General features: G+C 35.1%; 1 protein-coding gene and 1 pseudogene across 1 annotated transcript; one reads left to right on the top strand and one right to left on the bottom strand.

Annotated features, from left to right (window-relative positions):
- Nucleotides 1-47,533: 47,533 nt before the first annotated feature.
- On the top strand, nucleotides 47,534-48,757 carry LOC121735027 (the record flags this gene model as incomplete). The annotated part of the gene is made up of 3 exons (XM_042125694.1): nucleotides 47,534-47,794; nucleotides 48,045-48,237; nucleotides 48,501-48,757. Coding segments are annotated over exons 1-3 (711 nt in total), but the record flags the coding sequence as incomplete, so codon positions are not given.
- A 7,166-nt stretch (nucleotides 48,758-55,923) lies between these two features.
- Nucleotides 55,924-67,211, bottom strand: LOC121735026 (annotated as a pseudogene).
- Nucleotides 67,212-72,089: the final 4,878 nt, after the last annotated feature.

Raw genomic sequence — 72,089 nt, 5'->3', positions numbered from 1 at the left:
ATACCTGTATTTCTTATTCTGTCGTACATGTATATTTTATATTTATATTATACTAGCTGTCCCTGTGAACTTCGTGTCCCTTTAAAAGCTGCCCCCCCCGGATCATATTGACGTCCCTACTAATTATATTATCTAGTACTTTCATTTTTAAAAATAACGAATTTTTGCCATTTGTTTGCAATACAACTAAAAATTATTAATTTTTTATTCTTTATAAACACCTAGCTTATAAAAAATCTGATTTGCCCCCCCCTGGCCCAGAATCTCCGTAATTTGCCCCCCCCTGGCCCAGAACCTGGGTAATTTGCCCCCCCCTGGCCCAGAACCTGGGTACGCCCATGACGGTATACCTAGTGTACTTAAAGCTCTACGAATCTAAACGCAGTGCCATAAATAGGGCGGTGCCACCGGTGCCCAGGCACAGGGCGTAGGATCTGGGGGGGGGCGCAAAATTGGACAAACCAGGCAGGAGTATTATTTTTTTCGGTTTGCTCCCGATAATAGTTCCCGCTGCGCCCCTAGAGCACGAATCCAACAGTAAAATAGACCTATACATTGCTTTGGGTAATATAATATCTAAAAAGCAAGGGCGCAGTTGTAAAAGCTGGCACAAAGACTGTTTACGGCACTGTCTAAACGTAGGTTTAGATGGTTATTAATTGAATTGGATTGAAACGAACTTACAAGATATCAAAAGTTCTATGTTTTATGTAAGTCTAACATTCTAAATGTTTTTGTTGTTACGTGTAGTCTATCGTAAGAATAAGAAAACTTTACTGGATCTCGTGATGAATTCTGTTTCCTAATTTACCGGACTACAATGTTGGACTTAGTTTATTGTTATTTTATTTCGCTGTTTTTATTTTTTTACCCTGTTTACTTGAGGTATCTTTTTTGTGTCTACAGAAAAAAGGTTTCCTTGAATTTAATAAATAGTATAGTAAGTAGATAATATGTACGACCAATACGTCGTAATGTCTTTCGGTAACCCTTGTTTTTCATCGTCATTTTCATAGAAAAGCTATTAAGGATTGCCGTAGGCAAAAGAAAAATAGTTTACTTAAAAAATATTCTATTAAGGAACACATTTTCATACTAGATTATCCGAATTATATGCGCACATTAACGTGATTAATCATGTAGAGAACCAACAAAATTAAATTTAAGTTTTATTAAAATATTTGCACGTCAAGATGTATCATGTAAGGATCCGACAAAACATGAGTGCGCTATCTTATATTGTACCATCTTATTGTCATTGATACCATGTTTTTGCAAATAAACGTTCTTATTCTTCTTGTTAAATTGTACCATCTAATTGATACCATGTTATTGCAAATAAACGTTATTTTTCTTATTATTCTTGTTAAATCATTGAAAATTTTTGAATAGCTTAAAGCAGAAAAACTTACGATAAATGGGTCTCTGCGTTGACTGAGTTCAATAATCAAACTTATTAAATAAAGAGCCTATGTCTGAGTTATTCTACTGTATAATTTTGTACTGTGGGTGCACTAGAAATTACCCACCCAGAAAGAAACCGTTTATTAAAATATTACTCATAGAGTCCACAGATTTTAAATATAAAAGGATAGAGATAGTGAGGCACAAAGAACATCTCGATCCTCGTTTCATTATTCCGTTGAATTTATATTTTACAAGGAAATTCTTTATTTCAAACTCGTGCAAGCTTCTTTCGAGCGGGTTCTGTGTCTCGTTCAGAAATCCGAAGATAACGGGTCGGTGTCGGACATTGATGTAACGATACCTAGAATAACAGCACGCAAAAATACGCAAAAATTAAATTGGCATAGCTGCTTCCTTAAACGAGGGGCCTAGTTATCGCCTACATGATTATTTATTTATTTATTTTACTCAGGCGTCTTGGCCCATATTATAAATACCTTATAGACTAACATACATACAATTATACTAAAAACTAACACTATCACTAAAACACTAAACACGTATATAATTGTCTGCGACGTGGGGCGCGATGTGTTCGGAAGTCGTCCTCGGAACCTCCTGTAGACAACTCCAATCGGCCAGAACTCCTCCTTCTCGAAGGTCGGTAGATGGTGCGTCGGGACTCTCACCACAAAGGAGCTAAAATTCACTTTGTGTCGGGACTCCAAACCAAAATTCGTTTATCGAACCGTAACAGGAACCGCAGGAACCGTAAATTTTTCCGGGATAAAAAGTATTCTATGTCCTTTCCCGGGTCTCAAATCGCCGCGGTGGCGGTGCCGCTGCCGCTGCGGCGCGTGTAAACACCCTAAAGCTGTGGTCTCAAGCCTAAAAATTTCGGAACGAATCAATTCTAAATTCAAACAAAATAATTTCAGGACGATAAAAAAATCAATGCACATTTTCGTCTATCGTATATCGAGGGTGTTGCCAGACTTTTCTGTTCAAAGTCCCCACCTAAGAATGGGCTACAAAGGGATCGCTGGCTCGTGTGCTGCCCGGTGTAAAATTGCATGGATTCCACATCGTCCATCCATTATTAAATCAAAATACCTGATAAAAATACCTTATTGAAGGAAGGCCTTTGAAAGTCTTTTTTAATGTATTTCTTTTTGGCTACAAATTACGAATCATTTAAAGAAAATACAAATCGAATACTAATACTTATATAATATTATGACTACTAACTACATAATATTATATACGTAGTATTGCACTTACTTACGCGAATCTAATGTCAATTGTTGCTTCACCACATAAACTACTAGATGTCCCGCGCGGCTTCGCCCGCTTAAATTAGGAATTTTACAGAAACCGTACATTTTCCCATAAAAAATATTTCCCCCGTTTTTCCCACATTTTCCCGAGTTTCTTCGGTTGTATTAGTCTTAGCGTGATAATATAATATAGCCTATAGTCTTACAGCTTACTCGATAAATGATCTATCTAACACTGAGATAAGTTTTTTTTGTTCCTGAGATTGACGCGTTCAAGCGTTTGCTTGTATGTTTATACTCTTCAGGTTTATAATATTAGGTAGGTATAGATTTTTTAAATTATCGCTTGACAAACTCGAGTCTCGATCTAAAAAACTATGAAATGGTATAATATGGTAGTGATGATGATGATGAATGTAATTTGCAAAGTAGCATATGCTTTCTGTTCTTAAAACAACTTGTATCTATAAAGAATCAGGAGTTCTCTCAGCACCTTCCGAACCACGGTATACCAGGTATATCTCGGTGCAAAATCTTACTAATAATACTTCTCACGAAACCAAAGTCACCACATGTTTCCCTATAAATTTTGAGGATTTCCCTCGATTACTTATGGATCCTTCATCAGATCACCACTTTTGTGAATATAATACCAAATTGGGATGATACCCTATATACCAAAAGAAAAATTTTGAAAATCGGTTCACAAATGGCGGAGTAATCGTTGAATATAAGAAAACGAACATAACACCTCCCCCATTTTGAAAGTCGGTTAAAATTGTGGCCTATGTGTTATTCTGATGTATAAGCTATATTATGGTAAAGTTTCATTAAAATCCGTTCTGTAGTTTTTGCGTGAAAGAGTAACAAACATCCATACATCCACACATCCATACATCCATACATCCAAACAAACTTTCGCCTTTATAATATTAGTAGGATAACTATGCAAAATTTCATGCACCTACGTTTCCCCATTTTTCGTAAAAAAGGTTACAAAGTTTTTCGTTCGCGTATAAATTAATATTATGATTTTTTTTATTTTATTTATTAGAGTCAACAAACAGTAACCAAAGTACATATTCCTTAAAAGAGTATACAAATCAATCTTATTAACTATGGTACCAACAACGTTAACTACAAATTACTACAATAAATAATTAAAACAATGCACTCAGTAAAGGGGCAGATGTAGACAAAATATACAATAAATAAGAAGATAAACTATATATAACATATCCATACAAATCGTAATACAAAATATGATTTGTGATTTGTAAATTATATGATAATTATATATTAAAAACATTAAACTTCTTCTGACTCTGTTGGGTAAATATTAAAATCTGTATTTTAATTTCACTCTACGTAGTATAAAAAACATAAACGTAGCACTTTAAACTTTTTGAGCCACAATAAAGTTTTTTAATAAACGTAAAAAGAGATACAGGGAAGTTGTGTTTTTTATGAAACGAGTTGCAGAGATGTCAAAGTTTCTCCGCTGAAGTGGCGTGCAATTTTAGTGGACGCGGCGCGCTGGCTACTGGCCGGCCTTTCAGAAAGAGAGGTTGCAAGTTAAAAGAGCTATTCTTTTAGAACATACAAGTACGGGAGATCTAGAACAAAATTTTTTTGATTAATATAAACCTAGTTTTTTGTGAGTAGCTTTTTCACAAATAAAAATGTTGTAACTTGTAAGTTGTTCGTCTTCTCAAAATGTTACTCACAAAAATTAGCTTGACAGTCATAAAAAAAATATTCTAGGGCTCCCGTACTATAAATAGAATACATAACAATTAAATATAACAAACTATGCATGTGATACGTACAAAGATGAAATATACATTTTGAAATTCAGTTTGCAACTGAACTGTTTCCCTGAAAAGTGTACATTTTTCTGGAGTAAAAAAGCCATTATCCTTTCCCGTGTTCTACACCACGTCAAGCTAATCTTTATAAAAATATGTATGTTCATTAGATTTGAATCCCACTCAATGCAACAAAGAGGCCAGAAACAAAAAAACGAACACTAAAATTTAGGCTTTTATTAATACTAGAGATCGCCCAATGGTCGAAATTCGACCTTACTTGCAACGACATTAGGACTGCTACCTATATTTTGTAGAAAATATTGACTTCATCATAGTTTTTTTCAATTCTTGTCTCTGGGACTCAGCTGATCTCCGATTGGCCGTTTAAGCATTGTCTAATAGTATATAAAATTATATAAAAAAAAAATAATAATCCATTTTAAATTTGTCAACTCAACCATAAATAAAAGAGTATACCTAATTCGTATGTATAGGCTTGTCACTCAAAAATCTGTCATTTTTCCTAGTAGTAGTGTCGTAGTGTGTATAACGTTTTATTTGTTAAAAATATATATGATAAAAGCATAATTTTAAAATAATATTAGCTCGATGCACTCCTTCACTATATAAACTATAACTGTGCGAAAAATAAATAAAAAGGGTTACAAAGTTTTTCTCTCACGTATTAATATATAGATTTCTGCAGATTTCTCATAATTTTTTGGCATCTAATAAGTAGTGTAGTAACTATGCATGTTGCATTGGTTTTTTTTGTTTATGAAATAAGGGGGCAAACGAGTAAACGGGTCACCTGATGGAAAGCAACTTCCGTCGCCCATGGACACTCGCAGCATCAGAAGAGCTGCAAGTGCGTTGCCGGCCTTTTAAGAGGGAACAAGATAATAGGGGAGGGTAAGGAAAGGAAGGGAAAGGAATAGAGGAGGGTAGAGATGGGATGGGATCAGGGGAGGGTAGGGAAGGGAATAGGGTAGGGGATTTGGCCCCCGGTTTTGTAAGGGATGATTATAATTTTTAAGAGCTACGAGTTTATAGAGCCTATACAGTTTTTTACACAAACTTAAAAAATATAAGCTATTGCTTGTACCACAGACGAAAGCTCTAAGCCAATGTTACAACAGATTTGCTTCTGTTCCGACTCGCATGGATTGCGACAGTAACAGAACTGCTGCAAGCTGTTCACAACTCATTTTATTCCTATTACACAATACTCTGTTCAGCTAGGTTGTAAATTCATAATCTATACATCTATACATCTATACACATCTATACACATCTTTTTTTTTTTTTTTAGTGAAATAAGGGGGCAAACGAGCAAACGGGTCACCTGATGGAAAGCAACTTCCGTCGCCCATGAACACTCGCAGCATCAGAAGAGCTGCAAATGCGTTGCCGGCCTTTTAAGAGGGAATAGGGTAATAGCCGAGGGTAGGGAAGGGAAGGGAATAGTTGAGGGTAGGGAAGTGAATAGGGTAGGGGTTAGGGGATTGGGCCTCCGGTAAACTCACTCACTCTGCGAAACACAGCGCAAGCGCTGTTTCACGCCGGTTTTCTGTGAGAACGTGGTATTTATCCGGTCGAGCCGGCCCATTCGTGCCGAAGCATGGCTCTCCCACGTTTTAGATCTATACACATCTATACACATTTAAATAAAATTGGAGTGTCTGTTTGTAATATTGAAAGAAACGTTTTTTACTAAATGCATATGAATGTATACGAGTATAGGGTACAGACACCAAAACAACATTTTTTACAATTTTTGTCTGTATGTCTGTCTGTCTGTCTGTCTGGCTGTTTGTTCCGGCTAATCTCTGAAATAGCTGGAGCGATTTTGACGGGACTTTTTTAGGCACATAGCTGATGTAGTAAGGAACTAGACGTTCCGCGTGGCTTCGCCCGCGTCAATTAGATATTTCACAGACTAATTAGTATACAAAAAAACCTATATTCCTTCACGTGGTCTACTTCTCATCTGACCTAAATAACAAAAAAAATGCTCTAGTAGTTCGTGAGATTAGCCCTTTCAAATAATTCCCCAGTTTATTCCACATTTTCCTCTATTTCTTCGTTCCTATTAGTTTTAGCGTTATAAAATAAAGCTTATAACCTTCCTCGATAAAAGGGCTATCTAACACTCCAATAATTTTTCAAATCGGATCAGCAGTTCCTGAGATTAGCGCGTTCAAATAAGCCCTTTTCTCCAGTTTTTTTACATTTTCCTCTATTTCTTCACTCCTATTAATTTTAGCGTGATGAAATATAGTTTATAGCCTTCATCACTAACTGGACTATCTAACACTGAAAGAATTTTTCAAATCGGACCGTTCAAACAAACAAACTCTTCCGCTTTATAATATTAAGTATAGATAACAAAAATAATTTAACCGACTTCCGAAAAGGAGGAGGACATATTATTTCACTTTTTTATAAATTAACCTTAAAAAGGGGATTTTTTTTCTCTTTTTTATTATCTTTGTTATCACATTTTGCTGACGCGGACGAAGTCGCGGGCAACAGCTGGTAATAAAATGCGGAAGTGTGTCTATCTTAACTCTTAAGCCGTATATATGTACTTTTCTTGGAGTCATGGAAATGGACATCGGATAGTTTGTGTTCTGAAAATGTTCGGTTCCCGCGTGATAAACGCATTTCAGTGCAATAAAGTCGCGGACAACAGCTAGTTAAAAAAAGGACTAACCAACAAAAAATAACAAGCAAGAAGGCTAATGATAATCGGGCAAATAATTAGCTACTTTAATAACGCTCGAGCTAAAATAATGTAAAATAGAAAAGGAAATGTTTATAATGGCATTTCTGATCGCAATAAAAAGAAATCTTAGAGAAAACTCTGGAATTACCCGAAATTCGTGGCGGCCCGCATTCGACCTTCCCGTAACTCAAAATGAGATCATAACGTCGCAATCCTCCCGAGGTCTTAAAGAATAATAAAGAAAAACTCAAAATTACCGAGGTCGAGTAATTTTGCCCCCGGGGGAGGTCGGACCCTCGCGGTTATCTCGGTTTATAAGCTTGTTATGTTTTACGGCAGGAATATTATGTTTAAGCATACCTTTCAGCTTTGATGGCTGGACGTCCGCCGTAAAACCTCCGAATGTCCCCTTATTATACCTCTAATAAATATCTATGTGTGCTGCCCTTGACGGGTTGAAGATTGTGCCCATAAAGTTAACATACCTAGCGGAATAGAGAAACAAAGGCCTGAGCAAGAGAGATGTCACTATCAGTAACACTGCGTGGTAAAAAGAGACGTGTGACACATGACAGCAGAACTCTTTTTTTGACGTCCAGTCGGCACTTATCGGCACGGTGACAGTTTAATCTCACAGAATTCATGTTCAATCATGCTTGTGTAAGTGTATACGTACACATGTTTTTACACACAGATGTAAACCAATTTCGGTTTCGTGACAGCTCGAGATTGTTGCTCTATTCCGCTAGGTATATTAACTTTATGGTTGTGCCCGACTGCGCCCGAAGGAAGGTAATGTTTTTCGACCGTATGTATGTTTGTATAATTGTTTGGCGCACTCTATAGCCTGAAGGCTTGATAGATAGCTTGAGAGGTGTCGTTTGATTCGTGTCTATTAATGTAATTTTGGGCTTGATATCAAAATGCACTTTTTTGATACCGTTTTTACTTGTTTTGAAATGTTTTTTTAAGAATACCTTAACCATAATATTTAAAATGAAAGTTTCACCACATCCTGATAAAGTGCCGGATAAACTATCCATAACTTTTTTGACAGATTCTCCTTACTCTGTCAAGTTAAGTGGGGGATAGCCTATCCAGCACTCATCAGGAAGTGGTGAAACAGGTCCTAAAAGTATTTAACGTAACCTGCAAGTAAATTTCTGATATCATGTAAACGGAGCGGGTGTATAAAACACGAAATAACTGGTTATTACTATTGAATTAGGTAGCAGGTTGGGTGGAAATGGAATTCTAGATTTTACAGCTCAGCCACATCTGGTGCTTGTAAATCTTCGATCGTGATTCCATTTTCAGGATCATTTTACGTTCAGCTGCTTTGTAGTTCTGGTCGCAAAATGTTGTATTCATAACATTGTTGTTTTATTGTGCAGTGCTTGGTGCTTCTGGATTTTTAATATTATGATAAGATTCGTTGCACAATCATATTTTCGATTGTAATAATTTTAAGACAAAATTCTCGTTTCAAGACTTGTTAATAAAACTAGCTGTTTGACCGCTTTGCTCGGTATTCGATAAAACACGAATAAAATGACATTTTCTAAAAAATTATTCCTAGGTAGATCGATTTATTGCCCCCGAAACCCCCTATATACTAAATTTCATGATATATAATTATATACCTTCATGATTCCATTATATTGAAATCTCAACTGATATTAAAATATCGTTTAAAATATTCATCCATATGTAGGTAATAGATCTGTAATATAATTGAATTCTGAGGCCGGCCTTCTTACCCCCGGGAGGCTTAACCGAAATACATTCTGAATCATCCTTATTTGTTTAATCTTTGAGTTGATGAGGAAATGGGAATACTACACTTTCATAACTTTCATAATCAATTAAATAAGTGTTTTTTTTTTTTTTTTTTTTTAAATCAAATAAGGGGGCAAACGAGCAAACGGGTCACCTGATGGAAAGCAACTTCCGTCGCCCATGGACACTCGCAGCATCAGAAGAGCTGCAGGTGCGTTGCCGGCCTTTTAAGAGGGAATAGGGTAATAGGGGAGGGTAGGGATGGGAAGGGAATTGGGGAGGGTAGGGAAGGGATTGGGCCTCCGGTAAACTCACTCACTCGGCGAAACACAGCGCTAGCGCTGTTTCACGCCGGTTTTCTGTGAGAACGTGGTATTTCTCCGGTCGAGCCGACCCATTCGTGCCGAAGCATGGCTCTCCCACGTATATGTAAAACCAGAGAAGTTATTTATACTTTGTATTGGTCTGACAAATAAAAAAATATGATAATTAATATTGTATGTTGTAGTTACATTTTGATTCCGAATCGGATTTGTCTTCTATTCTTAACCATTCCTAAACCGATTGCCACTTACAGCAAGCAGACAAATAAAAGAAAATAGTTTAAAAACGTCGTGTTTTATTGCGTAAACTTGTAAACAGGACAAGCTAATCAAGTAGAGAGCTGCTTTGAAACTAAAAGTGAGATTTGTGGCTTCGGAGGTACGAAGCTTGGAGTAATGTTTTATTTAGCTGAGAGCCGTTGTGTACTTGCTGTATTACACTTGTACTTAAATAAAATATGTTTTATACAAGGTGTACATATACAGGGTGTAACAAAAATAAGTGATAATACTTTAGGGTGTGTACGTGTTCCTTGTAGAGAGTTCACTGTGAAAGTAGCAGCGCTGAAAGACGAAAAAATTTTTTCACTTTTGTATGGGCAAGGGTCCGAGCGTCACGAGTTTCCCCATACAAAAGTGAAAAAATTTTTTGGTCTTTCAGCGCTGCTACTTTCACAGTGAACTCTCTACAAGGAACAAGTACACACCCTAAAGTATTATCACTTATTTTTGATACACTGTATATAGTAATAGTAGCAGTAACATAAAACATAAAACAATATAATTGCTCTTTTTGTGGTACCGTCTTTGCCTTCCTTTTAATAGCTTCAGTACAGATAATTTGGAAAGTTGGAACACAGTCTAGGAAGTTGGTGGCCTAACTCATAAAACTTCGTTACGCAAACAGGCAACAGTGTCGTTTAGTTGCAAAGGATGCTACAAGACGTCCTTAGGCAGGGTTTATACTCTTCTGAATCTGCAAGGCCTGTGAAAATTTTCAGCACTGTAAAGTCGGCACTACAATATATATGCGAACGTGTTGGCCGAGGCGTTGGCCGGCGCGATGGCCCATTGTGTAGAACAGGCGAAATACCTACCGCCAACGCGCGAACGCCCGTTCTACACATTGGGCCAGTGCGCCGGCCAACGCGTCGGCCAATGCGTTCGCCTATAGTAGTGCCGACATTAGAAGAACAATGGGCAAAATATGCAGCCTTTCCATGTTGGCTAATGATGGTTTAAAACAAGCAATAATTACGAACGTGTAGAGAAGCATATTCGTCTAGGTTGGGTCGCCGTTGAGCGACGTCGATTGTGTCTGTATTACGCAACTTCGCAAACATAGTTGCAATCATGGCCGTCCATTATCTATCTCTATGTAGAGATGGATCTCTATAGATCTATATAATATGCTGTATTTAGATATATATGATATATGTATGTACGATTTCAACTCTATAACTAGTTGAAATCGAACATACATATAGCATATTGGTTAGCGCTTGTGGTCTGTGTGAGCCCAAACTTTTTACTTGTTCTGAAATTTTCCGTTCTTCCAGATTCCGTATCGTATATTCCCCTCTTAAGTTACAGAGGTAAGACGTTTCGAGTTAGCTGGCACATGTAAAGCCCGTAACGAGTGGTGAATGCAGTTTCAGAACGCTTTAAACCACTTGTATGTTACTGCTTAGTGCTTATGTTTTGATGGTTTACAAGAAATTTGTTGTCTGTGCTGTTGCTAACAACTTAAATCGCATAATTATTTTTATTATGATGAGAACTTATGTAAACTATGAGATCTATTTGTGGCAACATGTGTTTATTCTTGGCCTTGCTGATGAATTTAAGCATTGTCCTATCATGTTCGTAATAACATGAAAATAAGACTAACATAATATTAAGTATTTAATCCTGGAGAAAACACTTAAGTTGAGGTTAAAATTGACACTCTTTCCGATATCTTCTTAGATGCTGTGTTCAAATAATAAAATTCTAATGATGATAAGGGGTTCTCGCTATATACGGGTAGTATGCCAAAATCTATATCTATATTCTATATATATATATATATATATATATATATATATATATACAAAACTCAAAGGTGACTGACTGATTGACATAGTCATCTATCAACGCACAGCCCAAACCATCGGACGGATCGGGCTGAAATTTGGCATGCAGGTAGATGTTATGACGTAGGCATCCGCTAAGAAAGGATTTTGATAAATTCCAACCCCAAGGAGTTCAAATAGGGGATGAAAGTTTGTATATAATAATACTTCTTAACGCGATCGAAGCCGCGAGCAAAAGCTCGTCTGAATATAAAACGAGAAATAAATCACAAAACGACGCAAAAATAAAATCACACGTATGCAAAGCTCACACTTTAAGAGTCCCAAATATTTTAAGGGAGCCTCGCCAACGTTTCTAGGTCTCGCGAGTGACAAGCGGGTCGAGACTCGAGAGGCAGCATTCAGCGGAGTCTAATTTACTTAACAGAATTTCTGCTAAGATGGCTTCAGATTACTGCTGTTTTGCTGTACGAGAATGGGTGTGCATAATCGTTTTATTATGGTATTGAAATATAACGAGACACAAATTTTCATATAAGTTTTGAAGTTACGTAAAGTTTTGTGCCTCGATTCCTCGTATCGATATCCAATTTTATCCTGCACTAGCTGTTGCCCACGACTTCGTCCGCGTCAGCAAAATGTGATAAAAAAAGAAAATGAAAAAAGGGAGAAATTCTCCCCTTCCTTACCCAAATAATAAAAATGGGATCTTGTTAAATAGTTGATCTGATCACTTTTCATGAACCTAAAGTTAAATACTATGTATAGAAAATCTTAAGGATAACGAATAAGAGTACAATTATTATTTTTAAACAAATATTTAAAGCGACTTCCAAAGTAAATACAATAGTAATTTTCTTAACTGAACTAAAAAGTAGTATATAATAATATCTATGGACGCTTCACACCACGTCAGTCTGGCCCCGTGCTAAGTACCTAAAGGACTTGTGTTACAGGTACTTACCAGACAACGGAAATATATTTAATACTTTTATATTTATACTATACATATATTTAAGATTTTTATTATATCATACACATATTTAATACACATCCAGACCCGGGAACATTGAAAACTTTTTGTTCCGTCGCGCGTCGGCGGGATTCGAACCCGCGACCCCCGGCTTGAGCTACCAACGCGCTCACCACTGAGCCACAGAGGTCGTCAAATTTTTTATTTAATAATTCTGTACTCAGTATTTCTGTTCTCAATCTTCATAATTTGAAGTCGGTACCAGTCATATAAGTTGCAGTTATATTTTGTCATAGAACTGGCGATTAGGTTAGGTGGTAGATGGTACCTACTTCAAAATAATGAAGACTGAGAACAGAAATACTTAGTACAGAATATGAATTATTTAATACTTTTTAGTTCATTTAATCTAGATTTACAAAAAAAGCTGTAAATTGCACATAGAAATTGCGCTAAAGTTAGCTGCTACTGAGTAAAAAATTATGAAGATTGAATACAGAAATAGTTGACGTGTCTATGTGTGTCCCAAAAAATATCCAGGAGTTCCCTCTATATCTCACTAATTTCAGTATCAGATCACCACTTTCGTAAGTATTGTTATTGTACCTCTATATAAACACTACTACCAGCAGGGCCCAAAAGGTAAAAGAAATAAAGGAAGGAAGGATAAAGAAAAGGCAAGATTTTTTATAAAAATGTGATGATGATGATTAGTATTATTGACACATTGACATAATATGCTTTTAGTTATTGAAACAACGCCAAAATTGCCAAATATTTATCTATAAGGATTCAAGAGTTCTGTACAGCACCTTCGGAACCAGGATGTACTTCAGCGCAAATTCTTATTTTTTGGTAGTTTAAGCTTACAATCCTTCAGAAAAACGTTAAATCACTACATGTTTCCATATAAATTTTGAGGAGTCCCGCCGATTTCTCATGGATTGCATCATCAGATCACCACTTTTGTGATCGTGTTACCAAATTCGGGCTACATCTCATACAACAACAAAAAAAATTTGGAAATCGGTCTACAAACTACGGAGTTGTCCGCGAACCAATATAAAAAATAAAAATAGTGAAATATATGCTCCTCCTTTTCGGAAGTCGGTTAAAAAGTAGCCTAAGTTATGCCTTACTACATCAGCTATGTGCCAAAAAATGTCCCGTCAAAATCGCTCCAGCCATTTCAGAGATTAGCCGGAACAAACAGACAGACAGACATACAGACAAAAATTGTAAAAAATGTTGTTTTGGTGTATGTACCCTACATACCTTCATATGCATGTAGTAAAAAACGGTTCTTTCAATATTAGAAACAGACACTCCAATTTTATTTATATGTATAGTTTTATTTATATGTATAGATGTATAGATTTGCATCCATACTGTATGATACATCCATTCTGATTTAACACAGTTTAGTTTGCAACCTCGACATCATCTTATATATAAAATTCTCGTGTCACAATGTTAGTCCGTGTACTCCTCCGAAACGGCTTTACTGATTTTAACCAAATTTTATATGCATATTCAGTGGGTCTGAGTATCGGCTACTGGGTACTTATTATATTGATAAGTGCTTTTGTTAAATAAATAATAGTAAATTATTACAACTCGAGACTGACGGCAACCATTGTTTGTGCGACGGGATAGCGATGGACGTTGCCATGGTGATATACACTACTCACTTCAATAAAATAATACCGGCGAAATACTGACAAAGAAACGTTTGCTGGGACAGCTAGTAATAATATGATATTATCTTGGAGTTTTAGACTTATAGTACTTATTCTTAAATTACAACTGCGGTAGACCTTTTTAACCATTTCTTTGATGCTTAACAATTCTTGAGTTCCGCCGCACTAAAAGAATTTTCCAACCATTAATTTTCCTTTTTAAATAGGGGACCAAAATGATTTTTAGATCCACGCTCATCACAACCCCTGTATACTGAAAATCGGGATTAATCTATTTTTTCTTTATTCCTAAGCTTTTTAGCATAATGTACCGGCATCTAAAATCAGTCATTTTGATGGACGGCTTAAATCGTCTCCCTGATTTCCATAGGAATTGATCGTATTAAGACGGATGTAGTTCTGTATTTGGGAACGCGAGGGGACGAGAGACGAGAGGTCAATAAACGATAGGGGGCTGCACAGAGTAGTGTATACCGTGTAGTTGGTTTCACGTTTTATTAACTTTATTAAAAATGTAATGTATAGATATTTTTATCAAACAGGTATAATTACCTACACTATCCACATACGAATATAATCTATAATATAAAAATAAGTCGCTGAATGTGTTGCTAAGCGTAAAACTCGAGAACGGTTGGACCGATATCGCTAATTCTTTTTTTAAAACATTCCTTGAAGTACGAGGATGGTTCTTACGGAGAGAAAAATTGTAAAAAAAAAAAACCTGAAAAAGTCTAAAAAAACACTTTTCTATACTCCCCATACAAAAGATTTGTGATAATACTTAAAAGTCAAATATATTAAAATGGATTTTCAATTGTGTTAGTAACGCTAAAACTCGAAAACGGCTGAACCGGTTGGGCTAATTTTAGTCTTAAAATATTCGTAGAAGTCCAGGGAAGGTTTTAAAGTGACACGAAGTTCACCGGGACAGCTAATATATAATAACTAGCTGTTGCCTGCGACTTCAGCAAAATGTGATAACGAAGATCATAATAAAAAAGAGAGAATTTTTCCGAACAAAATATATAAAAAAATAAAATATATCCTCCTCCTTTATTGAAAGTCAGTTAAAAAGTAGCCTAAGTTACTCCTTATTACATCAGCTATCTGCCAAAAAGAGTCCAGTCAAAATCGCCCCAGCCGTTTCGGAGATTAGCCGGAACAAACAGACAGACATACAGACAGACAAAAATTGTAAAAAATGCTATTTTGGTATATGGTTTGGTTCTTTCAATATTACAAACAGACACTCCAATTTTATTTATATGTATAGATGTATAGATGATGATGTCAAAAAAGTAAATTAAGTGAGTACTTATACAATTTCCGCTCAAATGTCCTGAGAAAAGTATCCTAAGTATGTTTTTGGTTGTAAGTTCAGCCGTTATAGAGTTATGAATAGAGTAATTATCGCAAAATTATTTTACGTAATTAAAAATATATTTATTTTATCCCCCATTGCAAAGGTGCGCCTAGTTTGGGCGAACTGTATTTAACTATACCTCAAGGTACTATGGAAATAAAAGATTTCGAATTTTGGATTGTAATAATGGAGTTTTATACGAGTATCCATCAATTTTCACATTATAGTAACTTCTCGTATGTTCTGCCTCATCATTACTCTATAGTCTATGCCCTTCCGAGTGTCACCCCTGTTACCGTCACCGGGGTTAAGAAGTTATCGCTTCAGGATAGGGAAAGTAAACGAGCCTCCATTTGACACTCTACAAACTTACACTTTTGATACTTTAACTCGACTGAAAATAAAATCTATTTTTAAAGAATTTGTATTTGGTTGTGTATATTATGTCATCTCGTTGAATCTGCTATTTGATTTAATGACTAGCGAATTCATTGCATGAAACCATTGAATTCAATGACTGAAGGTCAACTTGTCAAGTTGTTGACTGTAACGTTGGGGTCAATTCAGACCGCAACGTAACGAGGCGAGGCGTTGCGCGGCGCGGCATAAATTTGTATGGATTTGACAGATATCAATTGCGTGAGACGTCTTGAGAATCTGTCAAATCAATATTTTAGAAATGTACAAACAACAATAAGTTTCAAATAATAATCAGTTTACATCTAAAGCAAACTAATGAGAAGATCCCTCCACTTGGAGACTTCACAATACTTAGGGTCATTTCAGACAGCAACGCGACGAGGCGAGGCGAGGCGCGGCGCGGCATAAATTTGTATGGATTTGACAGATTTCAATTGCGCGAGGCGACATGCCAATCTGTCAAATCCATACATATTTAGAAATGCATCTACGCGTCGCGTTGCGGTCTGAAACCCTTACTGTCCTAAATGTCTTTAAAATTATTTATCTACCCACTTAAAGACAAAAGGAAGTTGACTTTATGATTTACGTCGAAGAAATTGATTCACAGGCAGTAGCAGACCTACGTCATTTGGTCGGTCTATGTCGATTTAATGTAATTCGTGATATGTCGCCTGTCGGCTAGGTTTGACATTACACGACCACATCACCTAGGCCCGTCAACTAACTAGGAATCAATTTCCTCGACGGTACATTGTAAAATTGTATAAATGCACGTTTCAAATATTGATGAAATGAAAATATATCAATAGTATTTGCGCTCAGCCTCAGGCTGTTTTTGTGTAGTTGCTTAATAGTTTTTACTTTGCCACAATGCATTTTCCGTATAATATAAATTATCCGGCGGTGACGTTAATTTTACAGCACAGCGACTCAGCCATGAGTCTGCCGCGAGACGTGTGCTCCATCTTACATGCCGCTGGATTTATATCAACGGTCGCTTTGATAACTTCAACTTTAATGGCTTTCCTCATCATCAGGGATCTGATTCTGAACGCTTAACTCAGCAGAGCAATTACGTAACTTGCGACAGGTAAGTGGTGCAGCGTTAGGAGATATTGTACAATATCTGCTATCCGACAAAAAAATTGTGATCTGCAGACCTAGAAGCAAGTAGCAGCATAAAATTAAATATATTTGTTATTACTCAATTCATTTCAACTGTCCCGCTTTTATTTCATCTAAAATTTCGCCATCTCATTCACACATTACGATCATCTTCTTGAAGGACAAAATAACAGATCGAAAATATTATAACCTTCTCAAATCTCTACCTTGAGAGCGATTTCGCATTACATCAGATTCGAAACTGATCGGACCGAACTTACATGTATGTCGGATAAAAGCCTGATTAGTGCGTGAGCTAATATAGAAATAGTTCTACGTCTACTCCGAAAGATTTTTCAGGATTCGGATCGGATGGAGATCTAGCGTAGAGCCGCCGCTCTAACTATCTATTTTTGTTTCAGACGCTTACTTCTTAGCTATATTAGCTTAGCTATATGGTTTTTATTGTATTTTTTGCTTAAAAAAAAAACATAAACTAAATGCCGTTAGATTGAAACTATTAATACATTATCCGCAGAGGTCGTGTTAATTGTACAGGCTGGCACGATAAATCTGCGTCGACTTAGCGTCGGCACTGAAATATTAACCGCACGCCCGTTTTGACGGCGACGCGGACGAATCAAGCGAATGCCTAGAAGCAACATGCAGGATAAGATAGATTGTTTTAGCTGGAAACACTTATGCGTAAATTGAAATTAAATCCAGTAGGGCATTGTCAGGAAGAGGAAGTAACAATGTGAAAAATAGGTTGTGACGATTTCAAATTTTTACCACAAGAATCATTATAGTTACTGTTGTAATAGTAGCTTTTGTTGTTGGATAGTATAATTCATGATTAATAATAGCTCCCACACCGGTTTCGGTGACGGTGGCCGGTTTTTTTTAAACCAGGCCAGCTACGCAGGAGTAATTTCATAGTGCCCAAGTGTGTGCGCAGTACACAAGAGCACTCTCTATTCCTTTACTCTCATAACCCAGTGGGACGGAAGACTGACACGACCGGCGAGAGATCAGGCGCAGGACCGACTTTTTACATGCCCATCCGACGCATGGATCATCTTACTTGTCAGACAATCAGGTGATCAGCCTGCATTGTCTTAACCAAACTTGGAAATAACATGTTTCCAACGCGGGAATCGAACCCACAACCTCCGAGTCAAGAGCCGCGCTCTGTACCACTAGACCACGGAGGCGTTAATGAACTACTGATATACACGTCATTGAAATTTCTTCCTCCTGTCTGGTTGTCTGGTTTGTTTTTGTACATTACGGACTCGTTGCATATTGTAAAACTTATATGAATGTAAATGGCTACTTTGTTGGAACGTAGCCCCCAATAGGTCCATTCAACGGTTTCCAATAAAGATAAAAGCATCTGGTCTGCGATCGGAGCTGACGACTCCGCTCCACGACGCATTCTGTTTTGCTTTTATTATTCATCTGAAATTCTGAATTTCCGATTCTGAAACCTCTACTATACGCTCTATAAAGGTGATCGCACGTTTATCAGCAATAACGCGCCGTACGCGTCGAATTTTAGAATTCGTTGTATGAAATGATAATATTATGAAACCTCGCACATTCGTCAATCGTCCGCACCGTTAAAGATTTCAAACCTCATAGAAATACCTCAAAAATAAATAGCCCCTTTCCAGCTGCACCTACATGAAATCGAATAAGCACTTGAATTATGTCTAGAAAACGGTGAATAACTTAATTTGCCGGTTCATTGCATTTATTTCACCTAACGGCTTTCATTCGCAGTGAGAGGGTTGCGAAGTAGTCAAAATTAAAAATTATCACCCCAATTTTTCTAAGATGCTTTTAAATTTTATAGTTATGACTGATTGGTGCACAGTGGATTTTGGAAAGGGAAAGAAAATCTTAGTTGTACTAATTTTTACCCTCTAAAAAAGGTGTAAAAAGCGTTAAAATAATTTCGTGAAACAGCAAAGCTCGGTCAAATAGCTAGTATTAAATTCATTTATCGCGCAGGAACCGTACATTTTCCGAGACTCAAAGCATCACCATACCAAATTTCGGCAAATTCAGTTGAGCCGTTTGGGCGTGTTTCGGTAACAAACGGATTTTCGCATTTGTAATATTAGTTAGATAGAACCTTCTAGAACCATCCAGTAATTTCTGTGATCATGGATCAGGAGGCGTATGCATACGTGGCATCACGTCCGCAGAGGGCAATTTCGCATCAATCAAAGAATTAGGGCCCTAATCTCATTTGTCCTACTGGCCGCACCAGCCAACTGTTTAGCTTTGTAATTACACCATGTCTAGGCATAAATGAAACCTAATTTGTAATTGTATTTTGTCGTATTTCATAGAATTTAATGTGAGAATGATGTAGGAATAAGAATAAAAATTATTATAAAAAAAGAAAAGTAACTAGAAATGGTAATGCATCCAGGCATTTTTATAAACGAAAAATATTTTGAACGTAGTTTTCAGAGATTCAAAAAGTAGGCTAGGCTAGACTCTATGATTTCTTCCTGTTCCTAGGTACAACTCAAGGATCTCATTATACAGCGAGCGTGCTTACGGCGAGCAGGGTAAATTTTTGGCACACATGACTGTTTTCTGTCTATTTTGGTTTGCTGTAGGAATAAAAAACTTATTTTGTAGTAGTTGACGTCAGCGGGGCAACGGGGTTTTGCACCTAAATCAGTTTATCGCGCGGGAACCGTACATTTTTCGGGGATAAAAAGGATCCTGTGTCCTTTCCCGGGACTCAAAGCATCGAGCAAAATCGGTTCAACGGTTTGGGCGTGAAGAGGTAACAGACAGACCGACACACTTTCGCCTTTGTAATATTAGTATGGATATTGGAATTGGTTCTGCCTAGGCCTATATCTACTTGAAATAGGCGCCAGTAATTTATAGTCGACTGAAACTCGGGTATTGACGAATTCTTGTTTATGAGCATGTCGGGTAAAAGTGGATGTACAACACGAAGATCGCAAAAATGGATGTCCAATACAGTCAGTAACGACTCTGCATTGTCCGCGCGTCCGACAGCCTATATTACAATATTGTGGCATAGCTGAGTCACAAACTTAAGCGAATTTGTAATTGTTATTTGTCAAGAGTCAAAAATATTGAAAGTTAAAGAATTCTCGATCATGTTTAAAAGTTCTATATTATGTATTTAAATCTTCTGAATAGCTCTCAAAAATTTTTTCTAGTTCGAAAGAACAAAAATCCTGTACCGTACTATTTTTATGCGACGTAAAAGCCTCATCGGCCGATTTAAAGTCTGCAGTCTGCGGGGGCCCTTAATACGATTTTTACGATCCAGTTCGTTTTCTGTTTGGTTTTCTGTCAAAACAGAAACTACAAAATGCTACAAAATTTTTAATTAATGATATTATGTCGATGTCGTTCGACATATTATATCGAGAATACAACAATTTTATTCTCGTCTTAATGCAACACCCATAATTATTGTGGGTGTTGCATTAAGAGAGTAGAATGAGGAGAGATGTAAAGATGACATTGTGACGTGGCCGTAGTACCATCGAGGAAATTGATTGCTAAGCAGTTCACAGACCAACGTCACTTGGTCGGATCATGCCAATTCAATGTAAATTGTGATCTGTCGGCTGGGTTTGACGTAATGCGACCAAACTACGTAGACCCCCCTTCTGGCTAGGTATCAACTTCTCTGATAGTATACCAGGCAACTCTGCAGACATTTTAGCCGGGCGGGTAGCATAAGCAGGTTTTTGACGTTTCAGCTTGTGCCTTGGGCCGTGCAGTGACAAGTGCATGAGTGATATACGAGGGTAGCTGCGAAACGATTCAAACGATACGTTTTTAACGTCACGTCACTCATGTGATTGATGACAATGACACTGACCTAAATGTATTGTTGCGGTGGGCTGGCCGAGTTACTTCCTACGGGAAGTGAATGGGTATTGTTAGGTACATACGCCATAATTTATTACGTTAAGAAAACGGAAATAATTCTCTATGACTCATCAAGATGGCAAACCACAAGCACAAAGTTAAAGTTGAATATTGAGCGTGTATAAGACGTGAATACTACCACAAGCCACAGCTTTCAATTACAATAAATATTTACTACCATAATCCTTTCAAAATCTTCTTATATATTATAAAATTCTCGTGTCACAATGTTAGGCCGCGTACTCCTCCGACACGACTTTACTGATTTTAACCAAATTTTATAATATGCATATTCAGTGGATCTGAGAATCGGCTACTGGGTACTTATTATAATGATATGTGATAAGTGCATTTGTTGGATAAATAATAGTAAATTATTACAACTCGACACTGACGGCGACCATTGTTTGTGCGACGGGATAGCGATGGACGTTGCCATGGTGACATACTTATTTAGTCACTTCAATAAAATAATACTGTGAAATACTTACTTGGCAAAGAAACGTTTGTCGGGACAGCTAGTAGGTATATTGATTGTTGATTTTTTTTTATGTAATAAGGGGGCAAACGAGCAAACGGGTCACCTGATGGAAAGCAACTTTCGTCGCCCATGGACACTCGCAGCATCAGAAGAGCTGCAGGTGCGTTGCCGGCCTTTTAAGAGGGAATAGGGTAATAGGGGAGGGTAGGGATGGGAAGGGAAGGGAAGGGAATAGGGGAGGGCAGGGAAGGGAATAGGCGAGGGTAGGGAAGGGAATAGGGTAGGGGATTGGGCCTCCGGTAAACTCACTCACTCGGCGAAACACAGCGCAAGCGCTGTTTCACGCCGGTTTTCTGTGAGAACGTGGTATTTCTCTGGTTGAGCCGGCCCATTCGTGCTGAAGCATGGCTCTCCCACGTATAAATTGTATATTGTATATTGATAGCATATATCCAACCCATTTTCGAATTACTTGTGCTTGCAAAGTGTGGATGGAGACACCGGCATGGATACAATTCATTCAAAGACGAAGCGTAATTTTTTTGGGGGTCCGTCAAAAATGTCACTTCTTAAAAAAGTTTGAGAACCGCTGATCCACACTCATCTCTTGTCTTGTGGTACAGTATACAGTAGTATACACGCTAATATTTTAACAGCTGTGCTCGTGGTTTACTATCTTGATGTGTCATAGAAAATGTGAATTTCCCAAAACGTTCCTGCTTTCTTAGTATTTTCGTTTCGTAAACCTCATAAATCATTATTGACAACGCTCAGTCATTAAGATTTAGCTTTAACTAGCTGTCCCGGTGAACCTCGTGTCACTTTAAAACCTTCCCTGGACTTCTACGAATATTTTAAGACTAAAATCAGCCCAATCCGTTCAGTCGCTTTCGAGTTTTAGCGCGACTAAGACATTTGAAAATCCATTTTTATATATAAGAAAGATTTACTCAATTAGGTATATACTTACCTACTTTAATCACATAACAACGTCGTAAAGTTATATTTATCCCAATTACTTTGTTATTTTCATTAGATTCACCTACTGTACGCGACAATTGCTTTATTCTTCGTCCTCCCTCAACCATGGAGCAATAAACTCCAGGGCGTTTTCTTGCCGCCATAAATATCACATTACTGTAAGTGAGGTTATAAAATATTAACTACATTCTCTCTTTATATTAAACTATTGTTCATTTATTACTTTAATTTTATCGGGGGGAAACTTTTACTTTCGCAATTTTCTAATTGTAGTAAATTTTAAACAATGCTCTAATAAAAGTTGACGTTTGTGATTGTACTTTCGTCGTAATTGTGATTGTACAATGTACATTTATGAAGCTGCAGCGAACAATCATTAGGTACTTGTAGAATTAATAGTTCTCTAGAGACTGTGATCGACAGGATAGTAGACAATTCGAACCTAACAAATTATTAAGCCATCGACCGATAAGGGGCGTAACAAAAGGATATTGAAACTTGCAGGATCTCGTAGGACCCGTAGGATGTTCTAGTTGTTTAAACTTTGGAAGTTCATTATCCCACGGTTAGGTTGCATCGGTCAAACTTGCTCGAGCACCTTTACAATGCTCTGATACGAGAGGATTAATATTGAATAATTTCACTTAGGTAACCTGAGGGGTTCATAACTTTTAGCTAACGACGATTTAGTTAACGATATCAATAATGGCAACCGCCGTACTCAGAGACATTAAGTTATCATTAACCTTCAATTAAATGAAGAGTTTGACAGATAATGTATATGGGGCTTATGTCAAAATTTAGAATTAATTACATTTAAGTAATTAATGTTCCACTCTGAGTGCGGCAGTAAGAAAATCATATTTGTTGTATGGGATAAATTAAGTAATATTATTTTGTTTTTAGTATTTGTTGTTATAGCGGCAACAGATAAAGACAATCTGTGAAAATTTCAGAAGTCGAGCTATAGCGGTTCTTGAGATACAGCCTGGCGACAGACAGACAGACAGACGGACAGACGGACAGACTACGAAGTCTTAGTAATAGGATCCCGTTTTTACCCTTTGGGTACGGAACCCTAAAAATAACTTATTTCTCATAATATCTTATTGAGAGATAGTATAGCTAAAAACCATAGAGCAGGGGTCACCAATTAATTTCGCTCGGGGTCCGTTTTAAGACATGAATACGCGGTCCATACATTTTTTATTAAAAAAATATTAAACAAAGGTAATTATTACAAAAATTACAGGTTTTTATTTAGATATCAATGAGAAAAGGAACCATATTTGTAGCCAATTATCTCTCTGAAGTGTGGAGTGAAATATTGGTGCAAGCTATAGATATTGACATTAAATCCTGGAGATGTTGAAGTCTATAAGATGAACGAAGATCATCTTCGAACATGCTTGGTCCGCACACAATGGGTCCGGATGCGGACCGCGGTCCGCCATTTGGTGACCCCTGCCATAGAGATATAAAATAAAAGCTATGATAGCTTCTAAACTAGATGTATTACTAACTTAATGCGATTGCTACTTTGAAAAGTTTGAATGTGCTTAATGCTTATGTTACTCAATCGAAGTTCGAACTCTCAAACCCTGGCATGTAAACTTCTACTTTAATTTAGTCTTCGGGATCAGAAAATTTTTCAATTTAGGAACCCTTCGCGGTGCATTTGTCACGCTGCGTCACATGGACTCCCCTTGACTTGAAATATATGATTTGGTGAGAGTTATTGTTCTGTCTTATATTAGTTTTATGTAAGTGATAGTTTTTGATAAAACAATTCATCATATTGTAAGCATGACTTCTTGGAGTCAGCTACGTAACCTAAACTAACCGTTCGTTAAAGTCGTAACGTTATCAATAATTATTTTTCGTATTATGAATAATATTGTGCTTACATTTTACATTCAATAATGTTACGATTACGTAGGTGGTGGTAGCTTTATATTTGGAAACTATATACTCATCTTTACCCCTCAAGAGCTTCGTCCTTAGGGCCGCGGTACAGCGGAATGGCAGAGGCGAGGCGAGCACTTTCAGTGTCATATGATTTTAAACTTTATCTTCATTATTATACTATACATAGTATTGCTTGAGAAATCGCGGCCACGAGCGGCCACGGGCGGCCGTAGATTTTTTCATTGCCATTCCGGTGTAGCGCGGCCCCTATTTTAATGTCAAATTATATTTTCATACTTTTCGTACATTGTTTTTCGTACATCTTAAAGAATTCATAACTATTCGTTCTTACTGCTTAGTAATAGTAACCCTATAGATATCAACATACCAACATCTACACAAATTGAAAACTAATTCGAACAATGAAGACCCGATCGTTCTCATTACGCGATGCCGAAGGGTTCTTTCGCATAGTTCTAATAAAGTGGAAAGGCGTCGAAAGTTCAAATTAAGATTCTTGGAGTTCCGGAGGAAGATTAATGAAGGATGGCACCTGGGGGAGGGGAGTTCGAATTAATAACCGGAAAAATATCAAGGGAACTGCTATGGGATAGCCAGAGTAAGTTCATGAAGGGAGCAACTAGGGCTCGTCTTAACAACTCTTGAAAACAATTTTCTAAAAAGTAGTTAGTTTGTATAGGATAGTTGGTTTGGAAAATGATGGTAAGTGGATTTTTATCATCATTATCAGATTGTAAAGCAAGAGGATACTCTTTAGTACATTTAGTACATTTTTGCGGCCTATATCTTTATATAGGCCGCAAAAATGTAGGTGTAGATACGAATCAACATAATAATTTTCTAAGTATAACTATGTCAGATATTACACAAAATTCATTCATTTTTAAGATATAGTATATTATTTAATAGGACGTGTGCAACATAATATCGGAATTTGATTGGATTATTAACTGCATGTGGTTGTATCTTGTAGCACCATCTGTTCCGACTTTGCTTACCTATTCGTAGGACATAAAAAATGATCCATAAGATATTGTCGATAATTATGCGACATGATTAACAAAATGTTAATGATCTTTAGTACAAAGAAAATGTTTTCCTCATGATCACTCCGGCCGTCATCAGAAACACATTACGAGATCTGATAATGATACACAATTATTGCGTTATTGTTTTTTATTACCTCATCAAAGATATGCCAAATCCCAAATGTTCTGATGATAATATAATAGACGAGCTTTTGCCCGCGGCTTCGCTCGCGTTAAGAAGTATTATTATATACAAATTTTCATCCCCTATTTGTACCCCTTGGGGTTGGAATTTATCAAAATCCTTTCTTAGCGGATGCCTACGTTATAACATCTACCTGCATGCCAAATTTCAGCCCGATCCGTCCAGTGGTTTGGGCTGTGCATTGATAGATCACTATGTCAATCAGTCAGTCAGTCATATAGATTTACCAAAATATTATTCAAGTCTTATTTCAAAGATCTAAAGTAAATCTGTGAAATATATCCCAAATCTCCAATGTTCTGATGATAATAATAATGATTATTTTTCCGACCCAAATATCGACCAATAGAATTGCACCATTCGACGTCACGTGGTACAACCTACATGGTATTATACTGATAATTTTTTGAAAATTTTCTCTGGTAGTTGCTATATATAAAAGACAAACACGTCAAACTGACAGGTTGAATTCAATTGTGTCTCATGGTGCAATTATATTGGCCGACATTTGGGACGGAAAAATAATCCCCCGAATACCACACGAGCTTCAAAATTATCTGGCATTTCCCTCAAGGTTCCCTGCAAACAAATAAAGTCGTCAAGTTTTTCAGGAAAAATCACTCGCGCTTCGCGCTCGTGATTTTTTAACCTGAAAAACTTGAATCCTTCATTTGTTTGCAACGAACCTATCGGGAAATATCCGATAATTTTGAAGCTCTTGTGGTATTATAAGTGATAATACCATAATATTATGGTTCAGGTCATATTTCAAAGATCTAAAGTGAAGTGAAGTAATCTGTGAAGTTTTTAAAACCTAAATGAAAGTCTGGATGATATAATGTGTTATTAGCTGGTTCTGAAATATCAGATAGCTTATAAATTTTACTTTCTACTCTATTTTAAGGTTTTAAGTTTCACACTAGCACATAATTATATTACTACGTTTAAGGCGCTGTGGTTGTTGCAACTACGTAAAATGGGTTTTTTAAAACACATTTTTAGTAAAGGAAATGTCATTATTTAAGTATAAAATAAGTACCGTTTTAAAATTGAGAAAATTTCCTATGCGCAAAGGTATATCAGTACACAATTTGAAAAATTCTGCTCGATAGAAAAAAATCTCAAAGTTGACTGTTATAACGCTGTTTTTCATAATTAAATCGTTTTATGGCTAAATTACACACTTTTCGCGTGCCTTGATAATAGAAAATAGGAGTAAAAGCCTTTTGTTTTTAGTATTACACAAATCAAATACATCAAATCGTTTACGTTAGGTTAAGACACATATACTATATTTTTTGTTTTTTCTAGAAAGTGTGTAATTTAGCCATCAAATGATTTGATTATGAAAAACAGAGTTATAACTGTTATAACGCTGTTTTTCATAATCTCTAAATAAAGTCATCTTTGAGATTTTTTTCTATCGAGCAGAATTTTTCAAATGACTTTTTTTTTTTTGCATATAGGAAATTTTCTCAATTTTAAAACGGTACTTATTTTATACTTAAATATCGACATTTCCTTTACTAAAAACGTGTTTTAAAAACCCATTTTACGTAGTTGCAACAACCACAGCGCCTTAAGTGACTTTTCTAACGGTGAAAAATTGCGCCTAACCATAACGTCTGCATGTAACATACTGTATTTTTAGGATTCCGTACCCAAAGGGTTAAAACCGGACCCTATTACTAAGACTTCGTTGTCTATCCGTCTGTCCGTCTGTCTGTCTCCAGGCTGTATCTCAAGAACCGCTATAGCTAGAATTCTGAAATTTTCACAGATTGTGTATATCTGTTGCCGCTATAACTACAAATACTGAAAACAAAATAAAATAAATATTTAAGGGGGGCTCCCATACAACAAACGTGATTTTTCGTCCTTTTTCGCTCTATATCAATAATGGCAAGAGGTGGGCACCACTAGGCACTTGAACTTTTCACACATTCTTTTATTATATATGTACTTTAATATTTAATAATAATATTAAAATAAAATAAAAAATTAAGGGGGGCTCCCATACAAAAATACAATTTTTGGCCTAATTTTGCTCTGTACGGAACCCTTCGTGCGCGAGTCCGAATCGCACTTGGCCAATATTTTTTTTAATTTGGAGGGTTACAAGAACAATGAACCTTATTGGCATACCTCTCGTATTTTGGCGTACACCTATGAAACATACGCCATTGGAAATAGAAAATGTTTACAAACAATAAATATTAAGGTCAATGTGTCGAAGTCCGGCATACTTTTCTAAAATAATTTATTGACTTGAGATTCGCTTTTTAAAGTAACTTGTGTCATCGGAAATTATATGCTATATATTAATTAGTCCTATAATGATCTAAAAATAATCTTAGTTGCCGTATTTTTTTACTTACGTGGTATTTTTTTAAAACTCGGCGTGTAGACGGACTTCCCTTACAGTTTGAGGTAAGTCCGTCTAGCAGCAGTATAGCCATAACTTGTGAAGTAAAATGCATGGTAACGGTTTCTAGCAAAGCCGCAAAACGGCCATTCAAATATGTGTTTAAGGTGTCGGTAATAAGGTTCGCATTCCAGAGAAAATTAATTTTATATCATTTTAAGGCAAGTCCGGCATATCGTAAGTCTAAGTGGTTGCAAACATTTTCATTAAAATTATAGTGCATTTTTTGAAAAATTAAACACTAAGAGTAAACATAAATGTTTATTACAACAAAATTATATTAATTAGTGCCGGTAAAATCAACAACTATGCTTCATCATCATTTATGGGATGAGACATTTTTCAACATACTCCCCTACTTAATTTTGCCGGCATATGACGGCCTTTCCTTATGAAAACTAGACGGATTTCCCAATTATTGCAATTTTAGGTTAGACACATGTTGCAGGTGATAATAACGAAATTAAAGCGATATTAACGAATCGAAGACCAGTAATAAGTAAAAGGATCACTAAATTACCTATGTAATCCAAGAAACTCCAAAAACTCCTTCGTATTCCCACTTTTTTAAATTTTTTTGGCAGAGACTTACACTCCGATTGCGAGTACAAAACGGAAAAAAAATTGAGATAGTTTTTTTCGTAACAGGTAGTAGCGACATGTCTGTTTTTTAGATCAAACTAACTTTGCAAAAATGTTTTACCCACTGAGCCATATGAAACTAGTCGTTCAAATATGGAAGTTATTGCCGCTAGACGGACTTACCTCCCAGACGGACTTCGACACATTGACCTTATTTGACAAAATGACGTAAATAATATTATACTTTCTGAGATATTTCAGTTTGAAAATGTAAAATAAATAACATTTTAGATATAATATAGAACCTGAAATATTGCAAAAAGTATAACATTAATTACAACCTTTTGTCAAAGAGTATTTGTTGTTTGTAATTATTTTCTCTGTCGATTGACGTATGTTTCATGTGTACACGAAAATATGCCATTTTAAGTAAGTACTTGAAACTAATTAGGTAGCTTTTGTAGGCGAAAATTTATTATATCGTGAAATATGTTTAATCAAGGCTTAATCAAATAAATCCTCCCTTAGGATTATAATTTTAAATAACAAACATCCCGCGTTCGCAAACAAACGACAATATTTATTTACTTAGTTATAATTACACAGGAAATTATTTGTATTTCATTAAATATTATTAATTAGACACATAATATGGGTTAATACGTGTTTAAATAAACATAATATAATATGATTTATTACTAGACGTTCCGTGCGGCTTCGCCCGCGTAAATTAGATATTTCACAGACAATAACAGCCCACAATAATCATGATCCTTCACGTGGTCTACTTCTTATCTGTGCCAAATAACATAAAAATTGCTCCAGTAGTTCGTGAGATAAGCTCTTTCAAATAATTTCCCCCCTTTTTCCATATTTTCGTCTATTTCTTCGCGCCTATTAGTCTTAGCGTGATAAAATATAGCCTATAGCCTTCCTCAATAAATGGGCTATCTAACACTGAATAATTTTTCAAATCCGACCAGTAGTTCTTGAGATTAGTGCGTTCAAACAAACAAACAAACTCTTCCGCTTTATAATTAAATAAAAAATACTTAATAATAATAATAATATAATATTATAGCATAGACCAGCATAGATATACGTTATCAGATTACATTTTGAACGGTATTTTAGTAGTTTTAGCTTTGAAGTTTGGACTTAAAAGGTACCACGTTTCCGTGGGGCAAGCCACCAATCTCATAAGTCCAACAGTGAAAGTTAAAAAACCTCCATAAATTGCTACATAAATTGTATAATGTAATTTCGCGCATGTGGAAACGGTGCTTAATTTTTATGAATACGCAATTTTCGCTTCGGCCGAAGTGGTAGTTGTTAAAATTTATAGAAACACTTCCGACGTTAATGTATTGCTGCACTGCCTAGCCGTTTATCAGACGATGTTAATTACATTTTGTAGAATATTCAAAGGTAGAGGAATTTTTTAAATATGTTTTTACATGTTTACTTTGATGATTTTAAGGGTTTGCTAATTTGGCAAAAAGTAAACATTGTTCGGAAACTATTTTTTTAAAGTAAGTTTTTATACATAAAACAAGGGGGCAGACGAGCAAAGGGGTTACCTGGAAAGCAACTTCAGCTGGAGAAGGGAGAGCCTCTCTCTCCCTTCTCCAGCTGGAGCAGTTGTATTGCCGGCGTTTAATAAAATATTTGTCAGGTACTTTTCTAACGTAACATACAGGGGTCAAAATATTTCAGAACTTCTTTATTAAAATTATACTGTGGCTCTTTTTTGTTCATGTCTGAAAATGTAGTATAACTAAAATTCCATTTTCAAGCACATATTAAGTATTTAGAACATAAATTATCGCAAGTGTGACAATGAGAATAAAGCGTTTTCTGAATGCCCCGCTGTCCAGAGAATAAAAGCTGGGACCTACATACAGGGCCAGGTGGCCTTAAATGAAACAATGCTTTAAAAATGAAAAGTTTGGGGAGCGCCACGTCGCTTTAATATTGTTTGATATGAATTTTCAGGGCAACGTCTGTTATATTTATTTCACGTCAGAGTAAAATCCAAACAACGGGCAGCGCTCGTAACTTCAACAGGTTTGGAAAATGTTCTGCCGAAAAATGTTAGTTTCATAGAAATTAGTCAACATCGGCAATTGAAAAAAAAAACAAGATGAGAGTAACATTTGTATTGCATTAGCTTTGTCCACACTGTGCCTTTTTCTGTTCGTCAAGGGCATGCGTTATAGCGCAGTCAACAGCGAACGTGAGGCATGCCCGCGACGCAAGCCCTCTGACCGTATCCAAAACTTCTAAAATGACAATATTGGCGTTGCGTTCCTCGACGCATTCAATTATTGAATGCGCCAATATGAAAGTTGATGACGAAAATTGAAGATGAAAGTGCACAATAGGAAATTGAAATTTAGTAATTTCTTAATCATAAAATCTTGTCATTTCCTTGTCTCTGGTCTCATCTATGTATCTGTCTGTCATCGATCGCATGCTAAAGTGAGATTGGTAGGTAGGTAAAAACTAAAAACACAATCTTAAAATAAAATTGGTAGCCGTTCTTGTAATTTCTAATGTGTGTCTAATAAAGGCACCACACAATATGCAAATATGTTACAGATATTGATGAATTGAAGGCGTGGTGCAAGCTGCAGCAACAGTTTCACAGCTATACTAAATCCGTTTGTGTGTGACCATTAACCGTTATATAGTGTGGGCGGTGCGTGCGATGATATGTAAATGGCCCAGCGGTGGGCATAAATCGCGAGTAGTTCTCGATTTAGAAAAACAAACCGTGTGACGCGTAAAAAATGTTATGCGCCTGCGAATTTATCGGAATTCGAATGTGGAACGCTCTTGCAACTTTTTTTTTATGCCAGAACCTGGGTTTATTTTTTAATTTGTTGGGTGCAGGGTTGGGGTGTAGGTGGGTTTTAATGTGTAATTTTTTTTAAGTTTCAATTTTGTAACCAAATCGACAGGACACGGCTCATAAAATTTTCATTATACCCGCAATAGGCTGTTTAATGGAATCTTGATTAAAAATTATGACATGTTATTTACGGTCTAAGCAATATTTCAATCCTAGCTCTCCATATTCAGCTGCCGTAAAAGCGTTTTTAAAGCGAAAATGTTAGAATATTTATGTGAGGTAGCGTCTCTGTCGCAATTTTATAACAGACCATAAATTATTTCTCGATTCCTGTCAGCAATTTTACGTCTACGGATTACTTTATATTCAATTTTATATCTCAAAGGAGCCGTTTTTATGCCTTAATTAAAGTACAGTTGAGTTTTTATTTGTTAACTGCTTAAGTACTTTGTTGTTACTTGTTCCTTTGTAAACGTTGTTAAGTAGATCTATAACTAACTAATAGAGGCGTAGTCGTGTTATTAAGTATCCATTTATAAAATTTCAATTAAAATGTTTTGAAATCAACTATATACTTTTTAGGAAAATTTTAATCTACCGTTTACGTACGAACAAAAAAATATATTTATCATTATCATGTGGCACATAATATTGTAGTTCATTTTAAAACTGTTTGTATCATTATGTAGTTCTTATAGTGTCGGATCTGTAGGACAAAATTACTTTTTAATTATTATTGAATATGGTACAACCACTGCGGACTGCGATAACAAAATTTGTGTCCTGCTCGTAAAAAGTCCAATATTATAGTTCACCTTACGTACCGTACTAGATCTTTATCTTTACTTAAAAATCATTAGATCGCTACCGATCACAAGTAGCTCAATCAGGGTTTTGGCGAGTTCCAACAATAATTGCGCCCATAAACTCCGGTTGACATGCAAGTAATAAAAGTTGGTGCCGGTGCGCCGTAAACTTGTCCGACGCTACTTTGTCGGATTGAGGCCGCTTGTTCACCGCCGCGCCGCCGCCGTCAACGGGACGTCACCGACAAAATTTTCTTAAATGCTCAAAAATGTTATGTCATGCCTTTGGTTCCCCATCCTTGGCCTTTTTTTGTTTTAACATGGGGAAATGCTTTACGCATCCCCGGCAAATTGGGGATATCGGCCGGGGTATGTGGGACTCTTGTAGTCTACCCACTAAAACCCCATGGTGCTCCACTCATCGCTACCTAGGCCAAGTTGCGGGTACGATACCGCAACTTGGCCTAGGTCAGGGGTTCAGGGTTCCCAATATTTTTCAGCCTGGTTCGCAGTCACGGACACAATATTTTGTCACGTTGCCCTACTCTACCTAGCTATTAGAAAAAGACACATAAATAAACACCTTTAATGATTATTGTTAAGTTAAGCAGGTCAATAATAATAAACAAATATTTAATCGTCTACCTGCTTCACATAATTAATATTATAATTTTCTCTTATAATATTTGTGGTTTAGGATAATGATGGAGGATCGATTCACGGCGTCCCTCTTGCCTTTCCACGGCGCACCCCTGGCCTAGATCATTATGTGGCATTTTATTTAAATTTATATCGTTGACTGCGGCGGTGAACAAACGGCCTGAGGCGAAAGTTTCACAGCACAATAATTTATAGGAGGTCCAGTTTGAACTTTGAAGGTGCTAGGGATTCCTTAGCTTCGGTTGTCTTTGTACTTAATATTATTAGTACCTGGATGACCGAGCTTTGCTCGGTAGGTATAGCAAACACTCATTGACTTCGTGTTACTTAATAACGCCATCTGCTGGTCGTTAAAACAATTAGTTGCTGACAAAATAGTATTATTATTCGCCAATAGATGTCAGAAAGAGTCATATTTTTCAGTTTATCGATTATCGATAAAACACGAATAAAAAGACATTTTCTGAAAATGATTCCTAGCCTAGATCGATTTATCGCCCCCGAAACCCCCTATATACTAAATTTCATGAAAATCGTTGGAGCCGATTCCAAGATTCCAATTATATATATATATATATATATATATATATATATATATATATATATATATATATATATATATATATATATATATATATATATATATATACAGGGTGTAACAAAAATAAGTGATAATACTTTAGGGTGTGTACGTGTTCCTTGTAGAGAGTTCACTGTGAAAGTAGCAGCTCTGAAAGACGAAACATTTTTTTCACTTTTGTATGGGCAAGGGCCCGAGCGTCACGAGTTTCCCCATACAAAAGTGAAAAAAAAATTTGGTCTTTCAGCGCTGCTACTTACACAGTGAACTCTCTACAAGGAACATGTACACACCCTAAAGTATTATCACTTATTTTTGTTACACCCTGTATATATATATATATCTATACTAATATTATAAATGCGAAAGTATCTCTGTCTGTCTGTCTGTCTGTCTGTCTGTCTGTCTGTCTGTCTGTCTGTCTTGCTTTCACGCCAAAACTACTGAACCGATTGCAATGAAATTTTGTATACAGTTATTCTAGAGTCTGAGAAAGGACATAGGCTACATTTTGATGTGGGAAAATATCTTATTTCCATGAAAATTTCGATGAAAATGAATTCGCATTGCGCGTGGCCAGCGCTCATCCCGGGGGTCCTGGGTTCGAGTCCCGCAGGCGGAACAAAAAGTTTTCAATGTTCCTGGGTCTTGGATGTGTATTAAAATAAAATTTCAAAAATCTTAAACATATTTTATGTATAATATTATAAAAAATCCAGAAATATATCGATGGAATGAACATTTTAGTTCTAATACGATTCAACAGATGGCGTTTTATTTTTTACTTTATTGTAACAGAACTAATCATACTTATTAGTTAGTATGTTTTTGTTTATAGTTTTTAATACGTTAGAATATTATCTATACTAATATTATAAATGCGAAAGTATCTCTGTCTGTCTGTCTGTCTGTCTGTCTCGCTTTCACGCCAAAACTACTGAACCGATTGTAATGAAATTTTGTACACAGATAGTCTAAAGCCTGAGAAAGGACATAGGCTACTTTTTAACTGGAAAAGGGGGTTGTAAGGGGGTGAAAATGCGTAAATTTGGTCTAATTAAGTTAGTTCCAAAAACTCAAAATAGATGGCGCCAAGAGTCCCCTAGATCGCGCTATTGCTTGCTCATGCGTATTTCTATAAGAGGTTGTACCATGTTAAACATGGGTTTTTCGATTCTTTCGATTGTTATTTTTTTTTACATGAAATAAGGGGCAAACGAGCAAACGGGTCACCTGATGGAAAGCAACTTCCGTCGCCCATGGACACTCGCAGCACCAAAAGAGCTGCAGGTGCGTTGCCGGCCTTTTAAGAGGAAATAAGGTAATAGGGGAGGGTAGGGATGGGAAGGGAAGGGAATATGGGAGGGTAGGGAAGGAAATAGGGTAGGGGATTGGGCCTCCGGTAAACTCACTCACTCGGCGAAACACAGCGCAAGCGCTGTTTCACGCCGGTTTTCTGTGAGAACGTGGTATTTCTCCGGTCGAGCCGGCCCGTTCGTGCCGAAGCATGGCTCTCCCACGTTATACACGTTCTATACTAATCTATACAAATATTATAAATGCGAAAGTATCTCTGTCTGTCTGTCTGTCTGTCTGTCTCGCTTTCACGCCAAAACTACCGAACCGATTGTAATGAAATTTTGTATACAGATAGTCTAAAGCCTGAGAAAGGACATAGGCTACTTTTTTACTGGAAAAAAGGGTTGTAAGGGGGTGAAAATACGAAAATTTGTTTAAATTAAGTTAGTTCCAAAAATTCATACTAGATGGCGCCGTGCGTCTTTTACATCGCGCTAACGCTTGCCCAACATCTTTCTATAAGAGGTGGTATCATCATACACTTAAATTTCGGTTTTTTTCGATTGTTATTTCTTTGCGTTATTTAATAAGCCTTATATATTTTACATTATATTACATAGGGTGACGTAACCTTAAACCTATCAATGATAAATAGTTTATGGGTAAAGTTGTGTAATTGGGGGGCTAAATAAGCTTTAAAATTTGGCATAATATATAAAGTTTAATTTAAAAAAAATGAAATATTATGTACACACTGCACAGCTGTTTTGATTTAAGGGGTATATTTTTTATAATAGCTTTTGACACCAATTTTGTTGACATCGCGCGCTATAAACTGAAGTCCACGCGGACGAAGTCGCGGGCAACAGCTAGTATATATATATATATATATATATATATATATATATATATACAAGACTTGAAAAGTCGTTTAAAGATATAAGATTAATAAGAATAGATGGTGCTCATGGTTCTTGTAAACCTTAAAGTAATAATTAATAAATAGAAGAGATAGGCGCTTCAGCTTTGACCATCTTTTTAAAATACTTTCAAGAGTGATAAAAAAAAAATATTTAAGTCTAAAAATTTTGATTTGGTTTCGGTAGTAAATATAGTAACAAAAGAAATAAAGTGGCAAAACATATGCGATTCAAGTAAAAGGCCGAGCACAAAAAGCAAAGAGCGAGGGAAGGATGATGATTGTACATTATGATACAATAGTTTCACATTTGCTGTGGGCTCGGCCCTTTTAGTTTTCCGCACACTCACAGGAAGAAAAGTATACGATACTAGATGTCCCGTGCGGCTTCGCCCGCGTAAATTAGGAATTTCGCAGAAACCGTACATTTTCGAATAAAAATAACTATAAATACTCCTTTCACGTGGTCTACTCTATATAAGTGCCAAATATTGCTATAAAAATTGCTCCAGTAGTTCGTGAGATAAACCCTTTCTAATATTTTCCCCGTTTTTACCACATTTTTCTGAGTTTCTTCGGTCGTATTAGTCTTAGCGTGATAATATAATATAATATAATATAGCCTATAGCCTTACTCGATAAATGAGATATCTAACACTGAAATAAGTTTTTAAATCGGACCTGTAGTTCCTGAGATTAGCGCATTCAAGCAAACATACTCTTCAGGTTTATAATATTAAGTATAGATTTTTTTAATTATCGCTTGACAAACTCGAGCCTCGATCTAAAAGACTATGAAAAGGCTCATAATCATGGGACGATGCATGTTATAATATTGTGGTAGTGATGATGATGATGATAAATGTAATTTGCATAGTAGCATATGCTTTCCGTTCTTAAAACAATGCCGAAACTCCCAAACTTGTGTCTATAAAGAATCAGGAGTTCTCTCAGCACCTTCCGAACCACGGTATACCAGGTATACCTCGGTGCAAAATCTTACTTGACCAAATAGCAAGCAATCTTAAAGATTATAAGTCTGAAATTCATCATGTAGCGCTTTCGGATCATGAAAACGGTCAATCAATTACATTTCCGGTAAATAAAAAGGATGCTAAAACTGCGAAATGTTATTTTGTTAAGAAACGTGATTATAGTGCAGATAACATACGTAAGTTTTTGGATTGCTTGTCGTCACTTACTTTTACAGATGTTTTGAAGGAAAAAAGTTGTGAAATTGCCTTCCAAAGGTTCTATGATACCTTCACCATGTTTTACTACCCCTGTTTTCCGGTAATAAAAATTAAATTTGTCAAAAATCTAAGTCAACGCGCTGGATAACAAAAGGTATTAAAAGATCCTGCGCTGTTAAGAGATCATTATACCTTAGTTACAAATATAAGAAAGCAAATAAAGAGGAACAAAAAAAAAAAGAATATAAAAATTACACAAAAATATTAAAAATATGTATTAGTAAAGCTCAAAGTTCATTCAATAATAACTACATAAAAAAAGCAAAAAACAAATGTAAGGCTACCTGGAATGTGATAAAAACTAACATGGGCAATATAATTAAAAATAAGAACATAAATATAATAAAAACAAAAAATAGAGTATATACAAATAGTAATGACATAGCAGAGCTCTTTAATAATTATTTCATTAATCTAACTAAGACAACTATAATTAATAAAAATGGAAATATTGACATGAATACGAAAGATAACAATTCTACAAGAAATTATAGCAACTCTATGTATTTATCCCCAACTGTGCCACAAGATATATACAAAATCATTAAGTCTTTGAACGATACGCAGTCGGCAAGCTATGACGGAATTGTAACGAAAATAGTAAAGTTGGCAGCAAAATATATATGCATCCCTATTAGTCACACGGTGAACCTATCATTTGAACAGGGGCATTTTCCAAATCAATTAAAAAAATCGATCGTTAAACCCCTCTACAAAAAAGGTGATAGAGAGGATATTGCAAATTATAGACCGGTTACAATAGTACCTACCTTTTCAAAAGTGTTCGAAAAAGCAATGCAAACTAAATTAATGAGTTACCTTAGCACTAATAATATATTGACTAAGCAACAATTTGGTTTTATAAAAGGGAGCTCTACCACCCTAGAATGTTTCTCTCTAATTAAACAAATCGGTGAGGCTATTGACAAAGGTCTAGAAGCCGCCGCAGTATTCTTGGATATGAGTAAGGCTTTTGATTTTGTGGAACATAAAATACTACTCAATAAATTAGATAAATGTGGTATCAGAGGATATGCTAACGATTGGTTTAAATCTTACTTAGAAAATAGGACACGGTGTACAGAAATAACTAATTTATCCAACAAAAGATTAAAAAAATATCAGTCGCAATTCAAATTGAATACCATCGGAGTCCCACAGGGCAGTATACTCGGTCCTATCCTATTTTTATTGTATATTAACGACTTGCCACATTCAACAAATCATGAATGTATTATGTTTGCTGATGACACGACATTGATAATTAAATGTAAAAAAGGACAATTAAATCATGATATTAAAATTGAATTGAATAATATAATAAATTGGCTAAATAAGAATAATTTGAAAATTAATTTAGATAAGAAAAAAATTATTAAATTTAATAAAAACATTGATGACAATGACAATGAATTAGATCCTATAAGATGTGTGACAACAACAAACTTTCTAGATTTTATAATTGACAATGACATGAAGTGGAAAGACCATGTTGACAATGTGTGTAATAAATTGAATCGATTTATTTTTGCCTTGAGAAGAATTAGAAATATAGCATCTTTTAATACAGCACTAATGGCATACCACGGATATGTTGCGCCTATTTTAAGATATGGGTTAATATTATGGGGGAACTCATCAGATATCTTAAGGGCAATATTGTTCAAAAAAGATGCATAAGGGCTATAGCTGGAGCTGACTACTTGGAACATTGTAAACCGCTATTTAAAGACCTGAAAATTCTCCCCCTACCGTGTCAGTATATATTTGAGATCTGTCTCTTTGTTAAAAAATACCAATATCTACTTCCAACAAATCAAGAAATGCAGAAACAAGGATCAAGTAGGCATAAGCATAAAATTTGGGTACCTAAACAAAACTTGAAATTTATCGTAGAAATGCATTTATCATGTCAATAAATATATATAATAAGCTACCAAATAATATAAAAAATATAACAACCTACAATAAATTTAAAAATAATTTGTTTTCTCGGCTGTTAGACAATTGTTTTTATTCAAATAAAGAATATTTTGAAGACAGACAAAATGAAGGAACGTTTTGATTAAGTTAAAATTAGATTGTTGATATTTTTTAGAATTTCCTACTGCAATTAAGTAAATAATTCTGTAATTTTAAATTCTTTGACATCTATGGTAAATAACCCTTATTTAATAATTTTAATAATTGTAAATTTGACTGACATTTTTATTGGATTGACATTTTTATTTAATTTATTATTACTTATAATCAATAAATAATTATTGTATAACTTGATTAAATGACCACAATGTATAGCACAGAATTGTAAAGATGACACTGACATTATAACTTTTTTTTTCATCTATTCTCCTTCACCTTATCGCTCTTTTTTTGTTATTTAAATATTTTTAGACGATGAATTTAATTTAATTACTGTATCCATTGCTAATTTTAAGTTTTTTTTAATTGACATGTTTAAAAATACGATATTATATGACTAAACCAAGAAGTTTACACCCTAATGGAGTTTTCCTGTAGAACTAAAAAGTGAAGATCAAATATTTGAACTCTGTTGACCTTTTTGTTATGTCCTGTTCTTTTCTTTTGATAGTTCTCACTCGCTCACTTGTAAAACACAGAGTTGCCAAGGCGTTTTATATTTTCCCTATTAACAAAATCAATTTTAGTTTTTAAGCCTAAAATACGTCCCATATAAACGATTAAAAAACCTTACAATTAAATAATTAATAATTCAAGGGTGGTTTTTGGTTGCATAACATCAAAAGCAAAAAGTAAAATAAACTTATGTTTTTTATTTATTCACATTACTCCCATTTTATAATGTTAATATTTTTTAATAGCGACACAAGCAAATGTCAGAACGTAGTCAAAACATTATGGTTGCCGGTTGTTGACAGCATCTCTATTCGATATTTTTTTACAAGTAAATAAAGCATATTATTTTCATACAAAATACAATGAGTTGTGTAGTTCGTGGTTGTAAAAGTGTATGGTATCCGAATTGTGGTGTGAAATTTCACGGGTAAGTTAATTAAATGAAATATTTTTTTACATTTTGCTAGGGTGACCATTAGCTGTACCTTGGATTGGATTGTCCTCCTAGTTCGAACATATTATAGTTATAGTATTCTATGATTGTAAATGTGTGGTTTTTAATCTATTTTTAATAAAACATTTGCATATTATTTAGTTTTTTTTTTATATATTGACTAGCTGTTGCTCGCGATTTCATCCGTGTTAACATAGTATAATGACAAAGATGGATAGTCCGCAAACAAATATGAAAAAAGTAAAATATAACCTCCTCCTTTTTGGAAGTCGGTTAAAAAGTAGCCTAAAGCGCTTATTCCACTTGTCCTATTTAGAAGTCCTAGCTAGGAATCTACATAGGAGACTAATTAGAAGCTTCTTATTCCACTTGTCCTAATTTAGTGACTAAATCAGTTGTCATTTTGGTCAGACGTCTTCTTAATGGCTCCAGTTCTATCAAAGCAACAAAAAATTGGTCTTCTCATAGGCTTAGCTGTTGGCTCAATGAAAATAAAAATAAATAAAAGGCGAAAAAGATGGATAGGAGCTGGTACACATACGCGCGCTTTGCTAACGCCCGTTAGGAAAGCGCGCGCCTAACGCGCGCTTCAAAACGCCCAATGTGTACCAGCGCTAACTCTAAATCATGACGTTCGACCAGAGTACTTGATGAATGATGTATTTAAATCTTCACGCGCCACACCTTTAATAGGTACACTACCACAACAATACTGCACACACATAAAACACCATATTATTTGCTAAAGTACCATTATATACAGGTGAAGCTAAAAAAGCTTGTAATAAAATATGTATGACTAATGCCGCGGCCGTACATGCGTCTATCGTACGAAGCTTTGTGCTATAATTACGATACACGCAGATTGTCCTGGATACGGTATCGTTTTAATCACGAAGCTCTACACAGGTGCGGCCCGGGCATTAGAATAATTAGTAAATTATAGCAAGGCTCTCCCCCTGTACAGTACGGAAGACCTAGGACAATTATTTTTTATTACTAACAAGCAAATTTTTTGTGAGTAGCTTTATTTTGATAAAACGAACAACTTTTTTTTGTGAAAAATCTTGAAAGAGGTAGCTAGCAGATAGAAAGAATTTCAAAAAATAAGGCTACTTGTTTGTCCTAGAATATTCAAAACTTTGGTTACCCTAAAGAAAAGGGATAGCACATAACAATGACGTCATCCAAGGACATATTTTTTATCTTCAATCTATTGTTCACTATAATACCTCCATTAGGGTGTAAACTTCTTGGACTAAACTTATAAATTTGATTATAAATTGTGTACAGATTATGACAATGTAATGATTATTATGGAACTAATGTTACTATCTTGAGTCTTGACCAATGTTACCAATTTTAATGTTTGCATGTCGAGAAAATCAACCAAAATATGTGAGACACTGTAAAATTGTACCATCTTATGACCATATTTTTGCAAATAAAGATTATTATTATTATTACTTGTTGGCAGCATATGCTTAGAATACTTCTCACGAAACCGAAGTCACCACATGTTTCCCCATTTTTGAGGAGTTCCCTCGATTACTTATGGATCCTTCATCAGATCACCACTTTTGTGAATATAATACCAAATTGGGATGATACCCTACATACCAAAAGAAAAATTTTGTAATTCGGTTAACAAACGGCGGAGTAATCGTTGAACATAAAAAAACGAACATAGCACCTCCCTCATTTTGAAAGTCGGTAAGTAAAAATTGTAGCCTATGTGTTATTCTGATGTATAAGCTATATTATTGTAAAGTTTCATTAAAGTCCGTTCAGTAGTTTTTGCGTGAAAGAGTAACAAACATCCATACATCCACACATCCATACATCTATACATCCATACATCCAAACAAACTTTCGCCTTTATAATATTAGTAGGAAGTAGGATAATTCATTGTAATATCAAACACGTTTAATGCTGTGTCAAGAAAGAAATTGATTGTGCAGTTTTTTTTCAATATACCACAAAGTGTGACAAAAGTAAAAATACAAGACGTGAGTGGAAGAATGAGGTAAGTAATATGAAAAAACTTCCCGACTTTTACTAGGGATTTGACAGTTCATTTGACATTTTGTTATAGTTATAGTTAAAGTAAGTTGGTGCAACCCACCCTAAATTACTTTTCTCACTTTCTTAAGAGTAATTATTGTTAAGTGTCGCAGCTGGGTTTCTGCACCTTTCTGTCTTGAACTTTTCAGCACTATCAGATTTAATTAAAATATTTTACAGTCGCGCAGTCAAAGATGAATGACTTTACCTTTAAGGTTTTCGTCAAATAATTCTAAAATAACGACAATTAGCCAGTCGATTTGTTTTGTCGGCTCAATAGACGAGAAAATTGAGAAATCCTTCGACATAAATTGATTGATGATTGATTGTCCTTTGAAGTAAATTGATTGTAATTCTATTTATTCTCACGGTTTCATGAATTGAAATTTTGATCTAGCTTGTTATTTTTATATTTAATGAATTAATTTAGCAACTACGTCAGAATATTTATAAATAGGAAAATGGCAGTCTTTTCTTTAATTTGAAGCTTGAATGGAACTAAATCTTATATATAAAATTCTCGTGTCACAATGTTAGGCCGCGTATTCCTCCGAAACGGCTTTACTGATTTTAACCAAATTTTATATGCATACTCAGTGGGTCTGAGAATCAGATACTGGGTACTTTTTAAATTGATAAGTGTATTTGTTGAATAAATAATAGTAAATTATTACAACTCGAGACTGACGGCGACCATTGACCATTGCGACGGGATAGCGATGGACGTTGCCATGGTGACATACTTATTTAGTCACTTCAATAAAATAATACGGAAATACTTCATATGGCAAAGAAACATTTGCCGGGACAGCTAGTATAATATATTTTTGGCTTATTCTTCTTTTCATTATATTATGTACTACTCAAACTCAAAAACAAAATAATATTGATTGCTAAAATCTTTATTTAATTACTCCTATATTTTAATTTTCTAGTAAATACAGTAAAAAAAGAGAAAAGAAAGAAAAGTAAAGAAAGTATACTCAGTACGACAATATTCGGGAGACGAACTCTAACAAAATGGCAATGCATTATTCAATGCAAAAAACCTACAAGAAAGCTTCTAAGCTGTAGACTCTAAACAAGGAGTGTTTTAAGTACTGAAAACATCTCATTTCCCGAAATACAAGACAATGCTTTTAAGCGATTCTGATGGGGCGCTCATATTTTTCGTGTACGGATTTTTCCGAAGTTTGGGTGAATTTCATACATATGCACCCTTCAACACTCATCGCGTCTTTGTGTCTGGTTCCTTCCAAATTAAATGAGCACTTTGGGATATAGGTGGTATTCAAATCAGTTATTTTGTATTGTCAGCTATTTCTTAACCACCGTTAAGTGCACTATAAGCGCTAGACTTACCTAAAGGCTTTTATTGGTTCTCTCAGCTATGATTTTCTATTTCTTTTTTGCGAAACCTCGTTGAACATTTTTTAGGTTTATGTTTTTAGCATCAAAATTAAAATTCTTCATTCGACTTTAAAACATAGGCTGCTTTGTGTCGACGTGGTAATTATCATAATTCGGGTTTGTTTGAAGTACTGCTGTTAAGGCGGGTTGGAATTTATTTTTTTTGTCACCTGTTTTTAATACTGGGAAAATATTTTACATTTTTATTTTGCGTAATATTTGCAACTCTATTTTGAGCTCTTTTACCTTAATTATCCAGTAATGAGCAAGCCACACAATATTATATAACTGTAAAAACTTTGAAATCTGTTTTGTCCACAGTTAATGAATCCAAAGTCCATTGGAGTTATTTTTTTTAATGAATAAAATTAGTTTTTAATCAGCATGCTATATTTGAATATTCTAGGATTTCCACGTGTCATCATAAAGTTAATATACCTAGCGGAATAGAGCAACAATCTCGAGCTGTCAAACGAAACCAAAATTGATTTACGTATGTGTGTATAAATTAGTTTGCGTATACACTTACACAAGCATATTTCTAAGATATTAAATTGTCAACGTGCCGATAAGTGTCGAATGGACGTCAAACAGAAAAAAAAAACTGGTTTTGCTGTCATGTATCACACGTCTCCTTTTACCACGCAGTGTTACTGATAGTGACATCTCGCTTGCTCAGGCCTTTGTATCCCTATTCCGCTAGGTACATTAACTTTATGGTTAGTATATAGTGTAAATATCTTTATCATTAGGGTAGAAGAAGCGCCGCGACAATATCAAATATCGTTTCTAATCCCCTTATTTTTTGTGGCGAGAAATTGTCTCATGATTGGTCGTTGTTAATCGCGCTATGTAAATTCACGCGTCGGTGGATGATTTATTCCGCAATAATCTTCATGAATCACTTGCCGTCGTGACTGTACGTAATTGCTCTGCCAATCGAATTAATCCCTCGGTTAGTTCTTTACGATACAGTTTTTGTAATTGATTCCTTGGAGGTATCGATAGGTTGCGGTGAGAATGTTGTAGATTTACTGATATTAAAATCGTCGTGAGCAATATCTGCGTTATTCGGTTGGTATATAATGAAAAAAACATGTTCGGTAGGTATTATAATGCAAAGACGTTAATATTATGTGTCTGCTACCACTTCTTGCACATATTGTATATACGATAGTGATACGAGTAACTATCCTATATTCCCGGGAACCAAATTTTTTGTTCATTCACGCATTTCCTGGGACCAGGAAATGCGTGAATGAACAAAAAAATATCCACAGCCGAACATATAATATAATCATACGTGGGAGGGAAAAATACCACGTTCTCACAGAAAACCGGCGTGAAACAGCGCTTGCGCTGTGTTTCGCCGAGTGAGTGAGTTTACCGGAGGCCCAATCCCCTACCCTATTTCCTTCCCTACTCTCCCTTATTCCATTCCCTTCCCATCCCTACCCTCCCCTATTACCCTATTCCCTCTTAAAAGGCCGGCAACGCACCCGCAGCTCTTCTGATGCTGCGAGTGTCCATGGGCGACGGAAGTTGCTTTCCATCAGGTGACCCGTTTGCTCGTTTGCCCCCTTATTTCATAAAAAAATATAACCTCCTCGTTTTTTGGAAGTCGGTTAAAAATACATAGAGTCCAGGGAAAGGATATAAAATAGATTTTAACCTCAAAAATGTACGGTCTGCGAAGTAAACGAACTTTGAGGCAACGACATGGCAAGAATTATCCACCTAGGTATTTTAACAATATTAGGCGAAATCCTCGCTTCCCCTTCTAAGCTCTACGTCAAACCATCAATCTACACATAACTTCTGTTGAGCGTTGGTTTAGGCCCATTTTAATTCTATTATGCCTAACGTAAAAAGCAAATTCGTGTATTGCGCGTGTAATAAAAGATAATGGTGATAAGTTGGGTTCATCACGCGTTTTGTCTCGTGGGACCTGTGTTTACTCTGAGCCCTCGTGTGCGTCCTCTGGCCTAGAGGTTTTGGTTGGATTCAGTTTCTTGGAACGAGAAGTATATTTTTGTAGGTTCAGGTTCAGCTGTATGGTCTGCATAATATCAATCGATGTGATGCAGCAGCATCACGTTTCAGACAAATATCACAATATGGGTTAGTATCATAAAGTTAATATACCTAGCGGAATAGAGCAACAATCTCGAGCGGTCAAACGAAACCAAAATTAATTTACGTATGTGTGTATAAATTTGTTTGCGTATACACTTACACAAGCAATCTTTCTAAGATTAACCACATACGTAATAACAATCGTTCTCGTAGCAACGAGAAGCAATGATTGTTATTACGTATGTGGTGTATATTCCTTGTAATAATTTTTAGGTTTACACTTTACGCTATACCTATTGTTCAAAGTTTGAGCACTTATATTTTTCCTATTTTAGATGTTTCAACTGCTTACCAGCGGACGTGGTCACGGGTGGACTGAGGTGACAGGGCTCCCTTGCTAGATGTTTAAAACTAGCCTTATTATTACTATTTACTAGTCATGTAAGTTGTTTTATATAAAAAATAATTACTCTATGTTTTTTGGATATCTACGGAAAATCGAGATTTTTTTTACTAATTTATAAAAGGACATGAAAATGGACGAACTCAACACTTTGTTGCCTTTGACCCGTTTGTTCTTATTGACATTTTCGATTCGTTCTAAAACAAACGAAAGGATAGAAACTTTTGTGCGAATTTCCGATATTCAGTTTCTTTTGTGTTGAAAAATATCGACTTTTGTGCGACGTGATTGACAAGGGACGACAATGCAGAATTTTAATCCGGTTTTTCCGTCGGGAAACTGGCTGGCTGTTAACTATTAAGCGATTATGTCCCGATCCGATTACAGACATTATCCGATCGAGACAAAGGGTGATCCGATTTGTATGAGCGCGGTTTGGGTTTGCGTACATGATGTATGGGCAGAGCCGGATTAGGATGCGAAAAGCGGCAGAAATTTTTGGTCATATAATACTGTAGAATCTAAAATTGATATGCCACTTTTTTAATAAAAAATAAAAATATTTAAATATATAATTCACTAAGTACAATATTTTTATTTTTAACCGACTTCCAAAAAGCAGGAGGTTATATGTTCGGCTGTGGATATATTTTTTTATTTTTTTTTTATTTTTATTTGTGTATGTTCAACGATTACTCCGCCGTTTGTGAACCGATTTTCGAAATTTTCATTTTGTTATTTTTAAATATTGTAGTGAATTTACAGAAAATGTAAAAATTGAGAAAATAGGTATACAAATCTAAAATACTGAAAAAAATACAATTGTAATGAGAAGTAAGAATGAAAATAACAATAAACAAAGCGTTTCAATATTTCAGCTTCAGCATTTCCGTAATCATAAACTTACATATTATTAATATTTAACAATACGAGATAATGAGATAAAATTTATTTGCAGAGAAAATATTAATTGACATTTTGTGAGGTCTGTAAATATTATAATGAGCCTATTATTGACCAGCGCGGTTTCATTATTGTAATAACTCGTACGATTGAGAGGGATATGAAAATGAAATCGCCCTTGATTGGGAGTTATTACACAATGCTGGAACAACATTTTTTCATAATATTTATATGTTAATGTAAGCCCTGTTAATTTAACAGCCTACTGAAACAAACTTTGGATGGATAACTGGATAGAAGGAATTAATTGATACTTCCTTCTGTAATTCTTGTATAACAGGAGAATTTAAAAAATTGAAATAAAGCGGCAATTAATGCTTTATGTTAGCATACGAAATATACACCTTATGATTTCATCCTGTTCCTTACCTATACCCATAGACATAATATATACTTAGCATTATAGGTTTATGCCTATACCAGTGATGAAATCATTGATATAGGTAAGACACAGGATGAAAAAACTCATAAGTCATAATCCCAAAAGATTGAGTAAAAACTTTCTTATAAACAAAACTCTCTATGATATCTTATCTGTGATTTGACAGTTCAAGATCAAAAGTGACGATAGACAGTTTATGAAATTTTTATAGTTTCACACTTCACATGCGAACGTAAATAATAAAAAATAGTTTATTTAAAAGATTTTTAAGTATGACGGCAAATCGCAATTGTAACCTTGAATGCCTTCAAGATAAAGTCGGTACTGATGTTCTAGAATTTGTAGGACCTGTGAAAATAGTCCTGGTTGATACTCCTAAACAGAGATACTATGTATCCGTTTGTAAAGCTTCTGCTCTTTTGATAGCAGCGATTCTGCTGGGAATCACGACAATGTCAGTGTTATTCTTCTCCACAACGTATAAAAGGGAGGATATATACAAGGCGTTGCACATTTTTGTGTGTACTATAGGGGTAACTACCTTTTTCTATCATAGCTTTAAAAGCTTATTGATTAATTCAATCGAAAGTAATACCACACTTTTTAACGTCTCCGCTACTGAAATAAATAAAATATACATTAAAACCTGCTCCTTTATGGAAGTCCAGGAAGAAAGTTAAAGAATTATTCCACGACCTCTGAGAATGTTTAGGGTACGAAAACATGAGTAATTAAGTATTGAAAAACATGACTAATTAAATATTAACATAATTAATTTTTCAGATGCAAATTTTCATGCCATTTGGAATTTTAATTGTGAAAAGATTAAGCGGACCAGCAGCAGCCATGAAGCCATTTCAGAAAAGACTGGAACACATTATTTTAAACTTGCTGGGATATTTGTGTATAACCGGGGGCACATTTATTACTTTCTTCTGTGGACATAACCCTTACTTTACACCACATTCTTGCTTAGGTGAATTATTATGTAAAATTCGAAATTAGTATAACCAATATAGTTCAATAGTATGACAAGACAGTTGTGCAGCCAATTAATTATTGTTTTTTGCAATTTACATTTTTGCTAATAGATTTGCCATCGTAAGATTATTTCCCGCTTTTGACCGAAATAATAATTTAAGTTCTGATCACTATTAAATAGCCTGTTCACTTTAAGTAACATTTCTCTCATAAATGTAGTTGCTTAATTTTGACACAGAACCTTTTCATTCCTTTCAGGTCTTGCTACTGGTGGTCTTGTGCTACTAAATGCTTTATTTGGCGTGTTCTTTTCTTGCTTCAAATGCAGCATTGAAATCGAGAACTTATCAGGAATTAGAAAGTCCTTCTATTATGTACACAAAGTAATCGGTGCCTTTGCCCTTATCGCTTCATCAGCTTGTTTCATTACCGGTATTATGAAACAACCTTATGTGGATTGGCTTCCAATTGAGGATATGCTATATTTTCATATTGTCTTTTGTATATTGTATACTATTATATTTGTAATTTGTTAAATGTTTTTTTATTGTTGGTATTTTGCTATTTAATTGTTATATCATTTCTTTTGTTTTTAACCAACTTCAAAAAAGGAGGAGGTTCTATGTTCGTCTGTTTATATATATATTATATACTAGCTGTCCCGTTGAACTTCGTATCACTTAAAAACCTTCCCTGGACTTCAAGGATTATTTTAAGACTAAAACTACCCAAATCGGTTCAGCCGTTATAGCGTTACTAACACAATTGGAAATCCATTTTTATATATATAGATATTGATTTTTCGCTCTCTATTACAGGGCCAACATAATAATTATTATATTATTCGCCTGAGTAGGTATAGTAGAAATACTATACCATACTCAGGCGAATAATAACTACGCGTATGATTCTTGGCGGAAACACCATTTCTAAGTAAATTTCGTGATGCAACGTCACTTATCAGTACAGTGATAATGTGATATTATCTTTTATCTCGTATACGTGAGAAATAAAATTCGATAAATGATCCTTGCCATTGTTTTTATTTAAAAGGTTATTCCATTACATATTGTGAAACCAAAAAGTGAAGAGATATCGACTGGTTGGATATTTGTTGTAAATTTCATAGTGTCACAGAATTTTTTAGAAAATTCTACATTGTAATGCTGCATCTGTGTAAATAAATTTTGATTTGCCGTAAAATCGTGAAATATGGAAAGTGTTTCAGAAGAGACTCCCTTAATAAACAGTGCTAGTATTGTAAATAATACTAGTAATAATGATGCCGGTACTTATGCATGGAAAGTATTAAAAGGTTCTCTTAACACCTTGGTGCATACGTTGATAGGTGTGAATGTGTTTGTGAATCTGTGTTTCGCGTTCAACTCCTTTCCACCCAGTCCGTTCCAACTTCACGTCGGTTTGTCTGTTATTGGTGTAAGTACGTTTACGATATTATTCATTTGGTAATTTTAAATGTAGGCCATCAATCTTCTAGTTACTAGAATCACGCGTTACTTTGCGGAAATATTACGTATATACGGTATTCCGCGAAATTATAATTCGCGGAATATTGCTAATTTATTAACGTGGGAGAGCCATGCTTCGGCATGAATGGGCCGGCTCGACCGGAGAAATACCACGTTCTCACAGAAAACCGGCGTAAAACAGCGCTTGCGCTGTGTTTTGCCGAGTGAGTGAGTTTACCGGAGGCCCAATCTCCTACCCTATTCCCTTCCCTACCCTCCCCTATTCCCTTCCTTTCCCTTCCCATCCCTACCCTCCGCTATTACCCTATTCCCTCTTAAAAGGCCGGCAACGCACCTGCAGCTCTTCTGATGCTGCGAGTGTCCATGGGCGACGGAAGTTACTTTCCATCAGGTGACCCGTTTGCTCGTTTGCCCCCTTATTACATAAAAAAAAAAATTAAAAATAATTATAAATATTAAAAATTTAATCTTCTATTGCATCCGCGTTTATAATTGCTTCTAAAATTAGGCATTTCAAATGATATTATATGAAAAACTCAAAGTAGAATATCATTGGGCATTTACTAAAAAATATGTCATTGTTTTTAGTACCTGTAGCTTTATTAAAATTCATTATTTTGGGTTAGTCTTTTATATTTTGTAAACAAATCTTTAGCAATGTTAGGTTGCCTCATTGAGGCAATTTAGGACCGACTAACAGAAATTATCGTTTTATTATATTATATATTAAGGCAAATATTTTTGTCTTAAATTGAGAATTATAACTGTGTCACATTTATTTGATGTAAAAAAATCAAAACATACTGTATATAGTTAGAAAGTTGTTTATAGTTTATTTATTTCAATCAATCCTTATTGCTTCCTTATCTAATATTGGTCTCTCGTTAACAAATTGTGCAAATAGTCACGTAGTTTTTATCTAGAGACAGCTCTTGTATTGATTACTGGAATTATATTTGAAGAGGAATATAATTCCTTTTGTTCTTTTTTACATTTTTGAGATTTTAGTTCTTTATGTCTAAATTACTTCTAAATATGTATTTTTTGGTCTCAAAGACCTAAAGACTAGAGTGCATTATATTAAGTATTTTATTAATAGCTAGTTGAATAAACCCGTTCGAATTTTGGTAACTTCTTATTTTAACTTCATAATTTGTTATTTGATTGTTATGATTTATTTGTATTTTTATAACTAGAGATAATACTTCAGTCATGCGTCATAATCGTCTGCGCCTACCTAAAACACATTTTTATCGTGTTATACGTAGTTAAGATATTGCTAATTTCATAAAAAAGTTACCAAATAAACTTCTTAAATTAGTATCGGAGGAGACTCTATGCAAGCTCAAAATTGCACAAAGCGAGTTACAAATATTTTCAAGTCAATCACTCCTCAAGATACTTTTCATTGAAAATATAGACTTTTATTTTATTTTATTTTATTGTTATTTATCTCACAGTTAATGTCATGTTTAGTATTCTGTATTGAGACATCCTACATCTTATACCAAATGCCATCAAACTTACTCTATTACCACAATATATTAACATTGTTTCAGTACCAGCTGCTAATGTCCCATGGTATACTAGCGTTGGCCAACTACAACGGCTGGTCATCCAGTCTGACTCATGAGCATCGACGCCGGAGCCACTGGGTGCTTCAGCTGGTTGGGTCAATTCTGGCCGGCGTGGGATCGATCATCATGATGAGGCAGAAGAAAGTGAATTTCACGTCAATACATGGAAAGTTGGGTAAGAATTATTTCAACTATTGGATAACGCCTGCAACTCCGTTGGCCAAAAATTGTTTTATCGCGCGGGAACCGTTGATTTTTTCAGGATTAAAATATTCTATGTCCTTTCCGGGGACTCTAAGTATCTCCACACCAAATTTCAGCAAAATCGGTTCAGCGGTTTGGGCGTGAAGAGGTAACAGACAGATAGACACACTTTCACATTTATAATATTTGTAAGTATAGATTCCACTGGTAGAAGCAAACTCATTATAAAATTTCAAACAAGGTTTGTCAGTACTCTTGTTGTATTCAGAAAATTGTGACTCGCCCCGTAGTATGTACCATTGGGTTTTAAAAAAATATCTTTAAGTACTTATTATTCATGTTTACTGTCTGAAGTGGTCTTACTACATACAGTCATAAATAGTAACTTTTCTGATTTATTGATTACTCAATTTGTTTATTGTAAGTACTTTTAGAGTGACTGTACTTTTATTTTTATAAGCTGTTATCTTTGTTTCGTCTGTTTGACGTATTTTTTTATCAAATCTAATAAATATCACGGTATTATAAAATACCTATGTCCTATGTATTATAATAATTATCAATGATAGATTACATTGATAAAAATAATTTATTGTTTTCCAAATTCAAAATAAGGAAAATGCGAGAAAGCAACGTGGCAAGGAGAGAGTTGCTGTCATGTTGCTGTCTATAAATTAATCGCAAGTCGCAACGGAGTAGTTGAGTCTCTCGGACCATAAAATTTCGTCCTAGGAGGAGCTGCTTGGTCACATAGAAAATAATTGCATGGAACGTGTTGCTGGATGAAAAAAAAATCATTTCCAACGACTCGTCCTACTTGGACGAGATTTTGTGAGATGAGCGACTCTACTACCTGTAACACATACATAAAGTCATTTAAATATTGAGGTTTATTTTGCGGGATGTAGCTAAAAATAAAGTTGTAATTTATGGTTTTATTTTTTCAGCTTTGGCTGCCTTAATTTTTACCGGCGTGAGTTTTCTAAATGGAGTTCTATCTTTGTATAGAATGGGAGTACCTCGTGTTGTAACAGCAAGAGCTAATAAAACTATACACTTAGCTCTAGGCACTGTAGCCTTCGCTTTGTCTTCAGTATGTCTTGTCTATGGTTTACTAAAAAGATCCTTTACTGAATGGTCTTCAACGGAATTCTCGTATATAATGATAGCTATAACATGTGTTTATACTGCGATTATTGTAAGCCGACCATGTTATATTGTAGGTCAAAAGTTATATCGTTTTGCTAAATACAAAAGGTGTTAAGAGTGATAATACAATTATGATTGTTAATCGTATAATTTTTATATTTTAATGTGCATATTATGTAAATAATATTCATTACAAAATTTTATGTCCAGAGGTTTTTTTACGAGTTCAGACATATTTTATTCTTCAAGCTAATAATCAATCCTACTTCCTACTAATATTATAAAGGCGAAAGTTTGTTTGGATGTATAGATGTATGGATGTATGGATGTTTGTTACTCTTTCACGCAAAAACTACTGAACGGATTTTAATGAAGCTTTACAATAATATAGTTTATACGTCAGAATAACACATAGGTTACAATTTTAACCGACTTTCAAAATGTGGGAGGTGTTATGTTCGTTTTCTTATGTTCAACGATTACTCCGCCGTTTGTAAACCGATTTTCAAATTTTTTCTTTTGGTATATAGGGTATCGTCCCAATTTCTTATTATATTCACAAAAGTGGTGATCTGATGAAGGATCCATAAGTAATCGAGGGAACTCCTAAAAATTTATAGGGAAACATGCGGTGACTTCGGTATCGTGAGAAGTATTCTAAGCATATGCTACCAACAAGTAAGATTTTGCACCGAGGTATACCTGGTATACCGTGGTTCGGAAGGTAGGTACTGAGAGAACTCCTGATTCTTTATAGATACAAGTTTCGGAGTTTCGGCGTTGTTTTAAGAACGGAAAGCATATGCTACTATGTAAATTACATTCATCATCATCATCATCGTCATCATCACTACCATATTATATCATGCATTGTTCCATGGTTATGAGCCTATAATGACCCTGTTATTGGTACTTTTCATAGTCTTTTAGATCGAGACTCGAGTTTGTCAAGCGATAATTAATTAAAAAAAATATATATCCACAGCCGAACATATAACCTCCTCGTTCTTTGGAAGTCGATAATTTTTTTTAATCTTCCTAATATTATACATCTGAAGAGTATGTTTGCTTGCACGCGTTAATCTCAGGAACTACAGCTCCGATTTAAAAACTTATTTCAGTGTTAGATAGCTCATTTATCGAGTAAGACTATAGGCTATATAATATTATCACGCTAAGACTAATACGACCGAAGAAACTCAGGAAAATGTGGGAAAAACGGGGGAAATATTAGAAATTACGAACTACTGGAGCAATTTTTATGGCAATATTAAGCACAGATATAGAGTAGACCAAGTGAAGGGAGTAGAGACATAAGCTATTTTTATGGGGAAATGTACGGTTTCTGTAAAATTCCTAATTTACGCGGGCGAAGCGGCGCGGGACATCTAGTTTATAATATTTTTAAATAAACAACCAGATGTTGGTCGCAACTGCATACGCGAGAAGATGTTTCATGCATCGAACTATAAATTTACTGTGACTAAACCTATCCTATGTCTTCTCTCAGGAGTCTGGACCCAAAGTTTCTTTATACTCATCTACATAAGTCTTAACGTAAAGAAGTTACACACAGACTCACTATAATATTAGTATGGATAATGGAGTGTGTAATCTGTGGTCTGTGGGTTATCGTCTCATGCCCTATCGCGGTAATACCCGATCTGCGACATCCCCTTCAGCTTGTGACTGTCCACTGACGATATCCAGTGATCTATAAATAGATCTATAGATGATTTGTAATGTCAAAAATGTTTTCTTTAAATGTGTGGGCATTTGGCAAGGCAATTGATTTGCAGTTCATTAATAAACTTTTCTGGTATTTAATTCGCTAATTTGCTTTAAGAAATGTTTTAGTATCACTTAAAATTTTATTATTTCGATCATGTATGATATGAAATCTTATATCTTTAAACGAGCAAAGCTCGGTCATCCAGGTACTATTTAATTAATAAAGATCTTTTAGACCTGAGTCGACATTTTCATTTTGATCACATTACTTAATTGTTTTAAATGAAAAGACGTAAGAAGTAAAACTATTAAATCTTTGTTGTCATCTTCAGAACGTGACTTTTTTAAATATTTGCACAGCGAATGACATACAAAGACAACGGACCTTAAAATAATATAGTACTAATAACACAACCAGTAAATATTTTTGATAGCATATTATAGTATCTCACGGATATCAGTCGTCTATAACAAATTGGTCAAAGGTCTCAATTCACATATATCACGGGTACATTTGAAACATTAGCAACAATACTCTATTTCGAAATGTGCGTATCGGGGACCATTACTCCTCGCGAAGTTCTCCGGAGATGCCATAAAGATAGCGATATCTGATCGCCTACCTGTTTCCAGCCCGTATTTAGTGGATGATCCTAACGTACTTTAGATTGTATTTTGTCTAAGCATCTTTTTCTTAAATATTATTGGCATGTGAAATTTCGGGGGCGTAAATTTGAAAAATAGAATTAAAAACTCATTCGCTAGCATTCGCGAGAGACATATAGGTGATGAAGTACGTTACGTTTCAAGAACAAAGTCTTGAAACGTAAGAACTAAGTAGTGATATTTCGCTTTACATTGTTTTCTTTTTGGTTTATACTATTTTATTGCCTTTAGTTTATACTAGTATTATATATACCTTTATACTACTTACGTAGGTATTTTTATACTAGGTAGGTACTTATCATCTTAAATTATTAAGTGGTAATTGGTATACATGTAATATGTAAGCAATGACTGCTATGTATGTTAATCCAATATTGAATTGTATACAAAGTTACTAAGATTTCTCTTTTTAGAGACATTCATTGAAATAGCCATTCAACCAAGTGTACTTTCCTTGAAATTGATGACGATTTAATTTGGCGCCGAACGCTGTCTTCAGACGAAGTGTCAGTTGACCAAGTGAGTTATTTATTTGTGGACTCAATTGATGTTGATTGATTAATCGAACTAGACAGTCTTGAGACAGACACTCGACCAGCGCTGAGTGCTGAGTAAATATACTTAACCGTTTAATTCCCGATAAGGCCTATTTAGGTTAGGAAAAGAAAATCAGAAAATACGAAAACGTCTTTAATATTAAATAAATAATCGTCACAATAAATAACCTATTTTTTAACACTGATTCTCTTTAAAATAGTACTAACAAGCTAAGCTAAGCTAAATATATTTTTACACATAACACAAATAATATTATGCTTACCTATAATCTAAAATATCACAATATTGAAATTTATAATACTCTACCTTACACTAAATTATCATCCTCAGACAATGCTTACTTTTTCACAAACCGTACCGATTTGTTGAAGAATGTTATAGTGGGATTTATAATAACAACAAACGTAAATGCAGAAGTGAACGCCATAGACGAATACGCTAAAGGTGCAGACGCCCAGTAAGTAAAGGATTCTTTATCGAACCCATAGCATAGAGATACACAGGAGGCCGCGTAGGCGATGATACCGAAGCAGATATGAGAGATCTTCGAGAAGTTACCAGGTAGAAACCGCTGCCATTCGTAGGCGTAGAGGGAAGTCAGGCCGTTGACGAGACCAACCAATGTGAAGACTAACGCTACGAGTGCTGAAAAGAAAGAAAAAATCAGTAAAAAAACAGTATAAGTGAATATAGATAAGAGGATTAATTTATATCTTCAAAGGAAAGCGATGTATTTGGATGATTTTCAACGATTAATGATGATAATATTCTCCCACGCCAATGGGATATCGGTAAATAATATCTGTGACAATTATTATTATAGCTGTTGTAATAATTATTGTGATCCATATACATTGTTAAATCGTTTAATATATATCTTGTCAATTCAACTGTTATTTTGTATGTGTAAACGTTGGTTCAAATTGGTTTGTATATCAGCTAACTAAGAGAAAGTAAATGTGTAGATAAAAAAAAAACACTTACCAAATTGTCCATGGTATGTGTTCCAATGTACATTCTTCGATTGGATCATTAGGAAGCTTCCAGTTAGAGCCATCGCTGAGCCCATGATCTGAAGGACCCAGTGAGCCCTTCGCTTATCGACAAATCTCAAATGCGTCGACCAACCGTTATCGGATGAAAGGGCAAGGATCGCTTGAGACATTAGAAGTTGATACTGAAAAAGACAAAGAGGCTACCTAAATACAAACGTGTAGCTAGGAGTCTTAAGGAAAACTCAAGCCTACACAAAACACTGGTAAAATATAAATTATCGGGGTTGCATCTGCTGCACATGTTTCTGAGTGCGGCAGTAAGATTATTACTTGCAAATTGATAACAGCTGTTAGAAAACTGGACTCAAGCTTTTCATGGAAACTGCAAATTCAAAAATTATGTGACAGACTACGAGTGGTGCTTGTTAAATTTTACCATCTTAGCCAAATATTAGATAGGGGAACTTTATACACTGTGTACTATGCGCTAGTTGACTCTTTGATCTTTTATGGACTAACAAGCTATGGTCGAACCTTCAAAACTTATCTTGATAAAATAAAAGCGCTTCAGATTAAGTTTATGAAATTTCTAGTAGACAAAGATACGAAGATACAATGTAAAAGTTCAGATTACCTACAGTTATTTTCGGAATGTAAGATACTACCGGTCCATGAGCGGCTTATATTGTCTATAGCGGCTGAACATTGGAATAGTGATGAGTTTATAACTTATATAAGGCGAATGAGGCTATTAAGAAACAAAGGATATAACCTACTGGTTGTTCCTTCCTGTAATAATTACTACGGTGAAAGAAACAGAAAACATTTAGTACCAAAAATATTTAACAAGTTACCTAAAGATTTATTAAGGAATAAGACTGATATGACAAAGCGAATGTTTGTTAGAAATGTCAAGAGATTTCTATTACTCAATACTGGATTGGCCTTCTGATTGTGTTAGTTAAGCATAAATACCAAACCTTAGGCATACTAGTAGTTAAACACTGATCCCAAGACTGAGTGGTAGGGCTAGGATGCCTAAGGTGCGCTCATATTATATATGTAGACATAGTCACACTCACATACTCTCTTTATATTTAATAGGAGTAAACAACAATTTATTTTGTTTTAATTTTAAAACGTAAATGGAAAAATTAATTCTACTATTATCAGAAAGTGCCTCTGAGACAATATATTATTATCAAGAAATTGTTACTACTTACTATGTTATAATATGGTCAGATAAGCATGGATGATTGACATTAGGTATCCTAGTGGTTTATTAACACTGATCCCAAGACTAAGTCGTAGGGCTAGGATGCCTAAGCGGCATTTACATAATTATGTAGACAGAGTCGCACTCACATACTCTATCTTACAATGAAACAAAATGAAACAACATTAAACAAAAGATCATTTTAATAATCTATAATAATATGTCCTAGGAGTTAAATTGGTAGGTTACTGATATCATTGTTATTAAATTATATACTGTAATGCTAGCTACATATAATTAATTGTTGTGAGCGAAATCTGCCTACAAACTGTTGTACAGTTTGGCAGATAAAAAAATGTATGATAGCTGTATCTGTTTATTGAATAAACCTTTTTTTCATTTTCATTTCATTTCAAACTTGTTTATCTGTATAAACATCAAAATAATATTTTGGAAAGTAATATCTAAATTATTAGATTGATGATTTACAAAAATTGTTTCTTATAACTTTTAGATTTAAATTAAGTATTATAAAAATATGAATAACTTTATTTCAGATTACTATGGTTCATTGGTTAATAAAATAAATACAAAATTTAGGGATAGCTAAATATCAAAATAGAAACACTAAATAAAGTGTTCTTATAAAATATAAACTACTATTAAATGCTAAATCATGCACCCAATCTGAAATAAGAGTGGACGATTTTTAAAACAATTCATAGTTTAAAAAAAACTTACCCCAATCACACACAGAAGGATGTGTATTTGTATTGTAGTAAGAGGTAAACCGTCTCTGAAGCAAAACAACACCGAAATTGCTGTCACTGCCCCAATTAGGATATGTGCTAACAAATTCAATGAAGATTGAAAAATTTTCAGTTTATAGTTCACATCACTCTTGTGCACACCATTTGCAGTTCCATTTGCAGTTCCATTTGCAGTTCCATTTACAGTTCCATTTGCAGTTCCATTTGCAGTTCCATTTGCAGTTCCATTTGCAGTTCCATTTGCAGTTCCATTTGCAGTTCCATTTGCAGCTCCATTTGCAGTTCCATTTGCAGCTCCATTTGCAGTTCCATTTGCAGTTCCATTTACAGTTCCATTTGCAGTTCCATTTGCAGTTCCATTTGCAGTTCCATTTGCAGTTCCATTTGCAGCTCCATTTGCAGTTCCATTTGCAGTTCCATTTACAGTTCCATTTGCATTTACATTATCATGTGCCATCGTTCAATAAAAAGAAATATATATTTAAGAAAAAAAAAAGCTAGGTATGAACTCAGCGCTTGTTTCTTTACACTAAGCTAAGAGAAAACTTTCCCATCTCTTATATTACTTACTGATTATCGCATAATTTAGATTAATTTGCAGTTATTAAAATATGCAAGCTGTTACTTGATAATATTTAATCAGTGCGACTAGGTTAGACCGAGAGTGTGCAGTGGCCAGTGGGCACGGTGACATATCTGTGTGTTGAAGTGCTACAGGAAAATAGTTTAAGGCGGTCCCCCTACAGAGATGCCGTAATTTACCGCTTTTTAGAGCTTTATAACTAATAATTTGAAAGCTACAAAATTATTATAAAAATACACCAATAATCGTATACGAAAATTCCTCTCCACGTTATCAATTTCCTATTTTTGTTTATTATACTCATGATATCAGCTTCCAAAGAAAGTAAAACCAATTTATTATAATTCAAGCATACATTCAGCATCTCCCTAGTATTTACAAATTACTTTTATTTGAAACACACGCCAATAGATTGACAATACAATAAACTACATATTTTTTTAAAGTCAATTCTAAATTAAGATAAAATAAGTAAAAAACCGGCCAAGTGCGAGTTGGACTCGCCTATTAAGGGTTCCGCAGCAGCAATAAGGTTTATTTGTATGAAATTAATAGGTTTTGGATTTATTTTTATATTTCAGTTGATTTAAATATATAAATAACTAGCTGACCCGGCAAACGTTGTTTTGCCATATAAATAATTTTTGGTATGAAAAATAGATGTTTGCCGATTCTCAGACCTACTCAATATGCTCACAAAATTTCATGAGAATCGGTCAAGCCGTTTCGGAGGAGTATGGCAACGAAAACTGTGACACGAGAATTTTATATCCATACTAATATTATAAATGCGAAAGTATCTCTGTCTGTCTGTCTGTCTGTCTCGCTTTCACGCCAAAACTACTGAACCGATTGCAATGAAATTTTGTACACAGTTATTCTAGAGTCTGAGAAAGGACATAGGCTACATTTTGATGTGGGAAAATATCTTATTTCCATGAAAATATCGATGAAAATGAATTCGCATTGCGCGTGGCCAGCGCTCATCCCGGGGGTCCTGGGTTCGAGTCCCGCAGGCGGAACAAAAAGTTTTCAATGTTCCTGGGTCTTGGATCTGTATTAAAATAATATTTCAAAAATCTTAAATGTATTAATTTATGTATAATATATAAAAAAATCCAGAAATATATCGATGCAATGAACATTTTAGTTCTAATACGATTCAACAGATGGCGTTTTATTTTTTACTTTATTGTAACATAGAACTAATCATACTTATTAGTTAGTATGTTTTTGTTTATAGTTTTTAATACGTTAGAATATTATGTTTAATAATATAATCACTTGGTATAATAATAATCAATCTATCTTATCTTATAGAACTCCTACTCCATTTCTAATATATGTGACAAGTTGACAACAGAAGGCGCTCTAAAATAAAGGAGTTCGAGTGTACCGTGTTGGCCTATATTCCATCCAGAAAATATATCAATGCAATCAACATTTTAATTCTCATATATGAAAACAGATGGCGTTTTATTTTTTACTTTATTATTGTAACAGAACTAATCATACCTACTTTACTATATAATATTGTTTTTATTCATAACTAGCTGTTGCCCGCGACTTCGTCCGCGTGGGCTTTAGTTTATAGCGCGCGGTGTCAACAAAATTTGTGTCAAATTTAAAAACTTTTTAAAACCCTGGTAAGTGGTACCTCTCTTAGGGCCGCGCTACACCGGAATGGCAGCGCTGAAAGTGCTCGCCTCGCCGCTGCCATTCCGGTGTAGCGCGGCCCTTAATTAATCAAAATACCCAAAAACAGCTGTGCAGTGTGCACATAATCTATACTAATATTATAAATACGAAAGTATCTCTGTCTGTCTGTCTGTCTGTCAGTCTCGCTTTCACGCCAAACGCCAAAAGTATCTCTGTCTGTCTGTCTGTCTGTCAGTCTCGCTTTCACGCCAAACGCCAAAACTACCGAACCGATTGTAATGAAATTTTGTATACAGATAGTCTAAAGCCTGAGAAAGGACATAGGCTACTTTTTTACTGGAAAAAAGGGTTGTAAGGGGGTGAAAATGCGTAAATTTGTTCAAATTAAGTTAGTTCCAACAATTCATAATAGATGGCACCGTGCGTCTTCTACATCGCGCTGACGCTTGCTCAAAAGTCTTCCTATAAGACGTGGTATCATCTTACATTTAAGTTTCGTTTTTTTTCGATTGTTATATCTATTCTACGGTATTAAATAACTCAGTACTTTATCGGTGCAGTGACGTAACCTTAAATCTATCAATGATAAATAGTTTATGGGTAAAGTTGTGTAATTGGAGGGCTAAATAAGCTTTAAAATTTGGCATAAAATATAAAGTTTAATATAAAAAAATTAAATAAGTACTTATTGTGTGCACACTGCACAGCTCTATTGATTTAAGGGGTACCAGGGTTTTTTTATAAAAGCTTTTGACACCAATTTTGTTGACATCGCGCGCTACGCGGACGAAGTCGCGGGCAACAGCTAGTATTAGATAAATAATGAAAGTTTAGTTAAGGTTTACCATTTATGACGTATAAAAAAAAACTACTTGCTAGATCTCGTTCAAACCAATTTTCGTTAGTAGTTTTTTAGAATTATCATGCCCCTACTATAGAAGTTAGAAGGGGGGGGGGGGGGGGGGACACATTTTACCACTTTGGAAGAGTCTCTCTCGCAAACTATTCAGGTTAGAATAAAATAATATTAGAAACTTCAATATGATTTTTGAAGACCTATCCATAGATAGCCCACACGCATAGGTTAGACGAAATTTTTTTTTGTTTCAGTTGTACCTATCGGGACCCCTAAAATTTTTAATAATTTTTCCATTTTTGTATCAAAATCTAAATGCGATTCACAGACTACATCTACTTACCAAGTTTCAATAGTATAGCTCTTATAGTTTCGGAGAAAAGTGGCTGTGACATACGGACGGACAGACAGACAGACAGACAGACAGACAGACAGACAGACAGACAGGCAGACAGACAGACAGGCAGACAGACAGACAGACATGACGAATCTATAAGGTCGGAGGACGAGAGCGTGAGTATTTTTTGTAAGAATTATAATCTACGTCTTAAAAAAAATCGTAGATATCAATAGTAAAACGTCCAAAATTTTTAAATACAACTGAAATATTGTAATACTTACTCTTAACTATATATTTAAATACTCTTATGTAATATTAGAGTATCTTTAATTAGAGTTTCAAAACTTGTTATAATATGTCAGAACATAATATAACAAGTTTTTAAGAAAAAAGTTTTATATTTTTTACTAGCTGTTGCCCGCGACTTCGTCCGCGTGGACCTTAGTTTATACTTTATAGCTTTGGTTTATAGTTGAATAGTTTACATAATATCATAAAAGTATATTGTGCGGGAAGCATATTTTCCGGGACAAAAAGCATTCTTTGTCCCGAGATTCAAAGAATCTTCATGCCCATCAAAATAGATAAATAGTTTAGGCAAAAATCACAAAAGTTTATTGTGCGGGAACCGTACATTTTCCGGGAGAAAAAGATTCAAAGTTCTTTCCCGTATATAAGTTTGGGAGTTACGGCGTTGTTTTAAAAACAGAAAGCATATGCTACTATGCAAATTACATTCATCATCATCATCATCATCATCACTACCATATTATACCATTTCATAGTCTTTTAAATCGAGACTCGAGTTTGTCAAGCGATAATTAAAAAAAAATCTATACCTACCTAATATTATAAACCTGAAGAGTATGTTTGCTTGAACGCGTCAATCTCAGGAACTACAGGTCCGATTTAAAAACTTATCTCAGTGTTAGATCATTTATCGAGTAAGACTATAGGCTATATTATATTATATTATCACGCTAAGACTAATACGACCGAAGAAACTCAGGAAAATATGGGAAAAACGGGGAAATATTTTTTTATGGGAAAATGTACGGTTTCTGTAAAATTCCTAATTTACGCGGGCGAAGCCGTGCGTTTCTAGTTTATAATATATTTTGTTTTTGAGTCAACGGAAAGGACTCAAAAATCAAAATATTATAAAGGTAGTATCCGTCAAAATATACGGTAAGTGAGTGTTCGTAAATGAATTTCTGCACAAAAAACTAAGCTACGAGCAACATCAATAGTGACATAATATTATATAAATTAAATTATATAAAAAATCAATAGTAGGTACTATGATTATATCATTAAATGTATCATACAAGGATAAATAGTAACATATTTAAAAGTTCACTGATTATACAGAGTGTAACAAAACTAAGTGATAATACTTTAGGGCGTGTACGTGTTCCTTGTACAAAGTTCACTGTGAAAGTTGCGGCGCTGAAAGACCAAATTTTTTTTTCACTTTTGTATGGGCAAGCGCCCCGGGGCGTCAGGAGATTCCCCATACACAAGTGAAAAAAAAGTTGGTCTTTCAGCGCTGTTACTTTCACAGTGAACTCTCTACGAGGAACACATACACACCCTAAAGTGTTATCACTTAGTTATGTTACACCCTGTATAGAAAACTTATCATAATATGACACAAATTATTATTATCGAAGAGATAGCAATATTATTATATCAGTGTAAATAGTTTAGCAGATATTATAATACACTTTTTTTTTTAATGAAATAAGGGGGGCAAACGAGCAAACGGGTCACCTGATGGAAAGCAACTTCCGTCGCCCATGGACACTCGCAGCATCAGAAGAGCTGCAGGTGCGTTGCCGGCCTTTTAAGGGGTAATAGGGGAGGGTAGGGAAGGGAATAAGGGAGGGTACGGAAGGAAATAGAGGAGGGTACGGAAGGAGATAGGGGAGGGTAGGGAAAGGAAAAGGGTAGGGGATTGGGCCTCCGGTAAACTCACTCACTCGGCGAAAACAGCGGAAGCGCTGTTTCACACTAAATGAAGCCCGCAACTCCGTTGCCCCAAAACTCGTTTATCGTGCGGGAACTGTATATTTTTGGGACAAAAAATATCCTGTGTCCTTTCCCGGGACTCAAAGTATCTCCACGCCAAATTTCAGCAAAATCGGTTTAGCGGTTTGGGCGTGAAGAGGTAACAGACATAGACAGACAGACAGACACACTTTCGTATTTATAATGTTAGTATGGATTACGTCATAGTCATAGATAATCATCTTCAAATTCGATATATTAAAAATATGATAAACAATTCTTCCTCTTAAGTTTAAAATATCAGAAATATTAGAAAAGACTAAATAGGCTACGTAGCACCAGCGGAGCGGAACAGTGAGGATGATCCATCCTCCGTTCCGCTCCGCCGGCGTAGGACGGGAGTGCGGAGGCGTCGCTATGCGAATTGCGAACCTCCAATAACTTCCGTCCCACGGGGCTCCGGGTCAGGATGGGAACCTGCCCGGCTTAGCTAGTCCCGGCGCCGAGGGGAACGCTTCAGTTTGCCGAAGCGTTCCCTAACTTTGGTGGAAGGCCCGTCTCTTTTAAGGTAGACCGGCCGGACGTGGAGGGGGTCCTGTGTTAGACAGATCCAGGATATCCCTCCGTATACGGCTGATGGCAAACCGCAGATGGTTTCAGTGGGTAAGTCCGACGTCGGGAGACCCACATACCTCCGGGGTGCTTCAGCATAACTGAGGCACATCCCCAATCCGGGGCACCCATAAAGGGTTTCCGCTGCGCATAAAAAAAAAAATGCTACGTAGCACCACCATCGTGGGTATCGCAGACACAATAGATTTTCAATTGATATGCGGCAGCCGGCTGCCGCTTGGGGATTGATGGGTTAACCTTATTCGAGATACAATATATTATAATCTATATAACATATTATTATTATTATTATAAATTAACTGTTTTATCAGAGTGACGAGATATATAACAATATACACATTTTGTACATAATACTTCATCACTCACATGAGGGTTACAAAGAAATAAATGACAAAAGTAAAAAGAAAAAAATGTATAAACTAAAAAGTAAAGTTATTTCGATAATATTTACAAGATCTTGAGCACACTATACCCTACTTAATTTAATAAGTCGCATAGATTTATTAAAGAAGGTTATACAAGGGTTGATGATGACGATCAAGCTGAAGGCGGTTGTGAAGGCGATGACCGTATTGGCCACAGGCTGGCTGGCCCAGTTGACGAAGGTGGCCTTATTGAAGCCAATACAGAGGGTGATGCCAGCGGCGGAGTAGGCAACAATGCCAAAACAGACGTGCGTGAGCTTGGAGATGTTGCCAGGTAGGAATTTCCTAGCTTCGTAGGCGTACAACGAAGCGAGTCCGTTGACGAGGCTAACTGACGTGAAGACGAGGGCGACTAGAGCTGAAACGAAACACAAGTTTATTTTGCTTTTGTTGATTAAGAAGAATAGTTGAATAGAAATCAAAGTCAGATAAGTATTGCAACTTGACCAAATAATCACCAAATAATACAGAAGTGCACAACGATCAGCCTCATTTGATTCAGATAAGTAACTATTTGTAAGAATGATTTATTAAGTAATTAAATAATGTGATAGTAATTATGACCTTTAGAAACTGTAGTAGTGTAATAAGAATGTATATAACCCAATGTATTATTCTAATAAAGCAGTCTTTTTGCAACTCTGTCTTATAACTCGTCTCCTAAACTCACGCTATAAAACAATAGAATATAAAATTATTACATTTTTACTTTGTCTACCTCTTGATTCGTGTAGGATGCGCATTCAAGTATGTATTTAATCAAAGAGCAATAAAGTCAAAGATAAAATTTTACCTAGATATCGGTCTGAACAAATATTTCGTCTGCAGAAATATAACGTCAAACTTACCAAACCGCCCGTGCAGAGTATTCCAATGGACTTCCTTATCCAGCATTTTGATGAAACTTCCAGCAATAGCCAGACCTGAGCCCATGATCTGCAGTACTAGATGAGCTCTCTTCTTGTCTACCAGCTTCAGAAATGATGACCAGCCGTTGTCTGGTGACATCGCCAGAATAGCTTGAGACATGAGAAGTTGATACTGAAGAGGGAAAAAAATGAAATTAGAGGATTTCATACATTATAATTTTAAGCCTTATTGTTGTAGAAATGAAATAAAGATGATAACAATTATCAAACAAACAAAAGTGAAAGGGCGTATAACATGTTATATCTGTTATTTAGAGCTCCTTCAAAATTAATAACAATGAAATTAATAATATATAATAATTAATAGTTACAAAAACTAAAAAACACGCTTTTAGCACGCACTAAGCCAATTCGCCATCTTGGATGTTCGCCATGTTGGATTTAAGTCACGTGACTATTTTTTTTATTCCTGTCAGCAAACCCTTTCATTTGATGTCCATATCATGAAATGCACCCCATTTCAAATACCCTTGACGTAATGACGTTTCTTAGCTAGTCATGTATTGTCATCAGAACTCAGAGCGTGTGCAAAATTTCATCCTAATCGAGGACCGGGAAGTGGGTCAAATTAAGATTCCAAGATTTTCTTACATGCATACATAATATTTAGTTACAAGTGAAGCGTGTAAATATTTTACACTTCTTGTTGACGAGCTAATGCTAAAATGCCATAAACATTTTAAGACTAAAATTTTTAGAATATTGCGAATGAACAAGACGTGTCTATTATTTTTTCATGAAACTCTCATTAAATTTTAAAACCACTTTCTCTACTTTGGGTTCTGATTTAAACAAAATAAAAAAGGTAAACGACTCATGAGCATGACAAATAAGTATTTAAAGAGAAGTGAAGAATTTGTAGCTGGTTGAACAAAAAATAAAATGAACAATAATAAAATGAATGAGGTTACAAAAATCATCGAACTAAAAACCATTACACCAGTTAAGAAAATTTTGCTAGAAACTTTTAACTGAAGAAGATTGTAAAAATTACTTACCCCAACTACACATAGTGTCGCATGCAGAGGAGTCGCACCCAAGGGTATGCCATTTGTGAAGGCGAAAATCAAAACCGCGCCCACAACTATTCCTATTAGTACGTTAGCCAACAAAGTGAGATTGCTCTGAAAAATCTTCAGCTTGTACTGATTTTCCCCTAATTCAGGTCCAGGAGCCATTTTCGTCACTTGTCCGTCACTCTTTGAGCATCAACCTTCAATAGGTACTGGTCATGCATTTACTTTATACGAAATTGTTATCATGACGTCGTTATCGTGGTAATCAGATAGGTATGTATTTTGGTACAACACCCGAATGTTTGAAGTGTATTTGGGTATTTAGATGTTTAGATAAACCAAATACGTCAATACCCAAAAAATGTTCGTAAGCAAATATTCAACGAGGTGTTGATATAGCTTACGATAAAGTATTAACCGATACTTTGTAGCCGATAAATGTAAAAAATGTACATAATATACAATATATCGTACGTTCTATCTGCTGTCTTAATCCTATCTCTCTCCGTAGGGCTGCTGGAAGAGATTTCTATTAGAAATAAGCAGATTCTTTGTGTCGTTTTACTGTGTATATTGTGTTATTGTAATTGTTTCTTGTGCACAATAAATTGTTAAATAAGAAATAAGAAATAATATACATTGCAAATTTTTTTGCAAGATTTAAAAGAGAAGACTATTAGGACCTTTCAAAATTTAAAATACGAAAGGTACCTAATGATAACAACTTTTAAAGGTATGCAGAAAATGTCTAATGGTAAAATTCAACCATTTTGTGTCGCCTAGAATACTAAATGCTTTCGTTCAAGATATAGGTCGTCCGGAAATAAGTCATAATAAAAATTGAGACGTATTTTACAAAAATAGAAGTTTTATTGGTAGAAATAAAACGTCTATTCAGACGGTTCTGACTTCTGATTCACCCAATTATTATTTATATCTTATCAAAATATTAGGTGCAATTATGTAATAAATATAATATAATTATGTAATACAATAATATAAGATTAGATACCTAAATTCCTGAACCACGAACTCATTCATCACAATAGGAACTTAGTTGACGCGAAACTTACAGTCTACTATTTTTAATGGCTGTACTAAACTAAAAGTATTCTAAGCTTATGTCCGTGTTTGTCGTAAGTTCCTACAAAATAGATTTACTATTCACATTTCAGACAATATTGGTTCTTAAATCTTAATGCAAAAATTTGAAACGTAAATTAATATTTAATTTTAAATGATGATGGTGAAAAGGAACTTCAAATAAATTAGTTCATATTATCTGAATTGGCTTATGAATCCAATAATCAACAAAGATATCAAATATGCTAATAATTTAAATTCTAATTCGTTGGAAATGGCTAATAAAATCAAGCGCGAACGTCTTCTGGGATTGAATTGGCCAAATTCTTGTTTTCAATTTGAGTCAGGTTCTGCACCAATTGAAATGTAGGCCGGACGCGTTTTGCATATTTTAGGACAGTTTTGGTCCTTCTGATGGAGTTGAGCCTCTTATGAATACAAGAAACAAGCTGTAAACTGTAAAGGTGGATTATTGGTTTTCATTTTGAATTACTTTCAAGGAGTCGGTGCTGAATTTTCAATGAGTTCTGTCTGGATTTTCAGCGAATCAACATTCCATTAAATATACATTCCTGGACTGCAGCATTCTCAATCTGGACGATGTTTTTAATAATTCCTGTTTCGTTTCATTCCAATATCTGCATGGAATTGGAAGTATTGAGTTTTTGTACCTTCTGCATAAAAAAAATATATGTTTTTGGTAACATTTTTGGAAACATTGGTTGGAACAATTTATTATCAATTGGTTATTGGGTATTAATTTGCTGTAAGGATACCATAATAATATGGGATGATCCAAGCAATACTGATGATGTTAACAATGGTTATGGCACATTAAAGTCCAGGGAAGTTTTAATGAAACGGGTACAAATAACTTGGCCTTGAATACGTAATATGGTACATAAGCAGGCGGACCCGCATAATGAACCGGTGGTCAGCACAATTAAAGGGCCCCATTTGGACCCTTACTAATGGAATTAAATCCAATTAGATTTAAGGGTTACGAGGTGAAGTTTGTTGACGGTAAACAAATGGCCTTGTATTGTTCACACCTGTGCTTAGATATTATTTGTTAGGATATTTTCGTGTGCGACACATAAAATTTTATCGCTTGTACACAATTTCCAAAAAGGGTTGCTGGTTCAGCGTTATGAAACGTTTTTAATAAAAATGTTTTTGCGTTGTTGTGTGCGTCTAACGTTTCCCCCACAATAGTTCTTCTGGTATTGCCAATTCTGCCAATTCTACAGATGCATTTAGAACAAAAAGTCTTCCAGACCCCTCCCAGTACATTTCAAAGAATTAAGAAAGCTTATTTACCACAACGAGAACTTCCAAGAAAGGATTTTAAAAGTATTGTTAACAAGGCAAAGTTTCCCAGATCACAGTGTGTCGGAAGTTTTCTATTGGAATCGGGATTGATTTTGGACTTCTTGGTGCTCGGTATCTTCGTTTGCAAGTTTTTGCGAGCAAACAGACTACTGGATGGAATCAATCAGGCTCCTCGTACGCGAACCCCAATTCAAATACACGGGGTGTTTTCAATGTTTGCCGGAGAGGTGTTCACAACATTTGGGTCGCTTTCGAGAAATTTGTAGCACAATTTTTATCAGTTTATATATAAGTTCCTTTACTAATAAATTAGTACACAACGTTATAACTATTTTAAGATTAGCTGTCTTAACCTGTCATGGGACTTCATAGTATACAGTGCTAAATTAAGACAAGTAGACCTTATGTAGCTGTAGTAAATGTTTTTATTAGTAAGGATGATTAAGTTAAATTTTTCGGAACGTGCAATTGTGTACACAATACAAACGGAACTCCTAGCCACTAACCTCTAATTACCTTTTACGGTAATGAATGCAACTGCGGTGCGACAACAAAGTTGGGAACTCCTGCCTCGTGTGCTGGGTGCAGCATATTTGATAAAATCCAACAAACTTCTCGCGTGAACATTTTCTCAAGTAACAATGTTTCTTACTGCGTGTGGTTTTCGATCAAACTTTCCTCTTTCAAAGAAAGGAGTTCGGAGTTGGCGAATCTGTAGGCATGTTACTTTCCGTTATTTGTTATTATAAAGTTTCAATAATTAATTAACATTGTTTTTGACTCGGTAAATGAACAGATTTTCACGGGTACGTTGGAATCTTCCTACGCACGGGTAGGTTTTCGATCTTGAATAATATATTGGGTATGAAATACTCGTAAGGTTGTTTTTTAACAACGTTACGAGTGTTTTCTACCCAATATTTTAAGCTTCAGCTTAAAAGTAGCTTTAAGAACCTAAGCATATTGAGTATTTTGCTGTACATACTATTAAGGGGAGGTTATTCCTAAATTAGCAGGCCGATGTCTGTCAGTGCTAAAATCGACGTAAAAGACATTAAAATAACATTCATATCAGCGCGCCTTGTACAGTGGCGGTTACGACGATCGCCGCGTCCATGATAGGGCGAAATAGGAGAAAAAACCTTTTTACTTAGATAAAAAATAGTATAACTAAACATGTATCCGTACATTTCCCTGCAAAATTTTAATAGTAATCGAACTATCCAAATTATTTTTTGATTGAGTCCCTGTAAGTCCTATAAAACTGAAAATGTTTTTAAAATCGAGGTTGTTTCGGAATTTTTTTTTATCGAGTAAAATTATCTGTACTTATTGTGTTTCTAACCGTAAAAGTCACTAGTTAAAAGATGTATCTATACACGTATATATTTTTCAGTTTTTTTTAATGACGCTTTCTTTAAAAATTACTCATTCTAGAAACGTGAATTTGGAATAACCTAGCCTTAAGACTATCTTTTTCGATTTAATGAGACTTCGCGTTAGGCTTTCCTACAGCATCTTTACTAATTGTGATACAAAATAATCCTACGAGAAACGTCTGTTTATTTATATAAGCTTCTATTTATTTTCGTATTACCCGTAAAGTGTAGAAGTTTATTAGAAGTGTAACCTTCAAGCGCTCGCAGCCAATTCCCACTGTACAATTCCTTTTCTAAGTTTACGTCTGTATCGTTCTATCGATTGGCTTCTCGGGCGCTGTATCGCAGAATTGTAGACTGTTAGAAATCATCAATATCTACTGTAAACAAATAACAATATAATCTATACAATCTATACTAATAATAAAAATGGGAAAGTGTATCTGTCTGTTGTCTTCACGCCCGAACCGCTGAACCGATTTTGCTGAAATTTGGTATGGACATACATTGAGTCCCAAGGAAGGAAATAGGATACTTTTTATCCCGGCAAATGTACGGTTCCAGCGCGATAAAGGAGTTTTGGCTCAACGGAGTTGCGGTCATCTAGTTTGTAAAGGCTTTGTTTCAGTATTAAAACTCAAGTTACAAGTTGAGTTTCGAAATTAGAATTTCTTTTAATCCTTTACTATGTTTTTATTTCACAAATGTAGGTTTTATGTAGCTATTCATCATTCATGTAACATTTTTATCAATGTTCACTCAATTTAAAAATACAAATAAAATCTAATAAAAACTATCAAAAGGAATTTTCAATTCAATAACAAAGACATTCACAAAAGTATTTCATTTAATATTCCCCCGAGCACTTAAGTTTACATTAACCCGGCGTCATGGGGGTTGGGTCTGTGAGACCCATCACTTTTTATTTCACTTGTAATTCAGTTACCATGCGTTCAGCGTTGCCAAATTTCTCAATAGCTGGAGCTGTTGAGTTGGTTTATGAGTCACAGGTAACGCGTTAGTCCTGCGACGGCCGCAGCGGTAGTAACAGGGGCCCAAAGTTGCATAAGGTATGTGAGACCCATCCCCGCAGTCAGTGTTACAATTTCGGGACATCTTACACAGACATTATTTTAAAGATTATCAGTGTTTTTAACATTTCTTTTTGTATTTTTGTTGTGTTATACAATAAAATTAGATGATTTATTGTAAAATGTATTTTATTTTTTGTAGGTACTTACTTAAT

The sequence above is a fragment of the Aricia agestis genome, chromosome 16 (genome assembly GCF_905147365.1).
Source record: "Aricia agestis chromosome 16, ilAriAges1.1, whole genome shotgun sequence".
Lineage (NCBI taxonomy): Eukaryota > Metazoa > Arthropoda > Insecta > Lepidoptera > Lycaenidae > Aricia > Aricia agestis.
This window is presented reverse-complemented; position numbering and strand designations above follow the sequence as displayed.